Source organism: Lissotriton helveticus, chromosome 3_1 (genome assembly GCF_964261635.1).
Source record: "Lissotriton helveticus chromosome 3_1, aLisHel1.1, whole genome shotgun sequence".
Taxonomy (NCBI): domain Eukaryota; kingdom Metazoa; phylum Chordata; class Amphibia; order Caudata; family Salamandridae; genus Lissotriton; species Lissotriton helveticus.
In genome coordinates, this window is record NC_136061.1 from 188,747,439 (window position 1) to 188,819,527 (window position 72,089).

A 72,089-nucleotide genomic window follows, 5' to 3' on the forward strand; every position below is an offset into this window, starting at 1 on the left:
AAAGGCAGCACATATTATCATTCATTGGACAAAACAACCTACTATTATATAGAGAAAATGCATTCAGACCAAGTAGAAGCAAGGAATCAGCACTAATCTCCCTCTAGGGTGGCTTTAAGAACTCTGCCAACACCCGTGGGGTTGCTGCTCTACCACTATCTGACCTGTTATCAACTTTTGACAGAGTTGACCTTGAACTACTAATCAAAAGCTATATGACACTGGAATACAGAGTACAGTCCTCAACTAAATAAAATTCTACATCAGCTCTCGCACCTTTAAGCTTCACAATTTACCTGGGTCCCTCTCCTGACCTGATGAATTTTTCAACTTTACTAGATACAGCTATGCTGATTCTCACATCCGACTCAGCAAATGGATATTGGCTGTGGCACAATGGATATGAGCTAATCATCTTAAACTCAACTCCTTCAACGTCTTGTCAGGAGTAGAACGTGCTACATGAAAACAAATACTCACCTGTAGACTGTAACACCAAATCATCCAAGCCGCAGCAAATTTGGTAACTGCTTAAGAGTTGAAAACAAATAAAAAAACTTTGGCTTGATTATGGACTGCAACCTCTCTCTCCATTCCCACACCAACAGAGTGATGAGAGACTCATTCAGCATGATGAGAATCATCGACTAGATTTGCATCTATTTAGAGATCTAAGGGGCACATGCAGCAAGCCTGCATTTTGGGATTCCCAAATAGCGAATTTTACCAATTCACTATTTGGGAATCGCAAAATGCTATGCATATAGGAATCGCAGAAAATTGTGAGATTCCTTAACATTACCTAATAGGTATTGTGACTCCATTAATTTATATGGGCTTACAGGCCCATCAGAATTAATGATATTGCATTCGCTAATTCTGATTACCAAATTGGTAATTGCAAATAGCGAATGCAAATCCAAGGCTGTCCAGGGTCTAAGGCCCCCCTGAAGCACCCTGAGAAAAATGCAACTGTGCACATGTAAAGCACACGCATGACCTGGGGCATGTGTGTGCTACTTGACACTTTGAAAATGCATTTTTGTGCATTTTTCAAAGTATGCACATATTACCATCAACTTGAAGTTGATGTTAATTAGTGTTTCCTTTAATGCACAGTTCGCATTTAGGAAAGGCTTCTTGCATCTGCATTAGGGAATTCTTAATTGCGATTCCCTATTTGCATTTGCAATTTAGGAAATCACAAAAAAGTGCGATTACCTAAATTGTGAATTGCCCAAAAGTTACATGCATCAGAAAAGGCCACTTTGCAATCTCAAACGGACGATTTTTGCAAATCGCACTGTTTGAGATCGCAAAATGGCTTGATGCATGTGCTCCTTAGATACTATATAGAGTTGCTAGAGATATCAATAAATACTGGATTATGCAAATGGAGCTTACATTAGACTCTTTAGAAAATCAGTTGTCAAATTGCAGAACATTCAAGCTAAACAAGTTTGATAGCTAACCAGGCATGATCATATTAGCTTTTTTCCCCCAGGAGTTTTATATAGCACAAACTTGATCCGAAGGTATCAGGTATCAGAGCGCTTTACATGAGCACCAGTTGCGTTACACAAGGACACATTCATTTTTGTTAATCACGGGGAGATTAACTGATTTACCCAGAATCACAGGATGTGATTGCTTAGACTCGAATCCGGTTCCCCAGATTTGAGATCAACAGCCCTAGCCTGATCAGCCACATCCTCTCCCCTTGCCCTCAAAGCGCTACCCTACATACCAGAGGCAAGAACAATATTCTCTAAAGCCCTCTGCATTACTCACCGGGCTATCTACGGTTTGAGACCTAGCTTCTTGTCATCGAAACTCGACTATACAGCCAATGAAGAACCCTCCATTCAGGAATGACCCCTACAGATTACAACTCCCACTTATCACACATCCTGAAAGGGCAGTACATCCATCTCAATATAAACATGGAAATTATAGAATAAACTTCCAAATCCATTCGCAATCATCTGGATTTCAGAACCTCCATAATGTCCTGACTTTTCTCAGACATAAGGTTCGAGTAGCTCTAAGACCACACGTATGGCTGGTTAGTATTTGCTGCCTACAAATCTATGTAATATGTATTTTTATAGAGAGCAACATCATCCATAGTTTTAGTGCACTAATCCATAAGCATACTGAATGGGAAATACAATAAATCAAAAAGTAGATGCCCCAATTAGCAATTAAAATATAGCATCTTTAGTTTCCTACAAAAAAGTTGGAGGTGAAGAAGAGTAGATAGATTCTATGAAGTGTTATTTCTGACCTTGGCTCAGCCAAAGAAAAATTCCCATTGGCAAATGTTTCAGTCTTAGTTTTAGGGATTGGCTGAAGCCATTGTTTGAGGATCGCAAACTACACTGTGCCCTATGAAGAGCAAATTCTACCGTCCTAACATCAGGGCAGACTTCATGAATTGCATGGTGGAAGATAGCAAGAGACTTAAGCGAGAAGCTTATAGACAGCCAATACTAAGAATTTAAGATTGGGTGAGATGATGCTCATTCTGGCTACCAGTGATGGGTTTCGCAGTTGCGTTCTGAATCATCCGCAGCCTTCTAATCAGTTTGTTTGGGAGAGCAAGATAGAATGATCATACTAGTATAGCCTGATTGTATCAGGGCATTGACTATGGGAATATGAGGTACTCAATAATCAAATAGTAGAACTTGTTATACTGGTTTAATCTTTCAGAAGCTGGTCCTAGACACAGCTCCTATTTATCCCCCAAAGGACAGCCTGCATAATTGAGAAAGTTGTTCGGGTGGGAGCCCATAATTTCACACTTTTATTCATCATCATCATTGTAACTTTATTTAGTTATTACACACCATTACAATGCACAAAAACATAATAAGACAATACGATAAAGCAAATACAAAGCAAATACAATTCATCAGATTGAGGTGTAATAAAAAGCCATGCAGATTTAAAACATCATAACACCAAAGGCGAGAGAAGAGCACAATATTAGGTTTTCACATGGGACAGGTGGCTATACAGCAGCATATAAGAACTAAAGGGCAAATGCATGTGCAAACATACAAGAAAGTGCCACAGTAATACAGTTTAAAAAGGATTACATTAAAGACTTGTCCGTGTATACCATCCACTCTGAAGATACTTCACTATAGCATACACAGCAAGTCGATCTTGTCCTTTCCTAAAAGCTTACAATGAAGATGACCGATCTAGAAGGCCCAGCTTATGACATGCCGGGGTAATCCATTTAGAGAGGCTTGCTGAGTATGCTGGACAGAAAAAGAGAATATGTTCCTCGGTCTGGTTACAATAAGAGCAGACACAGCATGTCGCATAGCTCCTTGAGGTGGCTAACGAAGTGCTTGAAATTGCTGCGAAGGGAAGAATGCTGTAGCAAAGTTTTAAGTAGAGGGATCTTTTCATAAAAAGAGACACTTTAAAAGTTTAAAAACATTGAGTTAACACACCTGCAGGTCTAGGGGCTGTATGTTTAGCATAGTGCCTTTCCCAAAATCTCACTTTTAGCAATACCAGGGTGCCCTGGCCAATGAGTTGAGGGGAATTCCAGCGTTCGTCTGGGCCAAGCTCCATCAAGTTCGCCTTGATAGAGCTTAACCAGGAAAATCTTCCTCAACACTCCAGGTCTCCAAGGATGTCAGCGAGACACTCTCAGTATGGTTTCACCGCATACAGCTTCCAGATACTCAGCCCAGAGGTCTTAATTCAAGATCAAGCTATACGGGTTGCAAGGGACAACTCTGGGGGAGTAATAGTATTAAATGCACAAACATACTTTCCTTGCAACCCAGTTTAGTGAAATTGGAATAGCTCATAATTCACTTCCATATAGTGCTGCACTAAGAACCTGTGCCCTATATATTTGGAGGGGAGGGCTAATGGGGAAAGACTTGGCAGGTTTCACAAACTTAAGTCAGTTCCCAGTCCTGTGTTTTAAAATAGCAACGCTCCTTTGTATCTGGGCCTCCCACACATTGGAGTCTGATATTCGAATGCCAAGATAATCGAAACCAGCTCACTATATCAAGAGAGCCTCTATGCAGCGATATGCTCCCCCCAACGTTTTTGTGTGGGTTAAAGCTTCTGCACTGGCACTTTAATTACACTTTGACACTTCTCTGGTTACCACCATAGGCATACACGTGCCAGACATCTCGGAATCAAAACCCCACCCCTGGTCTGCAAAGCGCTTCGGGACTTTGACAAAAGGTAGGAAAGCATTATAGTAATACTCCAATGCAAAACAAATAGTAGACACATGTCAAGAATCGGGTGTCTATGCCATCTTTGGGTCATCTATAAACACCTTTAGTACTTTTTAGTAACGTGCACATGGCCTGTCCTCTTCTTTAACAATATCCTAGAGTGAATATGCCCTTGTAACTAGTATTAATGAAACAAACCCCTTGCTGTTCCCACCCAGCCTTGCGCATGCTTAAGGGCCTCAGGTATGGCATGTGCTGAAAAAGGACACAGTGTCAGAATGATGGCATAATCATAGTGTCTCAAGAGGCCAGTACACCCTTTAGTCATCCCCTCAGACCACGCCTGGTCCTCGCAGTGAGATGTGTCTACAATGTATTGTAGAGTACAAATGGCACTCTACCTCCCGTGGAACCTTTTGTGGAAAATGACAATGTATATGTACATAAGCGGCGTTCATTTGTGTTCACCCTCGCCACTGTTGAAGGTAAAGCGAAAGTCACGAAACAGTGGCCCCGCCATCTTGTCCCCTTTTAGGCCCCATCACGAACATAGATAGTAGCCATTTTTGTGTCATGACCTCTCTGCCCACTACCAATAGCCTGCGTCTCTCTCTCTCTCTCTCCCCCACTCCCCAGCCTCGCGAGTATCCCCCCGCGCCCTGACAGCCCCCGGTTTCTCCTGCGCGGGCCATAAACGCACCTCTAAACACGACCCTGCCTCCGTGCTGAACCCCTGCCCCCTCGCTCTTTCATCCCACCCATAGAACAGACCCTTTCGGTAACCTCTTCCTCCCTGCCCGATTGCCCGGCCTGATCCCAGGCCATCACCTAGCCCAACAGATGCAGTTTATTGCTTCCTACAGTAGGACCTCGCCTCACATCAGAGGAGCGGTGATTAATGAAGGCCTTCACACCCCTAGATCTGACCGACACCCCTGCATTCCTCCCAGGAACACCCTTCCTCTCTTCTGATGACCCCCCCCCCCCGGCTACACCTGGCCTCTCGACCCAGTCCCAAATCATAAAACTAGGTCTCGTGGATACACCCCCCCGGCCCCGCATAGCAAAACGTGATCTTATCGCCTGCCCAACCTTAGATCAGACTACCCCCTCCTGCCCTCGTGTCCTGTTGGAATGTCCGGCTGCAGATTGCGATCACATGTTACATTTGGGAGGGGAAAACAACATCAGAGCGGCCGGTATGGGAATAGGCCTGGAGCTGGGATCCCAAACATGCCCTTTTTGTACTTCAAAGTGTCTTTATTGCAATAAGGAATGTTTGTGCATCATAAACCTGTGTATAAAAGACGGAGCCGTAGAGAAACTTGTTAGAGCACCTCGAGAAGATACCCTGTTGTCTGATTTGACGTGTTCTGTTCCGTCGGAAATAAACTCCTGTTTCCTGCCTTCCAGTCTCCAGCGCCTGCCTCTTTATTTGGTAATCATGATTTGGGTGAGAAGCGGCTAACGCCGGGCAAATATGGAAAAGGGAGTAACCGACCTGACCTGCCTGAACCCTTTTGTTTAACAATTGGCGTCCCAAACGTGGGGCCCATCAGCGACACGTGGATCCAGTGGGAGAGGTCCCAACGACAGAGTGAACGACTGCAACGATCGGGAAGAGCTCCTGCCCGATAGACCCTTGTCTGGCAGCCGATCATCCGAACTTCACTGGTTCCGAGCAGACCTCTCTCGAGTGATCTACGGTCCTGACTGGGAACCATCAGGAGTGCCACAGCAATTACGGAGAATAGAGGACGATCGGGCGCTGGAAACGGAAGACGAGAAACTGTCCATGCGGTCCGGGTAAGGTCGTGTAACACGACAAATTGCGAATTGATTGTTTGATTGTCATTGGAAAATACTAGTATTACGCATTTGATTGTTGTGTTCTGAGAGATTCCCTGTCTGCAAACGGGGAAGGATAGGAGTATTCTCCCTTTGCAGATAGTGAAGGGTGGGTAGCGCAGGCTTTTGCCCCCGTTGTAACCCGTCGCGCCTACTTCCCTCTCCATTCGATTGATTGTTACCCAAGCATTTATTGTTTTGGGATTGGTTCTCTTTGGATCATTCTCTATTTGCAAACAAGCACGGAGTCGCCATACTCTGTTTAGTCTTTGCAGATAGTGAAGGGTAGGTAACGCAGGCTTTTGCCCCCGTTGTAATCCGTCGTGCCTATTTTTATCCCCCACTGATTGATTGTTTGACCGGACATTAATCGTTCGGAATTGGTTCTCTGAAAGGATCTTCTCTGCCTACAAACAGGGAGGAACAGGAAGACCTCTCTCTTTGCAGATAGTGAAGGGTAGGTAGCGCAGGCTTTTGCCCCCGTTGTAACCCGTCGCGCCTATTTTTATTCCTCATTTGATTGATTGATTGTTTGTCCGAACACTGATTGTTTGGAATTGGTTCTCTCTTTGGGTATTCCCTATTTGCGAATACTGTAGAATAGAAATATTCTATCTAGTCTCCACAAAGTAGTGAAGGATAGGTAGTGCAGACTTTTGTCCCCGTTGTAACCCGTCATGCCTATCTTCTCCCCATTGTTCAGTAGTTGGTTCAGCCCGGACCATTTATTAGAGGTAGACCATCTGGCTCCACCGGAGGACACCCCTAATAAAAAGGACATATATAAAGAAAAATGCGGATTAGCCGCTGTATCATGCTAGCAAATTAAAAGAACATAAAAATCGTTAGGAAAAGCAAAAGGAATCGAGCAACATCAGTAGGCCACTGATGAGATCTCTTTTCGACCTCGCTGAAATGGAAACATTAGGAACAACCCCTCAGGAAATATGAAACTAGTGAGAAGAGCCGAACTCGACGCTATGACTGCAAGACAGCTCGGCTCCACCGCCCACCCCGCCCAAATAACGACAAACCCTAGGCAAATATTAGAAATATACAACACTCCAGCAAGGGAACATGTTAAAACGTTTTATTTTACAACTATATATTAAACAACTATTTACATGGCAAACGGCTGCAACACCAAACCCACAATGCAATTCGCCGCCTGCTTGACGCCGTTCCTGTCCCTCCTTCCTCAAAGTAGCAATGTTGGGCTACTTTGGGCTACTTTTTAGTAGGTTTTTGGGCGTTAGAAAGTCTACAAAGCCATCAGCTGGCGAGGTAGCGTCGGTGGCGGCCTGGGGTGGAAGACCATTGCGCAAATAGCCCGGAGGCGACACCACGCGCCGAGGCCTGCCCCCAGATGTATCAGCGTTCCGCTCGACGAGCCCGCGGTTGGCTGACCGGGGGACCCGCTCCTGTGGCCGTGGTAAAGAGCGGCTGGCCGCCATCGGCCGGAGAAGTCGTGGGGTGAATGGCCCGGCCCGGAATGAACTGGTCCTCCCATTCCCTTCTTCTCTCGGCGCCTTGCAGGCCACGGGGGGGGGATGTCTTGCATATGCCTCCGACCCCCCCCCCTCTTTCATCGCCTGGTCCAGCCATAACGAATGTCAGCGAGACGGCGTGGGGTGCACTGGGAGGGAGAGGCGGCGCAGACAAGCCTCTCCCACCTCCCCAGGTGGAGGCTCCTCAGCTGCACCCCCAACGCTCCACGCACCCGGCAAAGGGTTCGTCCACTCTTGCGGTGCAGCGACGCTCCACTCACCCAGCAGGGTTCGTCCACTCTTGCGGTGCAGCGACGCTCCACTCACCCAGCAGGGTCTCGTCCACTGCGGCGGTGCAACGACGCCTCGCCCGGCAGGCTGGAATCCGTCTGCTCTTTCGACCCAGTGACTGCCGGTAGATGCAGAACTCCTAAAAATGGCGGTCGACTCTGCGGGAATGAGCCTGGCGTGCAAGGATGGCCTGGTCGCTGGCCAGCTAGAAAAACGAGTCCTCCGTCCAGAAGCGTTCTCCTCAGCTTTGAAGATTCTACGAGAACTGCAGGGGCCCCAGGCCCCCGATGGGGAACAACTGCCATGATTGCCCGCAGAATGACCAAGACGTAGCCACGAGACGTTGGTGCCCTCATGCTGGCGCCAGCCTCAGTTTTGAATGACCAAAAATACTGCAGACTACCGATTTGATCAGTTCCGGTGGAACATCAGTATGACCCGGTAGGAAAGATTGTTGCCCCCTCCCTTTTCTTTGATTGATGGTTCATGTCACCGGTCCCTTCTGTTGCCCCTTAACGAAACTTCTGGACTGCCGAAAGAGGTTCTGGTCCGACCACGAGTTGGTGGAGACATTTTGACTATACTTGGACCCACCTGACCCCACCGAAAATGGCGCCGGTACAAACGAAACCCGCAATTCCCTGTTGTGTTCCGGATGCTCAGATTTGATATCATGAGATATGTATGCAGTTTTTTTTAAGCACATGGCGGGAGGGGATGAGTATTGATTGAACGTTCAGACAATGATTTGATATTAAGTTCTGACGCGTCATTGATTACAGTATTATTGAAAGTTCGAATTTTCAACACTTATGGTACTTGCCCACAATGAATTTTTGATATAATTTTATTGCACTTATCGTACCTTGATGAAATAAAACGACCACCGACTCAGTTACGTTTTCCTCAAATAAATATGCCCTCAGGTACAGTTCCAGTCTGCTCCGTGGCCGGCCCACGTGGTTGTAGGCCTGCATTTGTACGTCAGCATTTTTTTAAATAAAAGTTTTGTGAAAAGCAAAAATAGTCGTAGCTCTTGGATTGGTAAGTTCGAATACATGACCATTGTTTCTGATATACGTAAAATACTGGCAAAATAAGGCAATTCGATCACTTAAAGGTTCAAAAAAAAAAAGCAAAGTACCGAGAAATATTGCAAATATGAATGGTCCAAGTTCGTTGCGTGTGTTGTTTTTTAAAAATTTTATTTTACTTTTGTGCAACATAAAGCAATCGGCAAAGGTCCCGATGTTCTGTTTTTCTTTATATGCCACATATCTCAGGGAAATTGTTTCAGATGCCCATAAGCCAGACCCGGTACCACTGTAGACCACCCCTCCTCCTCGAAGGAAGAACACGAGTTCACCCCCACTTTACACTGACTGCCCTTTTGTTTCGACGACCCCCCTCCCCACACAAGATCCGCAATACCATACGTGGGCGATCTATGCAATATACAGTCCATCAATGATTATGCCTCCCGCACCACCAGTCCCTCTGGGCTTAAAACGCCGAGATAGGAGGGACTGCACCCCGCGGAGATAGGTCGAATACGTGGTAAGTAAAAGCCTTTTGGGTTTATGCGCGCGGATGTGTTTTAAACGCTGCCCCCACCCCTTCTTCTTCCCCTTCTTTCTGCAGGTCGCATCGGAACATCGACTAAAGTGTGGAGAAGACCTAAGCAACGCGGATTTGGGTGATATGAATGCACGCGTGTATGACCGGATGTGTGTAACTCGACTGGATATACGTTGCACTCGTTGACCTGATAAGAGAGATGTTTTTGTACGACTTGAGTGATGATTGAACGGCCGATGGAATGGGGGAAAAGGGGGTCTGAACATAGTACCTATACACGACGAACAGACATAGATATAACACTCCCTTACTTAGAAACGACCATCTCTCTCTCTCTGAACCCAGCGACTGGAGGGGTGGCCTGAAGCAGAAACTTGGCGAGTTATTGCAGTATGACAAAAATATGACTCCAACTGGCCCCCGAATAATGCAACCAAGAATGCCGTGCACCTACGAGTAGATTCTTACGACATGAAACTCGAAGCTGCCCATTGTTCCCCCAACTGACACCCTCTGTTGCCTCAGCCTGGGTACCCATTCGCTAAAAACGATTCAAAGATCCCACCGTAAGTACTAGCCCGACCAGGTTAGTTCCCGAACAATTGACGAAAGTGTAAGTATTCGCAACAGAGACCAACAGCAAAAGACAGCCAGGCGAATTAAATAGGAAACCAAGGATGCGCAGCATGCAGGAGGAAATATCTTTGGCCAAGTACTGTTCTATGTTTTGTCTTGAGTTCTGTATGTAAATACATGTACCCCCCCGCCTGAATTCATGTGTAGGTGGTATATGGATTTACGTTGTCCCTCAGTCTGTGTTTCTATATAACATGACCCCTACTGTTTTGTGTTGTGTGCGCACTAAAATGGCCTATTATTGTACACGTTTCTCTCTCTCTTTCTTTCTCTCCATGTCGTACGTGTACCGAATAGTTCATTTAAAATGCGGACGACTCTCTCTCCGAGGGTCCCCCTGTTCCCTCTTTCCTTTGTGTGGTAACGTTGTGCCCCCGCCGGCACGAGCCTAATTGGTTTTTCGAACACAAAGGTGTTCGACAAATTGCCAGAAACTAAAACAATTGTAATTTGCCATGTTACTACCTCTCCTTTCTGTAAAAATGATAGAACTCGAATTGGCTATGAAGGAAAGGACAGGTAAGACGACTGATGTCCCCCTAATCTGGCCCTTTTTATAGGAGGATTATACGTCAGTGGCCTTCTGTTCTCAGCTCGTTAGAGACACAATCTCCTATGCCCAGATTACCCCACCCCTCCGCACCCAAGTGCGGATGTCCAAAACATCCCCGTTCCTCCCGCTTGACCCCAGCTCCGTAAACTCAAAGTATAACTGATGACCCTGATTAACTGTTGCTCCCCGAGAAAAGAGTGTTTAGCCTCTACCCCTCTCTCATGATGATAGAAGACTGCCAGGGCTTGGGGTAGAAAAACGAGTCTCTACCGAAGGATCCGATTTCGAGTTTGATGAAGTACACAGTCAATAAGAGTCGGATCTCTCCCTGTACGTCATGAATGAACGCCAAATAGGCTTAGCACATACTCAGTAGACATGCCTGTATACATGCTCCACAGTGATAACTTCTGACCGTGACCGATGAATGAACCCCCAACTACTTAGATTTGGGACGGAATTAAAATGTATAAATATCTTCTCTTGTCAGTTCTCTAAAACCTGTTTTGTACCCATTCAAGGACACACAGTCACCGGAAGAGAGGGGCCGGACGTGACGCACAGCCTGGCCACAGAACATGAGGCACGTGTGACCTCGACCTAAGATGGAGCCGCAGAGCAACGGGACGCGGGACGATGCACCACTCTCAAACGCAGAAAATGAAGGAATGGAGGGCTGCCTTGAAGCCCTCTACTTGTTGACCAACGCGTGCCAGAAGTCCCCCGCCCTTTGAGCCCGATTGATGGACCTGCCTGCGCATCACCCTTTGCTCCCTTGGTTTGTCTCAAAGATCTGGTCCCACTCCGCCCTCTCTTCCCTCGATTATCCGACAAAACCCCCCTCTTTCCCTTTCACATGGATTTTTGACTCAGAGAAAAAGAACAGCATTTAGGTAGAATAGGGTTTGCCACGGAAGGAGAACAGAAATGCGGGTGCCCAGCATGAGGCGCCCTTAAAAAAAGATTAGTTAGGAAACAGGACTGTGGTCTAACAGCAGAAGACAGATCGCACCCTGCGACGTGTAAAGAAGGATCCGAGCTGGACTTATAGCTCCACCGCCGGTGCTCAACAGCGCTAACGGAAGAAAACGAACTACCAGAGCCTACCAGTGATGGCTCGCTACTAAGAAGACACTGTGGCGAATACCCCCTCCCCTTTTTTTTCGGAACTTTCTACACCCCTTGACTAATTGCTTGTATTGGACTAAATTCCTCCCTCAACCACTTTTTGCCTGTAAAATGTTTCATCAGTCACTTTTTAAATACGACAAATGTAAATTTATATGTATTCCACCTCGTATGTCGCATCAACTGCACACGGTTATATGCAAGGCCACCAGTATTGACAAACGCTATTTCATTGACAACACACGACTATATGTACACCCCGTCAGTTATGATAAACACGGAAATGACCTAACTTATGTTAAAGTGGCGACTGTGGAAAATGACAATGTATATGTACATAAGCGGCGTTCATTTGTGTTCACCCTCGCCACTGTTGAAGGTAAAGCGAAAGTCACGAAACAGTGGCCCCGCCATCTTGTCCCCTTTTAGGCCCCATCACGAACATAGATAGTAGCCATTTTTGTGTCATGACCTCTCTGCCCACTGCCAATAGCCTGCGTCTCTCTCTCTCTCTCTCCCCCACTCCCCAGCCTCGCGAGTATCCCCCCGCGCCCTGACAGCCCCCGGTTTCTCCTGCGCGGGCCATAAACGCACCTCTAAACACGACCCTGCCTCCGTGCTGAACCCCTGCCCCCTCGCTCTTTCATCCCACCCATAGAACAGACCCTTTCGGTAACCTCTTCCTCCCTGCCTGATTGCCCGGCCTGATCCCAGGCCATCACCTACCCCAACAGATGCAGTTTATTGCTTCCTACAGTAGGACCTCGCCTCACATCAGAGGAGCGGTGATTAATGAAGGCCTTCACACCCCTAGATCTGACTGACACCCCTGCATTCCTCCCAGGAACACCCTTCCTCTCTTCTGATGACCCCCCCCCCCGGCTACACCTGGCCTCTCGACCCAGTCCCAAATCATAAAACTAGGTCTCGTGGATACACCCCCCCGGCCCCGCATAGCAAAACGTGATCTTATCGCCTGCCCAACCTTAGATCAGACTACCCCCTCCTGCCCTCGTGTCCTGTTGGAATGTCCGGCTGCAGATTGCGATCACATGTTACATTTGGGAGGGGAAAACAACATCAGAGCGGCCGGTATGGGAATAGGCCTGGAGCTGGGATCCCAAACATGCCCTTTTTGTACTTCAAAGTGTCTTTATTGCAATAAGGAATGTTTGTGCATCGTAAACCTGTGTATAAAAGACGGAGCCGTAGAGAAACTTGTTAGAGCACCTCGAGAAGATACCGTTGTCTGATTTGACGTGTTCTGTTCCGCCGGAAATAAACTCCTGTTTCCTGCCTTCCAGTCTCCAGCGCCTGCCTCTTTATTTGGTAATCATGAGTTGGGTGAGAAGCGGCTAACGCCGGGCAAATATGGAAAAAGGGGTAACCGACCTGACCTGCCTGAACCCTTTTGTTTAACACTTTGTTAACTGAAAAACAACTTTTCATTGTTTATTCCATGCACACATACTCTCGGAGCATCTGGTTCGGTGCTGGATTAGGGCATAGACCATACCTCTGTCCCGGCTTCCATCATCTCAATCACCAGTCAGAGGGGTGACCAAGTTGGTAGGCCCTGCGTAGATATCGGGGTGTGGAGGAGCCCTGTCGGGAGTGGGCCGTCCAATCAGTGATGTGCCCTCCGGGTAGCAGGGGCAGCTGCAGGCACTTCTCTCATGAGGGCTGAATGTTACAACATCTCATCCAATTGCTCCTGATCATCACCCTGCTCCCCAGCTGGGGACCCTACTCGTTTGAACCAGGAAACATTTCTGGCTACTGTAGTGTGGATCCGCTGAACAGTAACCATGATTCCTTGAATGTTCACAATGTTCCAAATTTCTTTTTCAAAAGGCCTGCGGTACTTCTACGCAGGGTAGTGATTCCCCATAATGACCTGGTCTCATATAGACAACTCGATTGCCATAGCTCACTGGACCATGCTGGCCCTCTTGTTCATGTTCCTCCTTTTCTCCTGAGCAGCTTGCACATCAAGGGTTGCTGGCTGCCAGTTAGGCCCTGCTGAGATGCTGTCTCAGGTAGGCCTCTGAAGCAGCAGATTCATAGACACAATTTGTGGTGCTATGCGGAGTTTGCCTGTACGTCCACAGGAATCGATGGAGGCAACACTCCTGCATCTTCACCCTGCTCCACCCCTATGCAAAGGGCTCAGTTTAACGTGTGCGTGAAGCGCTCCACCTCCCCATTTGCCAGGGGCCGGTGTGGAGTCACTTTTCGGTGCTTGATGTTAAGTGACAACAGTTACTCTTAAAAATCTTGCCCTTGGAACAAAGACCCATTGCCAGTTCATACTTTTTCAGGGTGCCGTGGCAGGGCAAACACTTTCTTCAGAGCTGGCTTCAACTTAGAGAAAGCGGCAGAGTGCACCAGATCAACTACTGGATACTTTCTGTGCGTGTCCATAATCACCGCTGTAAGCCTGCCATCTGGGAAATCTCCAAACGTCCATGCTAACTCGGGTCCATGGACTCGAACAAGGCTCTGCAGTGATCATTGGTGCACATTGTGGTTCCCTGCTGGTGATTGTGCATGAATGGCAGCCCTGCACACTCTCCATCCACCATATGGGTCAATTCCTGGGAACCATACTTTATCTCGTAGTCTTGCATTGGTTTTTCCCAACCTTGGTGCCCTTATTGAGCCAGATTGACAACCCAGGTTTAGAGGCATTGGGGCATCACGATGCAGCTTCTTCTTAGCAGCAGCCCCTCACTGCTGGTGCTCAGTTCATCTCTGGCCATCCAGAGATGAGGCATCATAGTTTGTTCAAGGGGTGTTAGTAACCTGGCCCCATCTAGGAAGTTCAGCCACTGCATCGTGAGGAGTGCCTCCTTAGCCTTGGACAGGCTAGAGTCTGTCACACCCGTCGCCTTGACCTCTTCGACCGACATGGCCCGGGGACTTTGTGCACGACCATATGTACAAACACTTCAGCCCCTTCATATTCCTCACCCTAACCGTTGCTGGGCTGCGCTTTCCATGTGTCATGACAAATAGTCCGCTGGATTGTTCACTCCAGGGCGATACACCACATAAAAGGAAAATGGCTGTAGCTGCACTGCCCACTGCTTAATGGAGGCAGGTGCATGTTGAGACGTTCCTGCAAAGAGTGGGACAAACGACATGTGATCCGTGGTGACCCTGAATTACTGTCCGCACAAATAAAGCTGGAAATGGTGGCATGCCCATCTGTTTGCCAGCGTCTCACATTCAATCTGAACGTATCGAGCCTCAGTGTTGGACAACGCTCTGCTGGGATAAGCAATCAGGACTCACAACCCCACGCTTTTCTCCTGCAAGTGAACGCCCCCAACCCTTTGGGCCTGGTGTCCACAGCAAGTTCCGTCTTGCACCTCGGGTTGAAGTAGGTCGTGGTGGCATCTGCCCGCAGTGTGTCCTTCACCTGGGGAAACACCGTGTGAGTGTGTGCATTCCACTGTCAGGAGGCATCGGTCTTTGTCAAGGCTCTCAGTGATTCGGACTAATGGCCAGGTTCAGAATGAAGCGGCCACAGTAGGTCGCCATCCGAAGAAGCTCTTCACCTGTGTGGCATTCCGAGGGATGGACGCCTTCCGTATTGCTTCCACCTTTCTTGGGTATGATAGAGATCGCAGGTCACCCGGCCAATAATTTTCACCATACACGTACCAGGCCCATATTTTTCCAATTTATCATATACATTAATCGGGTGACCTAACAACTCTACTACCAGTAACCCTGGTTCCTTCCTATTTATTTCTATTGTACCCGACTTACCAATCCACCGTTACGGGTACCTATGACCACAATGGATCAGGGAGCTAGCTGTAAAAGAAAGGCAGGCAAAATACAAATACCGACTTTTATTTCTCTTTATATTCATCAAATAACCACAGACTACTGACAAGTTTTAAAAGTTTATCTTAGAAATCAGATTCTGAGTGTATGCAATTTACAACGAGAAGGCAATCTATAATCAGAATAATGAAGAGCACATAACCATATAAAAAGAAAACTAAGGCAATCATTTATGAGTCTATAGGAAAGTTATAACAATGCGATCTACTAAATAGATTTCAGAAAATGGATCATGAACTAGACTTTTACTGTTTTTGGAAATACTGCAGGGAAAATATTGGAAATCCTATACATCTATAGGAGGGGGAAAAATGGAACATGCTATAGTTCTAGCATCATTACGTCAAATCAGATTTCAGGAGAAAAGTATATACCACATTTATGTTTCATAAAACATTATGGAGAGAATGTATTCTAAAAGGTAGGGAAACATAGGAACATGCTAAGGAAAAATGTACTGTGTGACTTTTATAGTAGGTTGCGAAAAGCATGGAAAATTTACGTATGCAAAGAAATGTCTTTATTAAAGCAAAGACAGGAAAATAGAAGGTGCAGTATAGAATTTTCGCACTACATTTACCTAGAAAGGTGTGCAGACCAACCCTGGCCACGGATCAGTCAAGGACAGGAAATACCCCAAGGAAGCACCGTCATCAATGGGACAGCAGGTGCAGAATGGACACCCCAGGACAGGACAGGAAAACCAGATTTGGATCAGGACAGGACCACCAAGGCACGACCAGCACCCGCAGTTCGGAAGCAACGCCTGCGCTCCACCCTCTCTGCAGCTATCAGTCAGAACCCCGATTGGGTTAGCGAACTCCCCAGCAAAGTGCTCCGCCAGCACTTAAGGTTTAGTAAAACCTTTAGAGTCTATGGTCAAATTTCGGACAGAGTGCTCCGCAGCGCTCTGTATTCAGTCACCTATTGAGTGCGTTGGGTCAGTGACAGGTCAGCTATTCAGACAAGTCGGACAATTTCTCTAGCTAGACCTAGGCTAGTTATACTATTTTCGGGTCAGTGTACCACCCCCCAAATGTTGCAAGTGTCAGAATCCCCAATTTCGATTGGTCCCCAGGTAGGATAGGCTAACACACCAATCACAATTTACGTCTACAAGCTGAATTTTACATATTTTGGAACCGCCTATTGAATTTGGGGTTCCCATGACCGATTCTGCAGAATACAATAGGAAAAATAACATTTGTTTCGAATGTAACAATTTTTTAGCTTCTTCGGCTGGGTGAAGGTGCATCTTCCCAGGCACGTCTTGGCAGGGACCTTCAGTTGGCACCCTGTCAATGCCACTGCCAGAGTTCGGTCATGCGCAGACTATCCTCTTAATATGGAGTCTTGAGCCTTCCATCAGACCCTCAATACCGCGGTACATGAAAAGTAAGCGAAAACAAATTAAGACATAGAAATAAATGAATTCACTGCATATTATGAATAGCTACTTCATACTCCTTAAATTGAAAAATTATACTATGGCATTATAATTAGTGCAACAGACAATAACACGAGAGCATCTGCACAAGCTTCACCACGTTAGAACACCGACAGCCATTTTAGATGCAAGCACGCATGCGCACATTTTCCCACCAGAACTGCAACTACGTCACGTCACGTGAGTGTGACTAACGCATGCGCAGAAGCAACCCCATCAAGCGGCAGCCATTTTAGGGACACAAGTTATTCGTATTAGTAAACACATAGGCAAGCGTCACTATGATATACGCATATCAAAAATAAAAGGAAATTAGTAAAACATACGGGTTGTATTAAAGGATTATAAGTTATTCGAGGTTCTTGATTTAAGCAAGTCTCGTAATATGCGAAATCTTGCTTCATCAATCCCCTCTTTGATGATATTTACTATCATCACAAACTAATGGAACCAGATGCCAACTTCTTTCACACTTTGTGCATCTCAGTTTCTTCCAACAGACGATTCAATTTCTCCTTCACATCTTTGTTAGGGTGAGAATTTTTCACCCTTTTGTAAATCTGATTGTTCAAGTCCTCCAATTCAAGTTCATCCACACTCCGTTTCACACCTCTTTTATTCACAGCGTATTTCTTTGTGTGTTTGCGGCATTTGCAACAGACAAATATGAGAAATATGATGAAACCTATCACTCCAATTGGCATCAGTACCTTAAACAATAAACCTTTACCTAAATTAGCAAACCAATGACCTACAGCGGAGAGACCCTCAGTAAGTCTCTTCCAGGCACTATCAACCTCCAGTGGTTTGAATTCCTTTTCCAAATTAGTAATGTTCTTTACGTACTTTTTGATTTGTACACTTTTGTCCGGTATGTAAGTGCAACAATGTTGCGCTTTCAACATCCGGCAGACTCCGCCCTCTTTTGCTAATAAGGTGTCAAGCGCAAGTCTGTTCTGCAAAACCATTGATCTGATCGCAACCATTTCGGTATTGACCCGCAGGAATCCATGAGCTGTGTCAGTAGACAACACATCCAATATTGTGGATAATTTGCAAATTCTGTGTGTGTTCAGAACCACTCCCACTCCAGGTATCAGTGCATTAAAAATACTACCCATTATTTCACCTACGCTTTCTCTTTTACTACGCACTAAGCCATTAGTGTTTTCATTGCTTCCAGCAATTTCTTTCACATGATATATTTTCGGGAAGACAATGCCAAAATAACAGCTTCCATACCAGTGATCCGGCAATTTGAAATAAGCCTTGTTTCCACATTTATAATAAATTCCGGGAAACACAGGTTCTGACCCATTTTTGAAACCCCAACCTCCAATTACCTTGTAATTATGCTCACATTGACTGGAACCAATGAAAATGTTATTATAATAACTAGTCTTCTCGCGATGAAGACAGAGTTTCCCTTTTCTTTCGAAATCCAGCAACAAAGCAGGACCACTCCCACTATTTGAGGTGCTTTCCATGTTTTCAGCCCATTTAGGAGTTTTCTGTCTTTTGTCATTTGCCTTTCTTTGGAAACTGTCCCTTCTTTTCTCTGCCATGTTTAAAAAAAAAATTCTTGTTCATGTAATGAACAGGTCAAGTTATCTCTGTGTGCTTCATTTAAGTCTATGGTACCTATTGCCAGGAAGTATTCTCCCATATAACGTGTAACGTCACGTTTAGTATGTACAGGATTCAGATTTCCACGTATAGGAAGTTCAGGAAATATCACGTCTGAGTTAGAGTAGTAGTACTGTAATGGTCCTCTTTTGTAAAATAAACTAGCTAAAATACTACAGGAAATTCCATAGGTCAAAGGTAGGTGATGATAAGTCACGCCTTCAGCTACAGAAGTAGGTAGCTTCATGCAGACATAGCAGTCTTCTATTTCCATAGTTTCTACATAATGCACTAAAAGGTTAGCGAATACATTTAACTGTGTCTGGTTTTTAACTCCATGATAGTGTAGTCCTTCCTCATCTGATGCTTCTAGGTCTCGTTTTGTTTGTCTGAGTGCCTTTTCACGTCTTTCTACACTTCGTGTGGTCAGTTCTTCAGTATCAGTAGTCACAGTCTGTGTAGGGTCAATATTAGTATTTTTGCTCACCATATAAGGAATGAAAACTGTTAGTCCTATCCAAATTATTATTACTATAGCTATACTACATATACATACTTTACAGCATGTTTTGCAACAACTGCCTCTAGGCCTTCCATTCACATTTGAATCAGACATTTTCGTTCAGAAGAAGTTTCTCAACCCCTCTTTTGTAACTTTGCACAGGTAACTTACACTGAGCAATTTCAGGGTGGTTCGTCTTCTTCTGCAGAATAATCAGCTGTCTGTTCTTCGTCACTCTCGTCAGTTATATCAAGATCTTCAAATTCCTCCAACACTAAATATGTCCATTCAGGATCTTGGTATTTTTCGTTCAGTCTTTTTATTCGATCACTTCTTCTCTTGGAGCTCTCTCCAGCTTGTTCTGCAATACCAGGACTTTTCCTTCTTTCTGCAAGTTTCTCTTCTACTGTTTTTATTCTCAGTCTCAGTCTCTTAATATATCTTGGTTCGATATGTTTCTTTTTCTTGAGTCTTTTAGTTGGCACTGTGATTTGGCTGTCTTCTAATGCTCTTTTATTTTCGTTTGTTTGTGGCGCTTCTGCTTCTGTTTCTTCCCTTCCTGTCTGACTAGTTCCAGGTCTCGCTTCTATTTCTTCTGCCTGGTTACTAATCTGGCCTTGTTCAGGTGTATTTTGATTTTGGCTTTCGAGTGTCCCTGTTTCTGTGTCCTGAACACGTTCTTCTAGTTCTATCTGATCCTGTTCAAGCACTTCTAACCTTTGATTTTCCTCTGCTTGAACTTTTTCACTAGTTCTTGTCTGTCCCTTTTCAATTTCAGGAGTTTGTGGAGGTGTGTCGATTACTTGCTCTGTCCCTGTCTGACCTTCTTCTTCCTCAGACTTGACGTGAATCTCAATAATCTGAGGATCTTCGCCTGTGCCTATCTCTTCCTCTCTATCCCACTCTCTATCTGCATAGGTTTGACTTCTTGTTCTGATTGGGTCATTAGTCAGGTCGATTATGGGTATCCAATCATCTTGACTGGTGCTCGGTTGTTCGTCATCAGCTACTTCAGGACCAACTTCTGCAGACCCCTCAGCTGGACAACCTTCAGCGTCAGTTTTCTCGTCTGGAATCACCTTTTGTGTATGGCTGGCATGGATCCACTTTGGAACGCCGGCACACTTCACCGCTGTCGTGGTCACCAGTATCACCTGGCGTTGTCTTCCCCACCTCGGTGCAAGGCAACTCGAACGAGTATGTTTCTTGAGTACAACCCAGTCGCCAGGAACCAATTTGTGGACTGGAGTTGTTGGATTGGCGACGGCGTCTTCCCCAATCTGGCGAGAGATAGAACGCACTTGGTCACCCAGTTGCTTGCAGTACTCAAGTACCAAATCATCAGAAATGTTTATCAGTTTATGTCCTGGTACCCATGCTTGTCTCATCACTCTTCCCATCAGGATTTCATGAGGGTTCAGGCCTGTTTTTCGGTCTGGAATACTTCTGAGTCGCATCAGAACAAGAGGTAAAGCATTTATCCAGTTCATGCCTGTAGAATCACACATCTTTCCTAGTCTCGATTTTATAGTGCCATTTATTTGCTCCACCACTCCAGAAGCCTCTGGTCGATATGCACAGTGCAGTTTTTGTGTGATCTTAAATGCTTTACAGAGCTGATCGATTACCTCATTCTGAAAATGTTTGCCTCTATCTGATTCAATTGTGACTGGAACCCCGAACCTAGGTATTAATTCTCGCAGTAAAAATGTGGCTACTGTTAGGGCGTCATTCTTTTTGGCAGGGTAGGCTTCCACCCATTTTGAAAACAGGCAGACAATGACAAGGACATATCTTTCCCTCACAGCGAGGCATGGTGATGAAATCAATTTGTACTCTTACAAAGGGACCCCCTGATTTCCCAATTTTTCCTAATTCAACTACGGTTCTTTTCCCAGCATTGAACTGCTGACATGTCAAGCACATCTGGCAGAGTGACTCTGCTACTTTCCTGAACTTCGGATTGTACCAGGTTTGTTGGAAAACTAGTACCATGGCATCCCTACCAGTGTGTGAATCTCCATGTATCAGCCTGGCCATAGAAGCAAGCAGATGTCTAGGCAACACAGGCATACCATTTGGGCCCACAATGACACCATCCTCACTTCTCGGTCGACAACCAAGTTTCTTCCATTTTTCTTTTTCTTTTTCTGGCACCGCATGCTGCCAATCTCTCAACTCTTCCCAGGTAGGCACCTCTTCAAACACCATAAGTTGGCAGCTGTTTCCAGGTCCCCCCAGTTTAATATTTACAGATATGCGATTTCTGGCACAATGTTGAGCCACTTCATCAGCAAATCGGTTTCCCAATGTTATAGGGTCAAGGCCAGATTTATGAGCAGCACATTTGACCACTGCCAATTCTTTTGGTAATTGGATTGCTTCCAGTAAATCTTGTACAACTTTTCCATTTCTGATGGGAGTACCTGAAGAAGTCAGAAACTCCCTCTGTAGCCACAATTGGCCGAAGTCATGCACAACCCCATAACAGTACTGACTGTCAGTATATACTGTTATTCTTTTGTTTTTCCCAATTTTACAGGCTCTTATCAATGCAATCAATTCAGCTACTTGTGCAGACTTTACTCCAAATAGACAGGAAGCTTCTTTAATTTCGTTTATAGAGACTACAACATAAGCAGCACTTAGGCCTACAAGTTTGTGTCTCATACATGAGCCATCCACGAACAGTTCCTCATCTTCCACAGGCAAAGGCATTTCCTTAATGTCTGGGTGGGGTTTAGTACTGAATTCTGTCAGATCTATGCAGTCATGCTCGTCCTCTCCCTTGGCTTCCATAATCATTGAGTCAGGGAGCAGGGTAGCTGGGTTCAGGATTACACCGAGTAATGACTACATTCGCAGCACCCACGAGAATCCTCTCGTATTTAGTCAGCCGACTAGGGGTGAGATACTGGGTCTTAGTTCGGATCAGTAAAATTACAACTGCATGGGGAACATACACAGTTACAGGATGTCCCATGACAATAGATTCACTCTGCTCTAAACTCGTGCAAGTTGCAGCTACTGCTTTCAGACATCCAGGTAATCCAGCAGCCACTGGATCCAAAGTGGCAGAAAATTATGCCACTGGACGTCTAGTCAACCCATGCTCCTGAGTTAGGACTGACAGTGCACAATTATCTCGTGTGTCACAAAATAGTGCAAATTCTTTAGAATAGTCAGGCATCCCTAAAGCAGGTGCTGTACACAGACACTCTCGTAATTTAGTGAATGCTGTTATGCCCTCATCATCCCATTCCACCAGGTCTTTTGCTCCTTTCTTTGTCATTTTTATCAAAGGTTTTGCCAGGACTGCAAATCCCACAATCCATTGCCTGCAGTAACCTACCACTCCAAGGAACATTCTGATTTCTTTCTGAGTCCGGGGTAACTGTATGTTCCGAATTATTCTGACTCTCTCAGAAGTGACTTTTCTGATGCCTTTTTCTATCTGATGCCCCAGATATTTCACTGACTTTGTACAGAACTGCAATTTGTCAGGGGACACTTTATGTCCTTTTTCACCTAGGTGATTCAGTAAAGCAATGGTGTCAACAACACAATCTCTATGACTTTTAGATGCCACCAAAAGGTCGTCTATATATTGCACCAAGACAGATTTTCCAGGTAACACTAAAGATTCAAGGCACTTTTTCAAAATCTGATTAAAGATAGAGGGACTTTCGGTGTACCCTTGAGGGACCCGATTCCAAACGTACACGTGACTGTCGAAAGCAAATGAGAAAAGAAATTTGCTATCTGGATGCAATGGGATTGAAAAGAATGCATGACATAGGTCTATCACGGTAAACCACTCAGCATCCCAGGGAATCTGATATAGGATCACTGCGGGGTTTGGAACAATAGGACAGCAAGGAACTACAATTTTGTTTACCTTTCTCAGGTCCTGCACTACCCTGTACTTGCCACTAGGTTTCTTGATTCCAATTATGGGTGAGTTACACGGACTACTCATCACTTCTTGTATGATGTTTGCTTCTAGCAGTCTTTTTATTTCAATAGCAACTCCTGCTCTCACTTCTGCACTCATTTTGTATGGCTTGGTATTGGGATAAACTGCATTTTCTTTCATGGCTATTTGTATTGGGTCTACATTTGCCATTAATCCTACATCCTTTCCTGTAAAGTCCCATACTTCTGGTTTCACTGTCTTTTGGAGTTCTTCAGGTAAGTCCTGTATAGTCATTTGTTTAATTTCTGAGTCTGGTCTAATTAACATTAATTTGTATATGCCATCCTCGTCTGGGGTTTGAATTTCGACGCCTTTTGGTGTGCAAAAGATGGTGCAGTTCATTTTGCACAACAAATCACGTCCCAGTAAGTTTACTGGACTGGTATCACAAACTACAAATCTATGCATTTCTTTGAAATTCCCTATTGTGATCTCCATGGGCTCAGTAACTGGGGTACTAATCAATTGATTAGACATACCCACTACTTGGAATGCTTCTCCCGAGAGGGGTAGGTTTGGAACGTCCGCTGTTCTCACAGTAGAACGGGTAGCACCAGTGTCCAATAGAAAGGTGACATCATTTCCATCAACCTTTCCTTCAATGTATGGCCCCGACTGGTCTACCGGCAAGGAGGCGCCAAGAACACACTCCTCGTCCTCCCCTCTCAGGCCCCGTCAGTATTGGTCGTCACAGAGGAAAGTATCATTCAACAAAAACTGCGAAGTTGCTGCATTTCTATTCTCGTTGCCTCCCCAGATCTCTATGTCATCACCCTGTGGTGATTTTCCCGTATAATTTGGTTTTGGCGCTCGGGGCAATTGACTTGCCTTTACCTGATGCTGAGTCTTTCTTGGTTTTTTATTCTGCGTCTGTGGAGTTAAATCAGGGGTTTGGGTATTATCATGCTGTAAATATGGACACTCGTCTCTCCAGCGCCCGATAAATCCGCACTGGTGGCAGGGAAATTTCTTTTTAGCTTCCTCTCTGCTCATTTTTACCTTGGGCTTCCCCCCACCCCCAGAGCCTTGATTTGGGGTATTCTTATTCATTTTATTCATTTGATTTTCCTGTTGTTCTGCTAGCTTCACTTGTGCCCACATGACCTTTTCCTTTAGTGCCTTTCGCTTATCTGCCATCTCGTCCTCACAGTACTTTGCGTACCGTAAGACCTCATCCATTTTCTTAGACTGCCAACAAATCTTATTTTCTTTGATCCACTGGCAAATTTCGGGTCTTAAACCGTTTACAAACCTGTAAATGAAGTGGGTCATATCCTTCATCTCGATGTTATCTATACCACTGTAAGTTTTGAACACCTGTAACAGTCTTTCATAAAAGGAGTGCACAGACTCATCCCTTTCCTGCGTGGTTCTATCTATTTTGGTCCAATCAGTTTCCTTTGCAGGCACCTTCTTTTTCAGATGCAACATGACCTGATCATATTTTCTCATCACCTCATCAGAGGGAGCACCCGTTACAGGGTCCCTATCATACTCTTTGTTGGGCCAATCAATGGCACCCTGCATTCGGTCCATAAATCCACAGGAACCACAATGTCGAAAAACCCATCCAGGTCTTTCCACAAGCACTTTTGTACCTTTACAAACCTTTCCACCTGCCTGTACCAGTCCACAGGCTTTTCTCGTAATTTTGGAAAGTCATTGGTAAAGGACACAATATCCTGTCTGGACCTTGGAACGTGCACATATTTTCCACCTGGCACTTCACGCATAGGGTATAACTGCTCAGGTTTGTCAGCTTCCTTTAGAACGAACTCAGAAGACGTCTGTTTCGATCTGGCCTCATCTTTCTTCTTTGCCCACCTGGCTTTCCACTTTTCTACATCTCCCCATTTTTGCAACACAGTCAATAATTCTTTAACCTGCGCCTTTTTCCCTGACACATTCATATTTTCCAAATCTTTGTCTGAAAAATCAGCTCTATAGGGTTTCTGCAGTGGCTTTGATTTTGAAATATCGATTCCCATACTAGCTGCAGTGTCTGTTAATTTTTCATGGAGCACTCTGGTGTTTCAGGTAAAACTCTTGCCGATAAACAGCAACTCTTCTTCAGAATAGGTATTTAATCTGTCTAAACCTACATTTCCTGCCATTAGCTCTTCCATTTCTATTCTCATCTTGAAGATATCTAAAGGTTTCGACTGAGGAGTTTGTTTTTCTAACTCTCGACTCCATCTTTCAATCTCTTAAGGAGTCACCAATGTGACACTCTTGGTACCCGAAGTCGATTCCATTTGAATCTCCCTCGTATTGAAAGGATTATGTCTTTTCTGTAACCTTTTTCCTGCACCCCTAATGGGCAGATCCATTAGCGAGACCTCGGACTCACATTCACTGGTCTGGTCATCCACAATTAAGGGCTCCGGTCTTGGCTGTGCTACAACTGGAGTAATAACTGGAGTCTTCGGACTTCCCTGTCTATCCCCATACAGTGGAACCACTGGTCCAATAGTTACCGGGATTGTCAAGGCTTCAGGACTTGTATTTAACTGGGAGATTTTCTGAATTATCTCGGCTCTTTGCTTAGCTAGAGCCTCTCGTTCCCTGTCCACAGGATCCTGTCTAAAGAATTGTCATGTAATACCTGCGGGGTCAAAGTTGGGGCATAACTCGGGGCAGTGGGATGTGTCTCACTTGGCCCTTCACCGTAATTAGGTTTTGGGAACAGACTTCCTGTGCCTAGGGATCTTGGTTCCTCCTCAGACGGGGGTCTTGAGAACGGAATTCCTGACGTTGAGGGCCTTGCCTCACCCTCGTAGGGAGGTCTAGAGCAGAAGTCTCTTTCTCTCAAATATCTTGACTCCCCACTAAATGGTGCTCTTTGACAGATATCTCTAGCACCTAGAGGTCCTAAATTCTCATTATACGGAGGTATTTGACAACCCTCTCCTACACTTACTGATCTGGCCTCGTCCCTGGGAGGAGGTCTCCGAGAATTATCCCCTTCACTAGAGGGTCTGTGTCCTTCATTATAAGGAGGCGGACTTCTCATAAACATATCATCTAATAATTCATCATCCGACTCCCCAATGGGCACCCAATGTTTGCATTTTTCTGTTTCTTCTCCCCTGCAGGAGGACCACCCATTGGCATCATTGGAAACAGTCCTTCTACAATCATATTCTGTCTCCACTGCTACATCTTTTTATCACGGGTCTCTTGTTTTAACTTCGGATAACATTTTGTTAACCCTTTATCCATTCGGGGCTTGTCTCTCTCAAAAGCTTCGATCTCCCATTCCTCTAAAGCTTCGTACTGCGTTAATCTAGGTCTGGGATGTAAGTCATTCATTCTGGTTCGCAAATTAAATAGAATCCTGCCATTAAATGTACACTCCAATGGAAAAGCCAATATTCCATCATCCTTTGTGTATTCCGCCCAGTTTTCCAACCATACACACGAGTGGTACCCTTTATCAAACATCATGATAGATGCGGGAGTATTAGGTGGCGGAATGACAACACCTTCTCTGGTTTTAATCGGTTTGTCCTTTTTAAAATAATTCTTCACCTTATTTACAAGTGATAGTTTTCTCTTATTTCCGTACATAATGTCGTATCTATTAGTCTTCCACTTATCTTTTCCAAACCCTAGGTATCTTGGATCAGGTCTAGTCTCCGGAGTATACGTGTGCCACATACGACTTCTGCGAGCGGCTTTGTTTACAAGTCACTCCCAATCCAAATGCCTCTTTTATTTTCGTGCAACCAATAAAGTGCACGGTTTCAAATAATCTCGACCAATGGGTGCGCGGCCTTTCGCGAGACAGGTTCTCACGCTTCGGCGCTCACCCCTCCTTTACAATTCCAGCTCCGCTACACACCCGCTGCGTCTACCAATCCCAGCGCGGCACAGAGTGACGTCAGAGCAGCTCCGCAACTGACTCCCTCCCTCACAAGGTAACGGAAACTTGATTTCTCTCTAAAAGTGCAAGTGCTTTGTTATTTTACAAACGAATACACATTCGCCACTGTACCCAAGTGTCTAGACAGCAAAGCTTTGTTTCACTGCAAGTAAGCTACTTCCATTTACTTTTCATACACTACGGATAGATCTCTTCCGCCTACCCTTCACTCAAGCATTAGGGAACATGCTACTTCTTTGACTCATCCACTTCTTTTCGGGATATATACAGAGCCTAAAGTTTCACTAGCGAACCCCTTTGCTATCACCCAAGCTCCGACGGACCTGCTACTCTTTCCGGTGTGACCCTTACTAGGTTATATCACAATAGATGTTTTTGCCAGTGATCTCGTCGCTATCATTTATTCAAACATACATTCAGAAAAACCCTAGTTAGTGCTTCCAGTTCTGCCTAACCTGCACTAACTTTCCTTAGGCCAGTGACCTCAAAGCAAGTGGATTCTCTTCACCACTCGCTTATTCAATTCCCCGGGGATTCCCAACATACATAGAAACACTTCACTAACGAATGGATTAGTACATTTATCAATATAACAGTAGGAAAAACAATTTAAAACATTTCATAATTTTTCAAAGTAAAGCATTTCACGTGAGTGATCAGTTCACAAGAATGTTTACCCTTAATAGCAGCATAAAAAACTTTTAGCAGCATCCAACCTATCTAGCTTAACTAGTCCTACCTAACTTTAACGAGTCCCTAACCATAGCTCTGCTACCAGAAAATTACTGATAGAGATCGCAGGTCACCGGGCCAATAATTTTCACCATACACGTACCAGGCCCATATTTTTCCAATTTATCATATACATTAATCGGGTGACCTAACAACTCTACTACCAGTAACCCTGGTTCCTTCCTATTTATTTCTATTGTACCCGACTTACCAATCCACCGTTACGGGTACCTATGACCACAATGGATCAGGGAGCTAGCTGTAAAAGAAAGGCAGGCAAAATACAAATACCGACTTTTATTTCTCTTTATATTCATCAAATAACCACAGACTACTGGGAAGTTTTAAAAGTTTATCTTAGAAATCAGATTCTGAGTGTATGCAATTTACAACGAGAAGGCAATCTATAATCAGAATAATGAAGAGCACATAACCATATAAAAAGAAAACTAAGGCAATCATTTATGAGTCTATAGGAAAGTTATAACAATGCGATCTACTAAATAGATTTCAGAAAATGGATCATGAACTAGACTTTTACTGTTTTTGGAAATACTGCAGGGAAAATATTGGAAATCCTATACATCTATAGGAGGGGGAAAAGTGGAACACGCTATAGTTCTAGCATCATTAGGTCAAATCAGATTTCAGGAGAAAAGTATATACCACATTTATGTTTCATAAAACAGTATGGAGAGAATGTATTCTAAAAGGTAGGGAAACATAGGAACATGCTAAGGAATAATGTACTGTGTGACTTTTATAGTAGGTTGCGAAAAGCATGAAAAATTTACGTATGCAAAGAAATGTCTTTATTAAAGCAAAGACAGGAAAATAGAAGGTGCAGTATAGAATTTTCGCACTATATTTACCTAGAAAGGTGTGCAGACTAACCCTGGCCACGGATCAGTCAAGGACAGGAAATACCCCAAGGAAGCACCGTCATCAATGGGACAGCAGGTGCAGAATGGACACCCCAGGACAGGACAGGAAAACCAGATTTGGATCAGGACAGGACCACCAAGGCACGACCAGCACCCGCAGTTCGGAAGCAACGCCTGCGCTCCACCCTCTCTGCAGCTATCAGTCAGAACCCCGATTGGGTTAGCGAACTCCCCAGCAAAGTGCTCCGCCAGCACTTAAGGTTTAGTAAAACCTTTAGAGTCTATGGTCAAATTTCGGACAGAGTGCTCCGCAGCGCTCTGTATTCAGTCACCTATTGAGTGCGTTGGGTCAGTGACAGGTCAGCTATTCAGACAAGTCGGACAATTTCTCTAGCTAGACCTAGGCTAGTTATACTATTTTCGGGTCAGTGTACCACCCCCCAAATGTTGCAAGTGTCAGAATCCCCAATTTCGATTGGTCCCCAGGTAGGATAGGCTAACACACCAATCACAATTTACGTCTACAAACTGAATTTTACATATTTTGGAACCGCCTATTGAATTTGGGGTTCCCATGACCGATTCTGCAGAATACAATAGGAAAAATAACATTTGTTTCGAATGTAACAATTTTTTAGCTTCTTCGGCTGGGTGAAGGTGCATCTTCCCAGGCACGTCTTGGCAGGGACCTTCAGTTGGCACCCTGTCAATGCCACTGCCAGAGTTCGGTCATGCGCAGACAATCCTCTTAATGTGGAGTCTTGAGCCTTGCATCAGACCCTCAATACCGCGGTACATGAAAAGTAAGCGAAAACAAATTAAGACATAGAAATAAATGAATTCACTGCATATTATGAATAGCTACTTCATACTCCTTAAATTGAAAAATTATACTATGGCAGTATAATTAGTGCAACAGACAATAACACGAGAGCATCTGCACAAGCTTCACCACGTTAGAACACCGACAGCCATTTTAGATGCAAGCACGCATGCGCACATTTTCCCACCAGAACTACAACTACGTCACGTCACGTGAGTGTGACTAACGCATGCGCAGAAGCAACCCCATCAAGGGGCAGCCATTTTAGGGACACGAGTTATTCGTATTAGTAAACACATAGGCAAGCGTCACTATGATATACGCATATCAAAAATAAAAGGAAATTAGTAAAACATACGGGTTGTATTACAGGATTATAAGTTATTCGAGGTTCTTGATTTAAGCAAGTCGCGTAATATGCGAAATCTTGCTTCATCAGGTACACAAGCATTCTTTATCTCTAGAACTTGTACCCAAAGAATTCTATTAAGTCCTCATAAACATTTCTGTTTGTGCAGCATCAGCCCACAATCAAACAGCCACAGCAGGAGCACACAAGACAGGCTTGTATCCGAACACACACCTGGAACAGATGCTGGCCTGAAATCCAGGAGAGGGAGCGCAATGTGCACATGCACCAGCAGGGGCCGCTGTCACAGACCTCTTTGCAGTGCAGAGCCTTAAGGAATGCGAACTGCCATGACGCAGGATCCGCGGGAAGGCATAGGATGCACCAGCGGGGCACAAACAGCAGGCAACAGACAAACCCGCCATTTTCAGTCGACACTCTCTAAAAACCAGGACAGGAGCTACATTCCCTGAAATCTGACGGGACCATTGGCGAAAAATAGAGACTGTCCAGGCAAATCCGGGACGCCTGGTGACCCTACCAGTAGGACCTATGCAGTGGTCCAATCTCAGGGCCGATGTGACACCACTCTGAGTGCCGTGCAGCAGATGCCCCATGCAGCCCTCACTTCACAACCAGCAGGAGAGCGACGGCAACTGTCTTCTTCGCCAATGTGCAGGCCCGGACTGGCCATAGCGGGCACCGGGCAATCCCCCGGTGCGCCGCACAGGTAGGGGCTGCAAAATCGGCCCCTACCAAAATCGGCCGAAAACCGGCCCCGCAAAGAGCTCAGCGGCACCTCCAACCCCCCTGAGTGGGGTGGGGGGCCGGCCGAGCACTTTGCCTGGGCTAGTTGTGGTTCCCAGTCCGGCCGGCCCTGCCAATGTGGTACCAGCTCCGGTGCAGACATACTAGAAGCCGCAGTATGGTATGCGCTGACACAGGGCACAGAGGCAGACTGATGGTACAATCAGAGTGCCTCGAGCGACCACTCTGACCTTTATTTATCCCCTCGGACCGCACCTGCCCTCGAGCGGAGGTGTCTACAAGCTACTGTAGAGGTCGGGCGGCCATCCACACCTCTCATTAATGCCCTGGTGAACAGCTGTATGCAGCTAGTTAAATCCTTGAATTTGTGCTCCGTCCCGAGGAGAGAGCCGCTGCAGGTTCGCGGGGGTCGGAGTTGGGACTGGTTACCCCTCCTAGCACAATGACTCCATTGAAAACGCAGGAGTGCGAAGCACACACAGTATAATGAACTGTGTGGCTCATTCATGTTCCCATCACCCCCATTTCCTGTGGTATGAGTTTGTTTAAATCTTGGAACAGCACAGCTCTTGAGAATCCAACCCTGGGCTAGCTTCACCGCCTCCTGGCCCCTCTGTGCCCTGCAGAGCGGCCGCCTGGCTTCTGTCAGCAGTAAAAGTAGTCAGCGGCCTGTCTGTTTACTGGGAGACTTTTACACCTACGGAGGGCGGTGTGAGCCTTAATTCTCTGTTTGTCTTTATAGCCTGTGCTTGCATCCAGCTTTGCAGCTACCGCCCCTCCTCTAGAAGGGGGAGGGGAGTTGTCTGGCGCTCAGGGCTTCAGCTCTGTACTTGTGGGTGTCATCCCACCCCCTCGGGTCCTCCTGTCAGAGCGTGGGGGTTTCCAGCGCGTGGCCACAGGCGCTGGGCGCCATGTCAAGGTTACAGTTGGCCTCCTGTCCCCGTGTACGGCGCGACTCCTGCCTCCCCGGACTGCAGGCACCCCGGGTGCACGGTCTGCTCAGACCTGTTCATTATCACTCCTGGGAGCAGACCGGATGTCTTTAAAAACACAACGACATTGTTGTCTTTTGTGGCTGACTGTGCTGGATCCGGGCTCTGGGTGACATGATGCTTTCTGTCCAGGCAGACAATGGACCCTTCGGGATGGGGATGTCCCCTGTAGGGGTCGCTGTCTGGCACCTGACGGGGCGCGAGCACGTGCGTTCGGATAAGGCGCTGGCGGCAGGTGCCATGCAGAGTGCACATCAAACATGCATACATGTATATGAGGACCAGTCGGACAGGCATGGTGTCTGACACCGGGATGTGGAGAGAGCACATGCAGGAACCTGTGTTCTGGCTGTCCGATGCCGAAGATAAAAGCCTTTCTTTCTTTTTTTAAAAAAATGTTTTAATGTTTTTCCTTATTAGCTGCCCAAGTTATACACGGGTAAGTCTACAGAGGGGGAAATTGCCAAAATGGGGCACTGCAGATTAGATCGAATATGTTACTGAACCCCACAAACTATTCACTTGTAGCACAATGTAAACATGCATTCTTGTACCATCCACCATGGTGTGGTGAGATCATCAAATTGGATGAGGGAATGAAGGGGCCTGGTGTCTGCATGCCTAGCCTGTGGAGAGCAGTTGTATGTGAATTTGAGCCCAGAGGGAGCTTGGTGCCTGACACCAATGCTTGGAAATAGCACCCAGGGGAGGATGATGTCCCTAAGGGGGCTTAGTGTCTGACCCCAATGCTCGGGGAGAGAACACATGGGTGGATAATTACATGCTCAGTGTCTGACACCAATGCTTGGAGAGAGCACATGGGTGGATGAGGGCTTGGTGTCTGACACCAATGCTCTGGGGACCACACGGGCGAAAGAGGGCCTGGAGAGGTCTTGGTGTCCGACACCAATGCTGGGAGAGAGCACATGGGTGGATGAGGGCTTGGTGCCTGACACCAATGCTCTGGGAGAGCACACGGGTGAATGAGGGCCTGGAGAGGGCTTGGTGTCTGACACCAATGCTGGGAGAGAGCACATGGGTGGATGAGGGCTTGGTGCCTGACACCAATGCTCTGGGAGAGCACACGGGTGAATGAGGGCCTGGAGAGGGCTTGGTGTCTGACACCAATGCTGGGAGAGAGCACATGGGTGGATGAGGGCTTGGTGCCTGACACCAATGCTCTGGGGAGCACACGGGCGAATGAGGGCCTGGAGAGGTCTTGGTGTCTGACACCAATGCTTGGAGAGAGCACATGGGTGGATGAGGGATTGGTGTCTGACACCAATGCTCTGGGAGAGCACATGATTGGATGAGGGCCTGGAGAGGTCTTGGTGTCTGACACCAATGCTGGGAGAGAGCACATGGGTGGATGAGGGCTTCGTGTCTGACACCAATGCTTGGGGAGAGCTCACATGGTGGATAATTACATGGAGGGGCTTGGTGTCTGAGAACAATGCTCGGAGAGAGCACATGGGTGGATGAGGGCTTGGTGTCTGAAACCAATGCTCGGAGAGAGCACATGGGTGGATAAGGTCCTGCAGATGTGACTGAGGAAAGTAAACTCCACTCCATGAAATTATAAAGACACAGTCTTCTGCAAGTGGTCAAATATCTCAATAAATGTCGGTGTGGTCGTTTTTATTTTCAATACTGTGCATGGACAGGAGCTTTTTCACCAGCTGGTCCTTGTGATACGTCAGTGAACCATTCATTGGTACCGTTGGTGCCATTGTCTTGGTCAACTGAGTGGGCAGTTTTGGGTCCGGCAGGCTCTAGGTGACTCACTTGATGCAGGTGGGATCACGGTACTTTTGGGAACAGGGGAATTCTCTAACTTCATGGGCTCACGGGCCTCACAGGATGCATTCATCACTCTCCGAGCTCCTGGAGGCGAGGAGGCGACCATGTAGATGTTCAGGTAAGCCCCTTTAGCTTCTGCAGTGATGGACAAGGGCACGTTATGACCTCTCTCTCTATCTTTACTGCATCAGCCAACACTGCCTAGTCGTTGCTCTACCTCTCTGTGCCGGATCAAGGTTTTCTTTTAGTCCCATCTATTGGAACTCGCTTGCTGTTGATCGGGGAGCAATCAGTTCACTTCATATGTTCCCCCAAAGCACATCTTCCAGAATGCCTTGATGGCACGACAGAACTTCCCTAGTTTGGCCAGGCTCTAATGCTTCAGTTGTGTTTGCTATGTAGCATGCGTCATAATGGGGTGCTGTGTCAAACCTCGTCCGAAATCTTTAGATTGTAGGGATCACTGAACAGTATCAAGGGGGAAGGCTCCATGTGTGCAAGGCTACATGTTTACTATCTCCCTGGATACTACATTAAGTACACTCTTAGCAGTTACCTTACAGCGTCCCTGCAGCAGGGCACAAGTATGCACCAGATTGCAAAAAATGGCCTCAAACGTTGCCTTGTTGCTAGAGGAGGGTAAGCACTCAATTAGCAAACTGTCAGTTTGTCCGGTCCTCCAAATATTCTGCCTCAGGAGTGCGTATGAGAACTGGGGAAGTTGACTTCTCCCCAGAAACAGTGTCACTGTGGTGCAGTCTTCGATACAGGGAAGACAGGGCATCTCACTTCCACTTTTCCTATATTGCTGTTCTCAGTGGCTTCTCACTGGGCTGTCACTGGGGGGGATACAGGTGAAATGAGGTCTTCCTTAGCTGTTTGGAGTACTTGCATCTGTTTTGCAAAAAGGCATGCTCTGTAGAAGATCTATGGGCAGCCCTTTTTAGGGGTTGGTCCTCAACATGGAGTGAGTAACACAAATCTCTGTGGTTCATCAATTAACAGCAGAAGTCCAAGATGTCCTGCCTCAATGCAGTGAAATACTAGCTCTTTTTCAGTTTTCAAGGGATGTTTGCAGTGGCCAGTCCCAATCAGTATAGGAACTTTCCTTACATTTCTGGCATCCAGCTAACCAGGACGAGCTGGTTTGGACTAGAGCATGATGTGAATTCCAGCTCCCAAGCCAGAAATTTGGTAAACAATTATTTATTAGCTATTTCTTGATGTTTCAAGGATATGTCAGGAAGGCCACATACCTGAGTGGGCCCAGGCCTGAGAAAAGCACACTTCCCAAACTTCAACAACTCAACAAGGGAGGACAGCCATACCTTATTCATGTTCACAACACACATTTATGTGAAAGGAATGGTTCAGTAATGGCAGTGCATAAATGTATTAAGCTCATCGGTGGGCCTCTTCTCAAAAGTTACAGTTTTTACCGGTACTTCTCAGCCCCCAACCCAGATCGTCTCAAATCGAAATTGGAATTGTCTTGGGAAACGGATTTACATTCTTCATGGCCGACTTCGATTTGGGATAAAATATGGGCTAGATCCTTGAAGACTTCCCGTACTGCTTCTCTCACTCAAACCCTCTTTTTCTTTTACCACAGATTATACCTCTCTCCTCTTTCTATCTCTCGTTTTCACCCAGATTCTGTTTCTACCTGTTGGACCTGTAATGCTCCCTATGCAGATCTTTTGCACCTCTTCTTTTTCTGTCCCCCAACTCGTATTTTCTGGTCTCGGATCTTTTCTCGCCTTTCTCGTATTTTTAACATCTCTGTTCAATTCTCAACTTCTCTTGTATTTCTTGGTAGCCTCTCAGAAGATTTAGTTCTCCCCCCACATTCCCATGGTCTTTTTGACCTTATGCTGGCTATTGCATTACAACATATCGTCTCCAACTGGAAATCTTTGAACAATTTGTCTCTAAACTGTTGGTGGAATCTTGTATGTCAGTCACACAGACTTGATGTTGCCTTTGCTTCCTCCTGCAAACCTTCCCGAAATGTTGATCTTTACTGGCTACCTCTTACTCTGTACTTAGATCAATCTGTCAAAAAGTTTTACTCTCCACTTTCTTCGGATAATTTCAAACCCCCCTGAACACATGTACTCTTGCCTGTAGTTTTATGGTAGTTTTATGGTAGTTTTATGATATTTTTCACCTATGATATTTTTCAGTTTTCATATTGTAATAATTACAGTTTTCATATTGTAATGATTTAGCTTTATATTGGTCTCCTCTACTTCAAGTTCTTCACTCAAGTACTTACTGAATATGATGACTTTTTACTGTACTCTTTGATTCACATATACTGTATTTTCTATATTTATTTATTTATCTATCTTATATGATATATACCATATTTTCTTTCCCTCTCTCCTCCCTTCCCCCTTTCTCCCCTCCCAAATAATTTAAAAATGCTTTGTTTTTTCCTTGTGATATTGGCTGCCTCTATTTACTTTATTCCATTGTATGCCCTTTACTCATATTTTGCCGATGTCACCTTATTGTAATATCTATTTTTCCTTTAATAAAGCTTTCAAACATAAAAAAAAAAAAAGGCGGTATGAGTGCTATGTAAACTGTTACCAAGACAACACTGACTCTATAGCCAGGTTAAGGGGGACACTGCCTGAGAGTCTAGTTCTCCGCCTGGCCGAAGATTGGAGCTGATACTATGGTGATGTTAGGCAAGACCCCCCCCCGATAAAACAATCATTGGCAAATTAAATAGGCCTGGTCTTCTGTCAGAATTGTTTGGTAATAGTTTGACGACTTTGTATGTGTTTACCCAGCTGTCCGAGAAAGAAACCCCCTGCTAATATTTTAAATGTTTTAATATTTTTCCTTATTAGCTGCCCAAGTTATACACGGGTAAGTCTACAGAGGGGGAAATTGGCCAAAATGGGGCACTGCAGATTAGATCGAATATGTTACTGAACCCCACAAACTATTCACTTGTAGCACAATGTAAACATGCATTCTTGTACCATCCACCATGGTGTGGTGAGATCATCAAATTGGATGAGGGAATGAAGGGGCCTGGTGTCTGCATGCCTAGCCTGTGGAGAGCAGTTGTATGTGAATTTGAGCCCGGAGGGAGCTTGGTGCCTGACACCAATGCTTGGAAATAGCACCCAGGGGAGGATGATGTCCCTAAGGGGGCTTAGTGTCTGACCCCAATGCTCGGGGAGAGAACACATGGGTGGATAATTACATGCTCAGTGTCTGACACCAATGCTTGGAGAGAGCACATGGGTGGATGAGGGCCTGGTGTCTGACACCAATGCTCAGGGAGAGCACACGGGTGAATGAGGGCCTGGAGAGGTCTTGGTGTCTGAGAACAATGCTCGGAGAGAGCACATGGGTGGATGAGGGCTTGGTGTCTGACACCAATGCTGGGAGAGAGCACATGGGTGGATGAGGGATTGGTGTCTGACACCAATGCTCTGGGAGAGCACATGATTGGATGAGGGCCTGGAGAGGGCTTGGTGTCTGACACCAATGCTGGGAGAGAGCACATGGGTGGTTGAGGGCTTGGTGCCTGACACCAATGCTCTGGGGAGCACACGGGCGAATGAGGGCCTGGAGAGGTCTTGGTGTCTGACACCAATGCTGGGAGAGAGCACATGGGTGGATGAGGGATTGGTGTCTGACACCAATGCTCTGGGAGAGCACATGATTGGATGAGGGCCTGGAGAGGTCTTGGTGTCTGACACCAATGCTGGGAGAGAGCACATGGGTGGATGAGGGCTTCGTGTTTGACACCAATGCTCGGGGAGAGCTCACATGGTGGATAATTACATGGAGGGGCTTGGTGTCTGAGAACAATGCTCGGAGAGAGCACATGGGTGGATGAAGGCTTGGTGTCTGAAACCAATGCTCGGAGAGAGCACATGGGTGGATAAGGTCCTGCAGATGTGACTGAGGAAAGTAAACTCCACTCCATGAAATTATAAGGCCACAGTCTTCTGCAAGTGGTCAAATATCCCAATAAATGTCGGTGTGGTCGTTTTTACTTTCAATACTGTGCATGGACAGGAGCTTTTTCACCAGCTGGTCCTTGTGATACGTCAGTGAACCATTCATTGGTACCGTTGGTGCCATTGTCTTGTTCAACTGAGCGGGCAGTTTTGGGTCCAGCAGGCTCTAGGTGACTCACTTGATGCAGGTGGGATCACGGTACTTTTGGGAACAGGGGAATTCGCTAACTTCATGGGCTCACGGGCCTTACTCCCTCACAGGATGCATTCATCACTCCCCGAGCTCCTGGAGGCGAGGAGGCGACCATGTAGATGTTCAGGTAAGCCCCTTTAGCTTCTGCAGTGATGGACAAGGGCACGTTATGACCTCTCTCTCTATCTTTACTGCATCAGCCAACACTGCCTAGTCGTTGCTCTACCTCTCTGTGCCGGATCAAGGTTTTCTTTTAGTCCCATCTATTGGAACTCGCTTGCTGTTGATCGGGGAGCAATCAGTTCACTTCATATGTTCCCCCAAAGCACATCTTCCAGAATGCCTTGATGGCACGACAGAACTTCCCTAGTTTGGCCAGGCTCTAATGCCTCAGTTGTGTTTGCTATGTAGCATGCGTCATAATGGGGTGCTGTGTCAAACCTCGTCCGAAATCTTTAGATTGTAGGGATCACTGAACAGTATCAAGGGGGAAGGCTCCATGTGTGCAAGGCTACATGTTTACTATCTCCCTGGATACTACATTAAGTACACTGTTAGCAGTTACCTTACAGCGTCCCTGCAGCAGGGCACAAGTATGCACCAGATTGCAAAAAATGGCCTCAAACGTTGCCTTGTTGCTAGAGGAGGGTAAGCACTCAATTAGCAAACTGTCAGTTTGTCCGGTCCTCCAAATATTCTGCCTCAGGAGTGCGTATGAGAACTGGGGAAGTTGACTTCTCCCCAGAAACAGTGTCACTGTGGTGCAGTCTTCGATACAGGGAAGACAGGGCACCTCACTTCCACTTTTCCTATATTGCTGTTCTCAGTGGCTTCTCACTGGGCTGTCACTGGGGGGGATACAGGTGAAATGAGGTCTTCCTTAGCTGTTTGGAGTACTTGCATCTGTTTTGCAAAAAGGCATGCTCTGTAGAAGATCTATGGGCAGCCCTTTTTAGGGGTTGGTCCTCAACATGGAGTGAGTAACACAAATCTCTGTGGTTCATCAATTAACAGCAGAAGTCCAAGATGTCCTGCCTCAATGCAGTGAAATACTAGCTCTTTTTCAGTTTTCAAGGGATGTTTGCAGTGGCCAGTCCCAATCAGTATAGGAACTTTCCTTACATTTCTGGCATCCAGCTAACCAGGACGAGCTGGTTTGGACTAGAGTATGATGTGGATTCCAGCTCCCAAGCCAGAAATTTGGTAAACAATTATTTATTAGCTATTTCTTGATGTTTCAAGGATATGTCAGGAAGGCCACATACCTGAGTGGGCCCAGGCCTGAGAAAAGCACACTTCCCAAACTTCAACAACTCAACAAGGGAGTGACAGCCATACCTTATTCATGTTCACAACACACATTTATGTGAAACGAATGGTTCAGTAATGGCAGTGCATAAATGCATTAAGCTCATCGGTGGGCCTCTTCTCAAAAGTTACAGTTTAAAAAGGCGGTATGAGTGCTATGTAAACGGTTACCAAGCCAACACTGACTCTATAGCCAGGTTAAGGTGGACACTGCCTGAGAGTCTAGTTCTCCGCCTGGCCGAAGATTGGAGCTGATACTATGGTGATGTTTGGCAAGACCCCCTTTCCCCCCACGATAAAACAATCATTGGCAAATTCAATAGGCCTGGTCTTCTGTCAGAATTGTTTGGTAATAGTTTGACGACTTTGTATGTGTTTACCCAGCTGTCCGAGAAAGAAACCCCCTGCCAATATTTTGGGATACAACAAATTGGAAACAGGCAGTAGGGCACTTATCTAAACATACAGCATTAGCTGAGTTAAAACTTAGCCTCAACGTAGAGTTTTTTAAAATGGAGCATAAGACGAAAAGCGTGTTACAAGTGATATTAAACATTATTTACTGAAAAATATTGCACAGTAGATGCTTTTGATAAACTGCCAATATTTTTGTTGCAAATTTAGAAAGCCTATTTCGTGCATTTGTGGGAACAAAAATGTGTGTAAATCCAACAATCTGATCACACCAGCAAAGTAATTAAAACATGACTGCACAAGAGCGATTTGTGAATAGCACTGTGAATTTATGACAAGGAAAGGGATCCAAACAGTAAGTTCTTCCTAAAGAAAACAAAATAATAATCAGCAATTAAATTGTCAACAAACTACATCATTGAATTGCCAAACAACTCCTACACCGCCCCCAGACCATGCAGAACACAGCTGCAAGACTCATACTCGACTTCTGGCAGCACACCCCCATCACACCGCACCTCAGGAAGCATCACTGGCTCCCCATTCACAAGCGCAGCCAATTCAAACTTCTCACACAAACATATAAAACCCTACACAACACAGGACCAGAATTCCCGATCAGCCGCAAACACTTTCACCCACCCACGACCCACCTACGCTCTGCCTCACTCTCACACACATTCCGCATCTTTAAAAGCAAAACTGGAGATCGCTCATTCTCCTACAGCACACCCAAGACATGGCACGAGCTCCGCAAGAAGCTAAAGACCGGGTTATTCTTGTAAGTACCTTGGGACCACACACCTTGCCCAAGCAGCTGGATACCCTCTCAGGTGATTAGTGTGCTGTAGAAATCAACATAACACAACATCAAAGAACACACACTAGCTGTCAATTAGAAGTGACACATTATGTTGCACTTGCAGTCAAACAAGAGAATTAATTACTGCCTATCACTAATCGCTAATGGGAAAACAAATGGGACAATGCCAAGGGCGTAATGGACAGCTCATCCAAGCAATGGCAACACATAAAGACCAATAGCTGAATGGGCCTGTCTGAAAGCCCACTATTTCACTGTACTTCTTAGTGTACTTTTTTAAAAAGAATTGATAACATGCAGTACTCCAGTTAGCTACTCTGTCTGTGACAAGGCCTCAAAATCGAGGAAGAGTGTGAACAGTACAGAGTGAAGCTGGTGGATAGAGGAGCTGGAGTTTCCTATGCCTTATCTTCAATAAAAGACTATATTCTTAAACCTACAATTCCTGCTTTCATCTTTACATTGGCGACGAGGATGGTGACGAGGATTGCATTCGATCTAGGGCACACTCCAGGCCCCTCGTATTGATGGGACCTTTTGACTAGATATCTTCTAACAATTCATCATCAGATTCACCACACCCTATTCCTGTGTTTGTTTCCTTACATTTTCTCCCTTCTTGATCTTCCGCCATTAACACAGGATATAAACCCTCCGATACTACAGCCCTTCTCCATCTTTTCATTTGATCTACTCGAGTATCAAATGGGTATCTGGGTAAAAATTCTCTATTCATTCTTCTGCCTCCTCTGTATTTTTCTCTTTCAAATGCTTCAACTTCCCATTCTTCCAATGCCTCATTCTGTGTTAACCTAAGATTTGGTTCCAATGAATTCATCCTGTTTACTCAAATTCTGAAGAATCCTCACATTAAATGTACCATGTTCTGGAAAAGCTAGAACACCATCAACTTTCGTATATTCCACCCAATTCTCTAGCCATACACACGTATGATATCCATTGCCATATCAATAGCTTTATTCGACAGATGAGTCATAAAAGCACAATATACATACAAACATACAGTATAAAAACATAAAAAAATATTAAACATTCATAGCTGTCGAATAAGGAGAATCAATGAAAATATCTTAATAATTCCTTAAAAACTAATTCAATAGAAACACAACATAAGCTGTTCACATTACGTAATTCCAGTTAATTATTAATCGTTCGGGGTGGCACTAATCAACAACAATACGAGGAATATATATATATTTTTTGAAGGATATCATTTTTTTACATTGAAAGTACATTGAAAGTGTTTACTTTTTCAAGATCCATGCTTTCAAATGAGTAGTTTCGTAATGGAATGAACGTCATGAGGAGTTTCTTTAATGTGCAACGCTACACAAGATGTTAGTTTTGAATGCGGCTGTGATGTACAACGCTACGCTTGCAAAGGTGTTCGTTTTGAATGCGGCTGTAATGTACAACGCTACGCTTGCAAATGGTATTCGTTTTGAATGCAGTTTTTTCACTTAATTTTTTCTGTGGAAAATTGTTGTATGGTCTGTAATATCTGCCATTACAATATTTCTGCACCAACGTTATAAACGTTAAATAGCTAGCGTGCTTACTTTCCAAGACGCGTTGTGCAATTCAGCGAGCGCCCGCATCACAAACGTTCTCACGTTTGAAGGACACACCTCTGTATGCTTACGTGGAGCTTGGTAGCGAATTCCTCTAGAAATCGACGTGAAGCCCGCAACGTGGCTCAATTTCCTTTAGAAATTCCCGTGAAACACGCGACGTGGCGGGCATTTTGCCTGATTGGGGAAACTTACATATGATAACATTGAAGACAAGACAATTTACAACACGCATGGAACTATCGATATTCGTTTTCCTTCCAACTTGTAAGGATTTGAAACTTTATTATATTCCAACAAGAAGAATCTCATCGTGGGACATTTGAAGAGATTCTGCCGAATTCAAGTTAATTTTAATTTGTTGTTTTAATTTCTTTCTTTATTAACGATAATTTCTTTACAGGAACAGTGTTGTTGAGATTGTATTTGTTTGATATTTAACCTCACCAATATTGCTAGTTTGAACTTATGATGGGTGATCAAAGTTTGTCTTCTCCTCCCTCTTTTCTTCCAACTCCTGGAGCGCCTACTATTCCATGGAAAGAATGGAAGAAGTAGTTTTTAACATACATCCTAGCTACAGGTGCTGACAAGTATGGGCCAGTGCGTAGACAAGCTATTTTACTTCACAATTCAGGTGTAGAGGGTAGGAGGTTATATGAAAACTTGCCTGAAGTTTCCTTAGGAAATGGTGATGGCCAGCCTTCCAATATATATGAAATGAGTATGCAGATGTTAGATATCAGATTCATTGCAAAAGTTAATGTGGTATTAGAGAGGCATAAATTCTGTTGCAGAGTACAAAAGATAGACGAAGACATATTATCTTATGTAGCAGCCTTGAGGGGGTTATCTTTAACCTGTCAGTTTGAACAACTTGCAGATTCCTTGATACGTGACCAAATAGTCAGATGTACAAATAATAAGAGAGTCCGTGAAAAGTTATTAATTAAGGATTCTACTTTAGAGGAAGCAATTCAAATTGCGAAAGGTTTGGAGCACACTGATATTTGGATCAAGGAAATGGATAAGTGTACTAATTCTATGGTAAGCAAAGACTCTGGGTCAAAAATTGTGTCATCTAAGGACTCAGAGGTTCAGGCAGACATTAATGAGACTAAGAAAACTAAACCTTATACTAAGCCAATCTTTAATAAGGCCGCAGATAAAACTAATGAGTCTTCTCAATCCAAACCATCTGTGTCTTTTGGATTGCGACCTGTTAAGTGTTATCGTTGTGGTGCACCGGGCCATATTGCCTCTAGCAGTAAGTGCATGGGAAGGAATACTATTTGTAGGACATGTGGTAGAAAAGGACATTTTGCTAAAGTCTGTAGGACCAAGATGCCTTTCATACATGAAATTGATGATTCTTGTGAAATTGTTCACGAGTTTATTCCTTCTATAGATGTTGTTACTTCTCTGACTGATGTTGACACTGTTAAACCTGGTTCCAACACCTGCAATTCTAGTATCAAGATGGAAAGTACAAGCAAGTTAGAAAAGCCGCATTATGTCATCAATCTAGATTCTAAGGAAGTAAAAATGTTGATTGATTCTGGCAGTCTATACACTCTCCTATCTAAAGAAATGTACCTCAAAACTTGGGGGAGTTAATTAGCGGAAAAGATTGGGATGCTCCTGACATCAAAGCAGTGGGTTATGGTGGCAAAACCATAGATATTTTGGGTTTGAAATGGATGGTGATTGAATTTGAATGCAAGAAAGTTTATGGGTGTGTCTATTTGACCAAGCAAGGGTCAAATCTATTAGGGTGGCGACATCAAAAAGATTTAGGAATTGTCTTAAATCCTAATGCCAGTGAACCAATTCAATCTGTAATTGTAAATAACATTGATGACTATGATTACTTGATAATGAGTAAATACGCTGATGTTTTTTCTGAAGATTTGGGAAAACTCAAAGATTTTTCTCATAAGATCATTCTTAAAACTAATGCCACTCCCATCGTTCACAAGGTTAGATCAGTGCCTCACTTAATGAGGGGTCCCTTACAAGAAGAGCTTAACAAGTTGTTAAAATTGGGTATTATTGAGCCAATTGAGGCATCTGAGTGGTTGACACCCATTGTAGTCGCGCCAAAGGATGGTGGAAAGAAGATTCGTTTATGTATTTATCTCCGCGATTTAAACAAGAACATATGGGTAGATCGCCAACCCCTACCCAATATATCTGAAATGCTCACTGCAATGGGTGGGGGGAGTGTGTTTAGTGTAATAGATATGTCGGCAGCGTATCATCAGATTGACCTTGATGAGAAATCTAGGCACCTGACATCGTTTGTAACACCGTTAGGTGCATTCCGTTACTGTCGAATGCCATTTGGCTTAGCATCAGCCTCAGCAGTTTTTCAAAGAGTCATGCAAAAAGTGTTACAAGGTTTGAATGATGTGCTTTGTTTTCAAGACGATGTACTCATTGTAGGAAGGGATTATGAACATCATGACATTGTGATGGAAAATGTTCTATGTCACATGCGACAAAATGGTTTGACAATCAAGAAGGGAAAATGTCAAGTAAGGACAGATGTAGTATGTTATTTGGGTCATGAAATTTCTAAGCATGGAATTAGACCAAAAAAAATATTGTTGTGGCTATTAAAGATGCACCTACACCTAAAAACAAAGAACAACTTAAAAGTTTCTTAGGATTGGCAGAGTACTGTTCGAAATTTGTGAAGGAGTTTATGAACATTGTTGAACCTTTGCGCTTATTAATGAGAGCGGGGGTAGAATTTGATTGGAGTGATATTTGTGAAAGAGCATTCAATGAAGTGAAGGAAGGAATTTTATCTGCTCCTTGTCTAGGACATTTTGATGTTAAGGCGAAAACGTATGTCACAACAGATGCTAGTGCTGTGGGTATTGAGGCCGTGTTGTCTCAGGTGAAGGATAGTGAAGAGAAAGTAATTGGATTTGCATCCAGGAGATTACAGAATGCAGAAACAACATATTCTGTGATAGAAAAAGAAGCTCTAGCGTGCTGTTGGGGGATAAAACACTTCAAATATTTTGTTTGGGGCATTCCTTTTAAGCTTCGAATGGATCACAAACCCCTTGTGCACTTATTTAAAGAGGGGAAAGGATTGGAAGGGAGTGTAACTCCGAGGATATCAAGGTGGATTTTTTCTGTATTGGAATATAATTTTGAGATTGAATACTTGAAAGGATTAAAAAACGTTGTAGCTGATTGTTTATCAAGGATGCCTATTAAAGGGAGTGAAGAGGAGGAAATTGAAGAGGACTTGATATGTTATACTGAGGAACAATCATTTGATAAGGAAGAATGGGATGCAGCAATGTTGGGTGATGTTGTATTAAAGGAGGTCATTCGAGGAGTGTCTGATGGTTGGAATAGTGATTCTAGTCATAATTTGTCTTTCAAGGGTTACAAGAATGTGGAAGAAGAATTGAGTGTAGGAGAAGGAAAGTTATGGAGAAGGGATAAACTGGTACCGCCTCAGGGTCTTAAAGCTAAAATAATCAATATTGCGCATGAGGGTCATATGGGAAGAAATATGACTGAAAGACGTATACGTCAGTCATTTTGGTGGCCAAAAATGGATAGTGATATTGAGAATACTGTCAAGGATTGTTATGCTTGTGCTGCTAGCGACAAAACCAAGGTTGTTCGCCAACCACCTCTTTCTTGTGTTGAATTTCCTTATCATCCTTGGGAAAGAGTTGCAATAGACTTCTTAGGCCCCATTTCAAGGTTAGGATCAAAATGTAAATTTTTAATGATTTTAGTGGATTACCATTCTAAGTGGTTTGTTGTGGAAACAACTGACAATATTGTATCAGAGAAAGTAGTGAAATGTTTGGAAAACGTCTATATGAATGAAGGAATTCCCAAGATTCTAGTGTCTGATAATGGTCCTCAACTAGTTTCTAGGACTATGCAAGATTTTCTTCGTAGCAAAGGTGTGAGACATGAAAAAGTTGCCATGTTCAGACCTCAAGCGAATGGTTTAGTAGAGAGGATTAATCGGTTAATAATGGATAATATTCAACTTTCCTTGTGTAATGGGTTGTCATGGCCAGATGAGTTAAAAAAGCTGATATGGTCTAATAGAGTGACCCCACATTCTGTGACTGGTGTGTCACCCTTTGTATCACTTAAAGGAAGGGAGCCTGGGCTTAAAGAGATACCTGGATGGTTAAAAGACAAAGAATGTGTGTGGGTGGACCGGGACAGTATTAGTAGAAATGTTAAGTGTCAACAATTAGCTGCTGCCTCTCGGTATAATCTAATGAGAGGTGTCAAGGTTCCTACTATCAAGGTGGGTGATTGGGTTGTGGTGAAACGGGATGGTGTTGTTGTCAAGGGCGATAGTAAATTCTCTAAACCTTTTCAAGTCAAAGATGTGAAGAAAAGTGTGTTAGTCTTGAGTGATGGTTCTGTTTGGAGTTCTGGAAACATTTCTAAGTGTACTTCACCTTCATAGTTACCATGCATTTGTTATCTTGATTTATGGATACATATAAAGTATGTATATGTGCTGTTTATATCATATAATAAGTATAAGTGTTATCTAAATAAGTATATGAGTTATTTAAATAAGTATAGTGTTATTTAAATAAGTATATGAGTTATTTAATGTTTTATTTACCATTTTGTTAGGGGGAAGATGTGTAGAGATGTCTTTATTGGAATGTTTACATGTTGCTAGGTAACATGGAATGTGATCATTAGAAAAGCTGTGAACAGTACAGAGTGAAGCTGGTGGGTAGAGGAGCTGGAGTTTCCTATACCTTATCTTCAATAAAAGACTATATTCTTAAACCTACAATTCCTGCTTTCATCTTTACAGAGAACCTTCAGGAGCCATCAATACAGGCCGGGAGAGGCGAGACCGGCAGCTGTGCACCTTTGACCCTACTTGCATAGCCTTAGGTGTCTACAACATTGCACGTTTCAGATTTACATGCCACACACATGTTTTAGCCAAAATATGACCGTAGTAATTCAGGGGAAGTTGAATAGCCTGGTGATACTAATGCAGTAGTTTGGGTGTCTCCGCCAGGTCGAGCGCGAGCTATCAGTAGCAGGAAGGCTGCCTCTGAGTAGCTGGCACATCATAATTGCATGTCACTGGTTTGAGAATGCACAGCTGCACCCAGCCTGTTTTGGCAAGGATGTGGAAGCCGACAGTACAGGTCGATGCAGCCTACCCTCGTCTGAAAAATATTTTCCTTTCTTTCTGTTCCTCTTTTTTCTGTCTTCTCAGCCCTTTCTTTTTCATCTTTCCCTTCTTTCTCTCCATTCTCGATTTCTTTTTCTGATCTTTCTTGCTTTCTTTTCTTTCTTGTTCTTTTTTCTTCCTATCCTTAATTTTAGACTTCTTTCTTCTACATCTTTCTTTTTCTTCTATCTTGCATTCTTGCTGATGCTTATTCTTTTTTTCCCTCTATATTTTTCTCTTGCTGCTTCTTTTTCTGCTTTTTATTTTTTTCTCAATTCTGCCTCTGCTTCTCTAATTTTCCTCCTCGTTCTCTTCTTTCTTTCTTTCTTTTTGTCTTTCTTCTCCTTTTTTCCTTGTCCTTTTGTCCTCTCATTATTTCCTTTACTTTTTCTCAAATTATGTCTTTCTTCTCCTGTTCTTTTTCTTCACCTTTCAATCTTTCTCTACTACTTTCTCCATTTCATTTTTCTTTCCCCCATCTTTCTTGCTTTCTCTTCTCCTCACTTTTAATATAGCTTTACTTTTTTCTCAGCTTCTTTCTTTCTCTATTTTTCTTCCTTTCCTTTCTTTCAGCCGTCTTCTTTCTCTGTCTTCTTTTTTCCCCACCTGCATTCTTTTTTTGCTTTCTTTCTTTACTTTTCTTTCTTTTCCTTCCTTATTACTCTACATCGCTCACTTTTCTCTCCTCTTCTATTACTTTCTTATCATTATTCTTCCCTTTCTTTCCCTTTATTTCTTTTTTTCTCCTTTCATTCTTTCATTTTCTCTTTTTCTTTCACTTGATTTCCCTTTTCTCTTTCCCTTGCTCTTCCTTTCCCTTTTTTCTTCCTTGATTCTTTGCACTCTGTTTCTTTTTTCCCTTATTTCCTTTCCTCTTTCTTCATCGCCTATCTTTCACTTTTTTTGCTTATTTTTTCTCTTTCTATCTTTCTTCCTATCCTGTCCTTCATTCTGTCCCCTTATTGAATCCTGTACGGAGTAGCTCAGGATGGTTTCCAATGATCAGAAGGTTCTCTCACAATGGCAAGGGTTGGAGATTCCTTTACTAGTATTTACCTCTCAGAACTACATAGCAGGAGCAGTAGAACTGTCCCAGAAACAACGCTGCTGCAACTGCAGGAGCAGAAGACCTGTGACAGACATAGCGCTGCTGCAACCGCAGGAGGAGCCGACATGTGGCAGACACAGCGCTGCTGCAACCGCAGGAGCAGCAGACCTGTGGCAGATGCAGCACCTCTGAAACTGCAGGGGCAGCAGACCTGTGTCATACACAGAGCTGCTGCAACTGCAGGAGCAGAAGACCCGTGTCAGACATAGTGCTGCTGCAACTGCAGGAGCAGACCTGTGGCAGACACGGCACTGCTGCAACCACAGGAGCGGCAGACATGTGGCAGACATAGCGCAGCTGCAACCGCAGGAGCAGCAGACCTGTGGCAGATGCAGCACCTCTGAAACTGCAGGAGCAGCAGACCTGTGTCCGACACAGCGCTGCTGCAACTGCAGGAGCAGAAGACCTGTGTCAGACATAGCGCTGCTGCAACTGCAGGAGCAGCAGACCTGTGTCAGACACAGCGCCGCTGCAACTGCAGGAGTAGAAGACCTGTGACAGACATAGCGCTGCTGCAACCGCAGGAGGAGCCGACATGTGGCAGACACAGCGCTGCTGCAACCGCAGGAGCAGCAGACCTGTGGCAGATGCAGCGCCTCTGAAACTGCAGGGGCAGCAGACCTGTGTCATACACAGAGCTGCTGCAACTGCAGGAGCAGAAGACCTGTGTCATACACAGAGCTGCTGCAACTGCAGGAGCAGAAGACCTGTGGCAGACACGGCACTGCTGCAACCACAGGAGCAGCAGACATGTGGCAGACACAGCGCTGCTGCAACCGCAGGAGCAGCAGACCTGTGGCAGATGCAGCACCTCTGAAACTGCAGGAGCAGCAGACCTATGTCAGACACAGCGCTGCTGCAACTGCAGGAGCAGAAGACCTGTGGCAGACACAGCGCTGCTGCAACCGCAGGAGAGGCAGACATGTGGCAGACACAGCGCTGCTGCAACCGCAAGAGCAGCAGACTTGTGGCAGATGTGGCACCTCTGCAACTGCAGAAACAGCTACATGAGGAGAACGGAGCACCGCTGCAACTACAGGAGCAGCAGACCTGTGGCAGATACAGCACCGCTGGAACTGCAGGAGCAGCAAACATGAAATATATGCAGCACCTCTAAAGCTGCAGGAGCAGCAGACCTGTGTCAAAGGCAGCACCTCTGCAACTGCAAGAGCAGCAGACCTGTGGGAGAAGCAGCACCTCTGAAACTGCAGGAACAGCAGACTTGTAGCAGATTCATTACCTTTGGAGAGCAGAGGACTTCTGGAAAGGACCAGAAACCACAGGCATGTGGTAGGAGCAGCGCCTTTGGAGATGCAGGAGTGCCAGGGGTTCAGCAAATGCAGCACCTTTGGAGCAGGACTGCAGCAAACGGAGCACCTGTCGAGCTGTGGGAGCTAGGCCCTTGGTAGAAGCAGCTGAGCAGCACTCCTGCTACAGACGCAGCACCCTTGGAGTTGTTTGAGCAGCTGACCAGAGATAGATGCAACATATTTTAGCTGCTGCAACAGGCCTGTGGCAGGTGTTATATCTCAGAAGCTATGGAAACAAGAGGCCAGCTGTAAGCGCAGAGATGTGTGAGAAACCAGCCTGTGTTAGATTCAGGAGCTGTGGGGGCAGCAATTCATACGGGGAGTAGCACTTTTAGAGCTGTGTGAGCAGCAGAAGTTTTTGGATGCCGTAGTACCATTTAGAGCTTTGGGGGACAGGGGACATTGACATACGCCAAACCTGGGGAGCTGGGGCAGCAGGACAGCAGACGTGAAGCCCTTTCAGAGCATGAAGCTCGTGCGGGACACCTACAGCACCTTTCGAGCTGTGGCAGACATGAAACCCCAGGCTCAGCTGTGGGCGTAGATGAGTGGCAGAGCTCTAACACAGGGATGGGACGCAAGCCCAAGCGGCGCAGGGGCCCCCAACCGTCCAAAAGGCCCCCAACCCTCCAAGGGGCCCCATCCATTTAAGGGAGCCCTGTTAAGACCAAGGTCAAAGAATACCTGTGCGATAGGGGAGAGTCAGGGGCCCTTCAGTTGCTTCAGTTTGCTCCTACAGCCTCCTTTTCCGGTATCCTTTGTTATAGGCCACCCGGCCCTAGGACCACATTCTCCCATGAGATACTTACACTATTAGAGCCCTTCATTAATAGGCCCAACTTTACCCTCCTTGGCGACTTCAATTTCCATCTGGAGGTGAGTGATGACAGAGATACAAGATCTCTGCTGGAAGGTTTAACTGCTTGTGGGCTTAGCCAACTGGTTCTAGACCCTACTCATCTTGCTGGGCATACGCTAGATGGTATTTTTTCTAACGACACAAGACCGGTGACGGGAGCTTCGATCCCTCTGTCCTGTACGGACTATCAGGCAGTACCTTTCCATCTAAATACTACCTCTTCCGCCCGATCAATTGATTAGGAAGGTATGGGAAACCAGAAGAAACTACAGTGAGGTCTCTAATTCTTCCATTGCCCCATTTTTGGCAGCCATCGCCCCCCCCCCCCCTCCCCCTTAGACCTCAATGACGCAGCAGTGGGTCTATCCAACGCTTTATCTAACGCGATGGACACTCTAGCGCCGCCTAAAAAACACTACTCGGCCAGGAAGAGTCCCTCGTCGCCTTGGTTTTCAGAACATCTAAGACTCCTGCGGCAGAAGTGCAGGCAAAAAGAAAGATCCTGGCATGCTCGCCCTGACTCCCCTGGGAAAAATCAACACAAGCTAGCTCTGAGGAAATATAAATGAGCCATAATAGAGGAAAAAAAGAACTATTTTAGTAATATCACCATCTCCCTAAAGTCGTCGAGAGAGCTCTTTAAAATCATCGACACTCTCTCGACACCTAAAGTCGCAGATTCTGTTGTTGAGACTCAGGAGCTCTGCGATAACATTGCAAGCTTTTTCCACACCTAAATCGCTGACATTTATAATTCCCTTAAAATCCTTAACCTGGAGCTAGACACTAATAGTGCATCCTCGCCCCCCCCTCCTTCTTCCCCCCTCTGAAATGAGGCTACGGAATCCGGCTGTATTCTCGGTTTTCCTAGCTTTCCTCTCTTGACCCAGGAAGAACTAAATCGCCTTCTGGATGCCACCAAGTCATGCTCGCCCCTGGACCCCTGCCCTTTAAAAACCTTAAAGGCCTATAGAGAGGCTGTTCTACCCCTTCTCTTAGAGGTCATGAACAGTGCCGTTATCGAGGGGATTTTCCCTTTGCCATGGAAAATTGCAGTTGTTAAACCTCTTTAAAAAAAGGCCTCTCTGAACCCTGAAGTCCTAAAAAATTTCCGGCCCATATTATTACTCCCAGCCCCGGCCAAGATACTTGAGGCCCACCTTAATCGCCATCTGAGCACCTACTTGGAGAGAGGGAACCTACTGGACATCTCCCAACATGGTTTTCGTGCCGCCCACAGCACCGAGTCTGCCCTTACGGTCATGGTCAATAACATCCGATCTGAGGTTGACCGAGGACAGACTACTTTATTGGTGTTGTTGGATCTTACAGCAGCGTTCGATACCCTGTCCCCCTCAATCCTGGTTGACAGGTTGAGGGGGATAGGGGTGGGAGGAAGTGCCCTTAACCTTCTATCCTCCTTCCTTCACCAGAGACAGCTGAGAGTAAAGCTGGGTAACTTTCTGTCCCCCTCCCAGGCCGTGCAATGTGGGGTTCCGCAGGGCTCTTCTTTGAGCCCGCTTTTATTTAACATCTATGTAACCCCACTTGCCAAAGTAGTACGATCCTTTGGGTACCAAGTATTGTCATAAGCTGATGATACCCAGATCATAATTTCCACTACTCAGCCGGCAAAGGATGCTGCTCTCAAATTTCGAACATGCATGGACGCAGTCTCCCAATGGATGGTAAGAAACTATCTAAAACTAAATGGGGAAAAGACGGAGGTCCTAGTTTTTGGAGGAAACCAGGATATATGGTCCGCGGCCTGGTGGCCTACCTCCCTGTGAGATTGCCCCCACCCGACCAACTCGGCCAGGAATCTGGGCGTTCTTATAGATCCGGCCCTCTCCTTTGACCCCCAGGTCAACAGAACAGTATCCACCTGCTGCACCATCATCCGGACGTTAAAAAAGATTGCCCCTTATCTATCACTGGAGGCCCGCAAACAGTCAGTAGTCGCCTTGGTTTCCTCCAGGCTTGACTATTGCAACGCTCTCTACGGTGGCATTAATAAGAAATCTCTCCATCGCCTCCAGATGGTTCAAAATGTTGCAGCCAGGATGGTCCTTAACCTTCCGAGGCTCTCATCTGCAACTCAAGCCAGGGAAGATCTTCACTGGTTACGAATACAGGCCAGGATCTCTTTCAAGCTTATTTGCCTGGCTCACAGGGCAGTGTTTAGATCTGGCCCGAAGGTATCAGGACCCTTGTCAGCCCCTACACTCCTAATAGAACTCTCCGCTCGGCTTCTAGAAATCTGCTTTCCGTGCCCAGATTCAAAAAGGCGAAGTGGGGAGGAAGAGCTTTTTCCTCCCTGGCTCCTAAATTATGGAACTCTCTCCCCCCGAACTTTCCAGCCAACCCTCAAAGGAGATCTTTCGCAAACTCTTAAAGACCTGGCTTTTTTCTCAGGCCTACAAATCCTGAACTATATTTCCCTTCTGACTTTCTATGTCTCTTTGTTCACTGCACCTTGACGCCTCTGGGCTAAGTTTGCGCAATATAAGACACCCATTCATTCATTCATTCAATCATCACTTTCTGCAGTGGGGGTTCATGTCATTTTGTGTTATGCTCTAACAGACGGATGACAGCCTGTCTCCTTAATCAACAGCGTTCTGACAGCTCTCATAACATTGTATATTTAGGACAATGACAACCTGTCCAGACTAGAAAAAAAAACATGCTACTTACCTGTAACACCAGCTCTCCTGCTCACTGTTCCATCTGAACGTCAGACTTACAAGCCCCCAGAATCCAATTTATCTACCGATAAAACCAAGGTGAGTCATGAAGCCAAACCTGTTAATGCATCCATATGCCCTCACTGCTGGCCCATCAGTCTATCTTACACCGAAATGAGCCCTCCAAAGCCAACTAGAGGAACACATCCAGTCACAAGAAGGACTGACAAAGCCGATTGTTTTGAGTTTTGTATAGTAAAACGACTTTACCAAGCTTCACTAGCACACACAGCACGAGTACAGCATGCTCAGTGGCTGTGGAAGGTTTTCTAACATAAGGAATAAGTATGTTGCAAGTGACCACTGAAGCAGTGCAAGCTTCTCTCACCCTCTGTCTATTTCACAAGTGCCTGCCTGCACGTGCACACACACTCACAGTGCAGCCAACAGTAGTGCAATCATCCCTTAGTAGTACAGTCCCATTGCACAGGCAGAACAGTTGCAACAAAAACAGTTCAAGCTTCTCTCCCGCAGACACACAACAGGTGAAGGAGTGCTTCTAGTACCCAAAGTGAAGGCTGTGTTACAAATGTACCATCACTAACAAAGCTTCATCTAGAACTATGTTTGCAGGAATACTGTGTCTAAATCCTGAGTTCTCACATGGAGAATTTCTAACAGCTTTAGAGTCCATCTTTGACAATTAAAGTCAATATCTGGGGACAATATTTTTGTATTTTGTCCAGTTCTGTCAGCCTTATTTTGAGCTTAGAAAGCAGGGTCCTGAAAAGTAGTTGGATAGTCATTTTTAGTATTCTGTCAAGTGGCTAGAGCCATGTCTGGAGTGGAAAGTGGATGAATGGTGCATTGGAGGAAGGTGACTGCACATATGGTGAATGGATGGGAGGTGAAGGGACCGTGGCAGACATGAAGCAGCGCTGAAGCTAAGGACTGAAGTTATCCAGTGAAAGTACACATACACACATGTGCTCTTTTCCCGCACAACATCAACTCTTGTCTCATATGGTTACTTGACTGCTACGGCACCTCTGCACATTGCTTTTTGCCTGAATTTAATCCCTTTCGTACTCCTCCACTTGGAACAAACTGTGCTTCACCGCGCAGTGGGACCCCACAACATGAGAAGTAAACTCAACTCTGTTCCCCTAGTTTGGGCAGTTCCATGATGAGTGCTCTCATAAATTCCCGCCCAAGTTCCACAAACTCATGATGTCCTTGTTCCACCAGCCAAGGACATACTCCTTTATCCGCCTCCTTCTTTAACAGCAACTTCTTCATCCCTCACATAGAGAATCAAATTGTTCACTTGGCTGTAAATCATGGTAAAAACGATTGTAAAGCAATTTTTGCCTTTTATATTCTCTTTTCCGAGTTATATGGACTTATTCACGTTAATTTGACAACCCTTCTTTTGGTCTTCATTTTTCCTTTCCAATTCAAGCAGCTTTCAAAAGTTCTCTGCAGTATCTACCACAACAAAACAAACATCAGCTTATGAACTTTATAAATGTTATGAAAGAGTTTGAGTACTTTTTTTAAAAACTGTTTATTTTAATTTTATTTATTGAGAGAATAAACCATCTGGCATCAGAAAATCAGTACAGATACATCAATATCCCAGCAGAGTACAATCTCGGATAGCAAAAATACAATGTGATCATAGCATTCCCCACATTGAACAAAAATTGAAGCGGAAAGGATTAGTCATGAAGTAAACATTATTTCTAGAACTATAAAGAATGTACCAACAGCAGATATCTGCACCGAAACTCCTTACAGCACGTGAAGCGGAATACGTTTCCCAATAAACAGATCATGAGAACCTAACTCTAGAAACAATCCCTCCCACCCTCCCCCAGGTCTCATACATAGAAATGTTATCGACTGTGTCATATGTCGCTGATGTACCAAAAATTATACCATAGAGCTATACTTACCAATAGCCCATATACCTGATTTACCAAGAATAAGTCAGTCTGCAATGGAGAAGGCTCAATCGTTTATTTTGCAAATGCGCCCTATATAGGGGAGCCTCACTCTCAACACAGCCCTCAAAGGTGCGCAGAGGAGACTGCTGGATTACATATAAAACAGTGCATATATACTTTCAGCATACCTCATGGAAACACCGTACATGGAAAAGTACCACTTCTAGTGAAGCCAGCAGGAAAACCCATATAAGGCACAACTGATTGATTCGAAACTCAGCTCAAACTATTCCAGGGTTAGGTCAGTGAAGGTGCCTCCCTGTCATTCTAGGAGCACGGGAGTACAGGCACAGCGCCTGCAAGAATGTGCTCATCCCACAAGAAAGGCAGATGCGACCTTGAGTTTCCCAAGTTAGAATCAATCGTCCATTCATAGCCTAGGCCGATCTCTCAGGCTCTCCTCACAGTAGCAGGTCATGTGCTTTCCTAACTAACGAAAGAGACACGGGGAAATGAAACTAAAATGCCGTTTGTTCCGTCTAGGCCCGATTCTTAATGTTTGCATGGTTCGAGTGTATTTACAAGGGGTTTTCCTAAGGTAGCATTGATATATTGGATACATTAAGCCAACATTGTATAATATCGATTTTATATTCCTTCAGACCGCCCTTTTGGCGTGATGTAGCCAATATATAATATAACAGATCTTTTAATCCAAGAACACACCTTCATCTATTTGCATGAGGTCAGTAACCTCCTTCTGCACTAACTGCTTCTTAATTTTCTCCTGTCGTGAAACTGTCAATGAAGAAGTGAGCTTGGTAGCGCAATAAGAGCAGCATGCCGGCCCACAATGAAGGCACAGGCAACAAACAAATACCACCCCAAATGCTCCAGCAAGAATCATGAAGATTTTCCAACCCCAGGTGGACAGGAGGTTCCAGAACCACCCGTTTAAGGACTAAGTACCATGTCAGCATGAACTTACGCAGCTAAGCGATGTAAATTCTTAATGGCTAAGTGTATAGTTGGAGCAGAATCAGGAATATATACACAGCAGGAGCTGCCGATCACGCGGCATGCTCCTCCTCGATCAGCTAGGATGACGTCAAGCACCATCCGAATTTGAAGTGATTCAAGCCTCTTAGCCTGAAGCTCTACCGTTAGGTTAGTCAAAATCCCAGCAGTGGTTTGAACTACATTTTCCACCACTCTGGAGAGACGTCTAACATCTCTGCTAGTAAAAATAGGACACCATATAGGAAAGAGACCCTTTGCTATGTCTACAAACTGCTGTGATGCGGTGTCAGTCTGATCAGTGCTATCAGTATCAATACTTCTACTGGCTCGCGAGAGATCTGAATTTCGCCTAGTCAGCTGTGATTCTTATGGTAATTAGAAGGGGCTATATATACTGGAGGATAAAGGAAGGACAGGTAACACTGCCCTGCCCATCCTCGGGGAAGCCAAGTGTAAGCGTTTTCACCGCATACAAAATACACATTAGGTGGAGTTATCAAGGGCGGAGTGCTGTCGGTATGCAAAGTGTAGGTGTAGTTACACCTACTGTCTCCTACCTTAACATGACCTTTTCCTTGTATACAAAAGGAAGCAGTACTATTTAAAATAGGAACTGGCATTGCCTTGTCATCAGTAACATTACGGTCTTGGAAATACTGGAAATATTGCGTGAAGTTAAAGTGTTTAAAATCTAACATTTCTTCCTTTAACCAGGTAGTATTTTCATAAGTGGTATACATATTCATACAGGCATCTGGGTCTAAAGATCCCTCTCCTTGGTTTCCCAGAGCATCAAATCCCTGATGTTGTTCTATATACCTTAAAACAGCTTCATAATCTTTTTCGGTGTATCTTTTGGGGTCGGCTACATAATGCAGATACATAAGAGATAGCAACTGAAACCAGGCCTCACAGCTCGCTAAGTGCGATAATGGCAGAGAAATGTATAAATCATGACGATGCATTACAGATGGCAAAAGGCCATATACCCAACAATTTGTCTTATTTGTAGTGCTATGAGCTTCATGCAACATTTCAGTGAACACATTTTTAGCATATGTTTCTCGATGTCTTTCTTTGTGAGGAGGCAAAGTATAAAAGAAATGCTCAGGTGGGGCTGCTGTAGTACCTAATACCTTATGCATTGGATATTGAAATTCTAAATACATAAACACGCTCATTAATATTATCATAATCACTGCAATAATGATTACAAAGGCTACCTTCACTCTAGTAGCCCAACCGGAAAACATGGGGACATTTTCAAGAAAAGGTCTGGGAGCAAGAGGTCGCTCGTATTTAAGGGCAAATCGGGCAAAGGGATACATCCTAACTAAAAGTCCAAACTAAACTCGGGAAAAGATGCAAGCCAACTGCCAGAGGGTTTCTTCTCCCTGTGTCCGTCTAGAGCCTCACAGGCAGGCTCCTATTTTTCATCCAAAAGAAACAACTTCACTTTGATTCCACCGTTGCAATTTAGGCCCTTAATGCAGCACAGTCTTTCTTTCTGAACAGAGCAATGTGACAGTTCCAAGCTCTCAACGGGTTCAGTCCAGTGTCTTGCTCAGTACCCCAGTGAAGAGCTTTCTCCATCCCTACAACTCAAGTCTTTTCCTATCTCCTACAATCCGAAACTGGGGTACCGCGTTGTTTTCGGGGCCGTAAATTGTATCGAAGATGGCCAGGTTGCTCCTGGTCATGAAACAATACAGCAGGGACATTCGGTGCAACAAGATTTTCAGAAGCCTCTGAGGAATCAGCCTTGTCAAGAGATTCAGAAACTGGGGCTGATTCGTCTCCTTGTGGTGTCAACAATCCTTCCTCTTGCCCGATTTCAAGGGCATCCGAGAAAGGCACAAAACTCAACCTCCGCTCTCCCTCTTGCGTTAGAACTCCGTCTTGGCTCTGCTGATCAAAAGGGAGCGGAAGGGGCAATTTCTTTACGTGTGAAACATGTATCCAGTGCTTCTTCCCGTCCACTTTTACTGCTGTTTGTGTTGCCAAAAGAATCTGGTAGGGACGGCTCCACCTGGGTTCCAAACTCGATTTTGGTTGATAATTTCGAACGAGGACCCACTGTCCTGGCTCCAAGTGTTTCCGGGACCCTCCGGCAGCGGCTGCAGTACAGCTGACACCGGTTGATGAATGGAACGCAAATCTTTAGTTAAAGCGTACAGATAATCTGTCATCATAGGATAATCAAGATCTCGGAAGGACCTAGGTCTCGGGACACCCTACACATTAGCTGGTCGACCAAAAACGACCTCATACGGTGACAGCCCGGCCCTTGAATGGGGCGTTACTCTTATTGTGTTATAAACTACGGGGACTCGGACTAGCTTTTTAGTCCTCTCTCTCTCTCTTGATACGCGCATACCGGATTACTCTTATTGACATTAATGCTAAGGGTAGGGCATCAGGCCAGCTCAAGCCCGTGCTCTCTTGAATCTTTGCCATCTTTAATTTCAGTATGCCATTATATTTTTCAACCAGTCCTGCAGACTGCGGATGTCGTGCTGCATGAAATTTCTGTTTTATCTGTAACCCATTACAAATATGTCTGACAAGTTCTGCATTAAAGTGTACCCTGTTATCTGTCCAAATGACTCGAGGCAAACCAAATCGAGGCAGAAACTCTTTGATCAGGGCTTTTGCAGTGGCCATAGCGGTGTTATCTTTGGTAGGGTATGCCTCAAACCATTTACTAAAAGCACATACCACCACCAGCACGTACTTAAGGTTATTCACCCTTTCAAGTTGAATATAATCCATTTGTATTACTTCAAACGGTAGAGAAGGAGGCGCTAGGTTTCCGCTAAGAACTGTCTCCCTCCCTCCAGGATTATGCTGTAAACAGACCATGCAGTATTTAACCACATGGGCAGCTGTCTTTGGGATGTTATTCCACACAGGGTCCAATAATGCATAAATGCCTTTCGCTCCAATGTGAACGGTATCATCATCACAACTGCGTATACCAGTGCATTGGGCAGAAGCCATCTCTGTTTTTCAGTCTGATCAATCCAGCAATTGTTTCTGTCCAACTTCCCTATTTCCTGTTCCCAATTTATCATTTCATCAGGAGTGGCTTCTCTCTGTAATTCTCTAACACTTTCAATGGTATTGTCAAACACTGTGGTCTCCGCCACCCATCTAGCTGATACACTGGGGAACATAGCAGACATTTTAGTTTGCGCTGTATCTTTTGCTACCTGGTCAGCAAAGGCATTTCCCTCCCCTGTAGTATCAATGATTTTTTTGTGGGCACTACACTTAACGATGGCCCCCTTCTCTGGTAAGGTTAATGCATTCAACAATCTTTCGATCAAGGGACCATGTTGTATTCTTTGACCATGGGAGGTAAGAAATCCTCGTTCCCTCCACAGCCGCCCGAAACTATGGGCCACGCCAAAGGCGTATCGGCTGTCTGTAAAAATATTTACTCTTAAACCTTCGCTCAGTTCACATGCTCTTAATAATGCTATTAGTTCAGATGCTTGTGCTGAATGATGGGAAACCCGAGCGGTCTCCACTACGGTTCTAAGGGTAGTTATAGCATAAGCAGCTGTTGTCATGCCATCTGGTAACTTGAAACAGGAGCTATCCACATACAACTCCCCTTGGGGTTCAGATAAAGGGGTGTCAGTGAGGTCTACTCGTCCCTTCGTTTCTTCTTCAGTCCGAAATATACAATCATGCACATCGTCCTTTTGATCACTCGAAGGGAAGGGTAGTAACTTGGCTGGATTCAGAGTGGCACATCGTTTAATAGTAATGTGGGGTGCAAATAAGGTTAATTCGTAACCAGTCAATCGTGCACTCGTAAGGTGCTGAGTTTTTGTTCGGTTCAATAATATATCCACAGCCTGCGGTACCATCACTGTGAGGTCAATATTCAAAACAATCCCCTCCGACTGTCGAATGGCCACCGCCACCGCAGCAGTGGCCCTTAAACAGCTAGGAAGGGCTCTGGCAACATTATCCAATACTGCCGAAAAATATGCACAAGGTCGTTGCTTTCCTCCAAAACCTTGTGTTAGCACTGAAGGTGAACAACCGTCCACCTCATGTACATAGAGTACAAAAGGTTTTCGGTAGTTCGGAGTACCCAAGACGGGTGCCGAGCAAAGAGCAGATTTCAAAGTATCCTAACATTCATCCGTCCAGGGCAAGGGTTCATGCACATCTTTGGTAGTCAAATGCAACAAGGGTTTAGCCAGAAGAGAAAAATTAGGAATCCATTGGCGACAGTAGGAGGTTATGCCAAGAAAAGCATGAACATCATGTTAAGTACAGGGCACAGAAATGTTAGTGATAACAGTTATTCGTTCAGGAGTTAATCTTCTACTTGGGTCTTCAACTCCTTAACCTTTTTATCTGACTTGTCCTTGCTCTCATTTTCTCGATGTTCATAATACTGGGCCATGCTGAGAATAACTGAAGGGGTCGAGGTGGTCCATGTACTTTCAGCAGCCTGTAATCGGGACATTACTTCAGGCATTAGCTTAGTGACAAATCTATTTACGAATAATCGTATGCCACCTTCCGTGGACAAGTCCTGTCCACTAAAGTCAATAAATGCTTTTTCAAATCGGGTGAAGCAATCGGATACACTTTCATCCTTTTTCTGCCTACAAGCCTTTAATTTATCCCAATCCACTTTTCGTTGGGGCATAAGAGTTTGCATGTAGGTTATGATTCGAGCGGGTATAGCTAAAATCTCATCCTTAAGCTTATCACCCGGTTTCCGATCTTTATCCCATACTTTAATCTGATCCCATGTCCCTCCAAGTTCTGCAGCATGATCTGAATCGTGTATCTGTCTCCATAGATCTACCGGGATCAAGAGGCCGAAAAATAGCTCAATATCAGCTAAAGTCATAACGGCCGAGTTTGCGGCTTCGGGTAATTCTTTATAATAGGCTGTAGGACTTTTACGTGGGTCAGGAAGTTGGGCCTTTCATGTGAGAACTTCGCTCCGCTTCCAAGGTGTATAAACCCACTGCTCTTGGAAACGTGCCTCTACACGATTTCTGGTCACTGTTCCACCTCCATCTAATACTTCGGGAATTTCTGGATGAAAAAGAGGATGCACTTCTCTCATGGGATCTTGTGCCCCCCATTCTGGACATTTTCTATGCATTCTTTCTCGGTATTGTATCAGAGTCTCAACATTCTGGAATACTTCTTCGACTTGCAATTCGAACTTAATAGCTCGATCCCTGATATCACACAGTATCTGAGGAGCCAGCCCTTCCTCAAAACATTGTTCCCACAAGGAACTCAATCGGATTGCCATGTGTTCCAATGCTAATTGTTGCGTAACTGGTTCAAAATCTTTCATAGTACTCCATAGGTCTTCTAAGGTATAAACTGGATTCCGCATCCATTGGGATGCCTGAATCACTATGGCCCGTCTTTCTTCAGTTCCTAAGGACGATCGAGTAAAAACTCGTCGACCTTCCAACCCCCCTACGGGGCGTCGTGGCGTACCATATGAAGAGGCAGTGGTCATTCCCATAGGGGTGACCGTTGGTCCTCCGGCTGAGGGCGTTAAAAATACCTGGGACAAGGGAGAAGCCGTAACCGGCCCAGGTAATAAAGTAATCAAATCTGAGGTAGTTGGCCGAAGGGTAGGAGGAGAAGACAATGAAGCCGGAGGGTGCACGGCTACCGGTGCTGTAGCAACTGAGGGCACTGCTGCAGGAGATGGGGCCCCAGCCCTCCCCGTCCTAGCTACTGGGACCGCCGGATACAAACCTTGGGGGGCATATGGTGGTGGCGGACGGGTTTCTAATAATTCCTCTATTTCATCTTCTGCCTCTATTTCATCTTCTGCCTCAGTCTGTGTCACATAACTCTTATCTGTCTGTAATCTAAACTGTCTATCCATTTGTTCAATATTTTTTTCTACCTTTTCCTTTTAATATGCTACTGCCTTTTGGGTAACAGTCTGACCTGCTTTGATTTTTCCCAACTTTTCTTCTCTTATTCCCTGTCGTTTCACCTCCTTTAACCATAGGTTCAGGGAGTCGAACATAGTTTGACGGCTCCTCTTCAAAAATAATTTGTTCTGTAAGTAATTAATTTTTCTTTCATCAAAAGACCCCGTTAAAGGCCATTGTAATTCTGAGTTATCTTTAGTATACTTGTTCTTTAGTGTATTAAACAAAATGGGAGAAATACCATGTTTGACGTACATATCAAAACTGGGACTGCCTTCCGGAGGAGCAGGCTGTCTTTCTTCCACCTGTCCACTCCGCCGACGGCAGCATCCAAAACACAATTTACTAAAACACGACATATTAAATGAATTCAATAACTCATACCATGTCAACCAGGCTTACTCACATGGACGCGTCCGTTCTCCGCATACCCTTTCACTCCTAACTCATATAATCTCACTTACTTATCAAACATCATAAATAAAGAGCGTAAAACTCGATTGATAGGAACAATTCGGTCATGAATACAAAATACCAAATGACATGTCTTATACTCGAACAGAGCCCGTCGACTCCTGTTCAGGGAATCGATCACACCAGATTCCAGACTACCAAAGATTCACAAAAGAGACAGTCCAAAGACTGCCCTGAGATCACCAGACAGGCGAACCACGAACCCTCTTACAGACCATCCCATAGTCCTGTACTGGTTGGGCCGGGCGTCTGGGCACGTAGCTCCAGAACCCAAGCTTACCCAGATGCTCCTAGGGCTTTTCCGAAGAGGATTCGGACGAGTGAGCACCCTCTGTGCAACACTAAGGCATCCGATGTTGGCTCAAATAGTCACCAAACAAGTCTGTTTGGCATCCACCCGTGCAGTCACTCCGCTGCCACGTCAGACCCCCAGATTCCCTGTGGTTCACTAACCACCAAATTCCATACACAGTTAAATGTTTCTCTGAACCACTTCTCCAAAGTGCTTGTTCCAAAGTCAACAAAGGACTAACAATACAATTCACTCACCTGATGCACTCAGGTCTGATTGAGTGTTCTCCACTGCCGACTCCTTTATAGACCAACACAGTCAGCTGTTCCGAGTGAAGCCCGAAGGACTCCGGCGAAGGGTTATTTAGCAGCTGGGAAGGTCACTGGGCTCAAGAGTGGAATTTCCTTTTCTACCACAAACTGGTTTCTCAATTGGGATCCTTTTTCAATCCACCCACTCGGCCAGAACCCCTCCCCGTCCCTCTTCTCCTGTTTACAGGAGGGGACAACCCTATCGCGGAGTCCCGGCGGAGTCGCCAACTGATGTACCAAAAATTATACCATAGAGCTATACTTACCAATAGCCCATATACCTTATTTACCAAGAATAAGTCCGTCGGCAATGGAGAAGGTTCAATCGTTTATTTTGCAGAACCGCCCTATGTAGGGGAGCCTCACTCTCGACACAGCCATCAAAGGTGCGCAGAGGAGACTGCTGGATTACATACAAAACAGTGCATATATACTTTCAGCATACCTCATGGAAACCCCGTACATAGAAAAGTACCACTTCTAGTGAAGCCAGCAGGAAAACCCATATAAGGCACAACTGATTGATTCGAAACTCAACTCAAACTATTCCAGGGGTAGGTCATTACAGGTGCCTCCCTGTCGTTCTAGGAGCACGGGAGTACAGGCACAGCGCCTGCAAGAATGTGCTCATCCCAAGTTAGAATCAATGGTCTATTCATAGCCTAGGCCGACCTCTCAGGCTCTCCTCACAGTAGCAGGTCATGTGCTTCCCTAACTAACGAAAGAGACACGGGGAAATGAAACTAAAATGGCGTTTGTTCTGTCTCGGCCCGATTCTTAATGTTTGCATGGTTCGAGTGTATTTACAAGGGGTTTTCCTAAGGTAGCATTGATATATTGGATACATTAAGCCAACATTATATAATATCGATTTTATATTCCTTCAGTCACTTCATCAGACTACTCTGAGTATCAGGGCATTACTCTACGTGCAGCATGAGAGTGTCCAACTACTGTTTTACGACTGCAGCCTCATCTTGGTCTAATGGAGCTCCCTCAGACTCCAGCGTCTCGGGAGCCTCTCCCAGGGGGACCTTGGATATCAAGAGGTACCAGGCTCTAGCATCTTCTTCCAACTTGTCATGTCTCCTGACCCTCAAGATTTTGAGCACCTATGATAAAAATCACCAACTTGTCAAAAAATCCCAATGAGAACTTTAGAATTCCGTCCATCACATAAAGAGGAAGAGTGCTATGGACTCACACAGCGCTTGCAGTAGCCGCACATAGTGGGCAATAGGGCCAAACCCACGAGAGCTCCAGGCATCTTCAGCCCACCCAACTATTTGAGCTGCTCAAATAACAAAGGCAGTTCCTGCCATGATTCCAAACATATGCCCTTACACTCTGGAACATCAAGAACTGGATGGATATCATTTAGTTTACCTTCAATGCTAATGATTCCAAACATATTTTATCCTTATATACCACCCTGAGTTCTTCATGTGACCATTGGTGACCAAAGTATTAATCTGTTTAAGATGGTAAGGACTGCAGCAGGCTTTACGCACTGTGCAAGATGACATGGGACCCATAAGCTTGGTTGTGTCGCTAAGCTTCTTTTTCCTCAAAGAAGCATCTGTAGCTTAACGTTTGGTGATGCCAAGCAACCACCTGGCACTTGAAGGATCCTACACTAAATGGTGGTGCTTATATATGATTTGTAAAGAGTTTTCTGCTCACTTTGAAGCATTTTTGTGTTCACTGTGTGAGTAGCCACCATTTTGAATGGTGCACCGCTTATTATGAAAATTTCTGATTAACTCCATTGCGCATCGTGGGGCATTTACTTCAGTTTGCTTCAGAGCAGTGATGATATTTTCTGTTTTGAAATCTCAGTGGACATTGCTTCATGTTCTTGGCCTCTTGCTTTGTTTTTTTAATCTTCTCCACAACCTGAATACTATTTATTCTGCTTTCTCTTCACGGAAACTACAAATGTCTGTATGGATGTTCACAATGAACTTACTTCTGATGACTATCCTATCTTAACGGTGTCTCTTCATGCCTTTCGGTCTTCATTTTGTGAGCTACTTAGATTTACCACAATAACACTCCTTTTGTGCTCCCTTCTGTTTTACAGAGAGAACAAAGTCTCTATAATGTCTGTCTCATAGTAAAGAATTCAATATTACAATGCCTACTGAATTACTCATTGGGTTTAAAACTACTTCTTCTGGTGCAAAATCTTAGAGGGCTAAAAAGGATCCTACGTCACCTGTTGCTTTCTCCAGCAATCCGATCTTTGATACCATTCTTGATGAGGTGAGAGCCTTCCAACCCTTCATGAGTGCCACCAATAAGAAGTTGCAACAAACTAAAGACAGATGGATTAACATAGAGGACAGGATGGTCGATATGGAACAGCGCATCAGTTCTGTTCATGATATGTCTGCAAGGATTCCACTTCTTAAACAAGAGATTTCGAAACTAAAACTTCATACAGGAGATTTGGAAAACAGGAGTCTCGGTAATAAACTGGCCTTATATGATTTGCCAGAACCTGTTGAAGCTTCTTATCCTCTTGATTTTTAATAAAATGTCATCCAGACCTACTTTACCTTCCTAGTCATTTGCCTCTAAACTTATAATATGCATATCGTCTAGGATCACTCATTTCTCATTCTTCAAAACCTCAAATCATTATTATGATCTGCTTGAAATTTACAGTACATCTTCGTGTTTTGATAGCAACTATAGATAAAATGAGACTTATTCATATCACAGGATATCTCAAGTGCAACCAATACCAGGAACAAGGAATGCCTAGCTTTGAGACGCCAGAAGAGACATGTGAATATACTGTATGGAATTCTTCATCCTTGCCTCTGCAAAATAACTCATGAAGACAATACTAAATCCTTTAATGACCCTATTAAACTAAAAGCGTTTCTTCAGAGTATTGCTGCATATGAGATGGAAACTATTTAACTGAAGCCTTAACATCTTCCTTGCTATGCCTTCTTCATGAGTGGCTTTTTTTGATCTAGCTATCACTTTTCCTTGCTCAGCTGTTTGTCTTGTCACGGCATCTATGCATCTCATTAATTTTCTTACTTTTCATTCATTCAGGTCTGGACTCTTCTTGATCTGTTTTATAGGTCAAAACCCAATCTGTTTGTAAAAAGTCTTCTTGTGGACATTCTGAAAGCTTCCCTGAGAATGCATTCCACCCATTGCTTACCATTGGCTTTCTGGTTTGTAACTCACATTTTCTGTCTTTCTATGTGCTTGTATTATTTGTTTTAAGCTCCCCAGCATGTCTCCATCCATCTTCTGGAGCATAGCCTGTTCACCATTGCTCCACGTATTCTTCTACGAGTTCTTACTTTCTGTAAACAGGCCTTTAAATTATGTTCCCATTTTGTCACATTTGTTGTGCGTTCAAAGGTAGAGGTCAAATGTGTTTTTTCTTTTTCTTTCTCTGACTTCAAAGTGAGAAGAGTTATGTGACAATCTTGCTGGGTACTGGGAAAGAAAAGGTTTTAAATCAACTAAGAAATATTTCAGAATATATCAGCATTAGGAGAGCACAAACAAAGCCTATTTTTTAAAATTCTGAAGTGTGGTGGAAGCAAACATTTTAATACGATCAAAACAAATCAGTGCACTAGGTGGTGCCATTTTCACGAATGTCTGATGTTACAACACATAACATTTTCAACGCATGCCTTTCCTAGGAGAGGTGTGGTGCAGCGGCCAGGGCAGCTGACTCTGGAGCATAGGGTTCATGGTTCGATCCCCGGCTCCGGCGGCAGCCTAGCTCAGCACCATGTAACTCTGGGCAATAGCTCACTTAATTTCCACGACGGCCCCCAGCACCTTGAGACCTGTAAGGGTGAGTAGTTTGCGCTTTACAAATACGGAGTTCCATTTACTCCGTTTTTACATAGCAACAGCGTTTACAACGCATCATTTTACATCGCATGCCATTACTACGCATTTTTTAAAACTACACTTACAACGCATTCCATTACATCGCATCATACCATTACAACGCATGCCATTCGTTTGCATTTAAGGTAAGTGTTGGATAGTGTAAGGGTAAAAATTACTATTCTAACTCTAGTGGGTGCAACAGTAGGGTAAGTGTTGGATAGTGTAGGGGGAAAAATTACTATTCTAACTCCAGTGGGTGCAACAGTAAAGTGTTGGATAGTGTAGCGATAGTATGCTTTGTAATGGTATGTGTTGTAGTGACATGCAATGTAATGCCTGCATTGTAGTGACATGCGTTGTAATGACATGCGTTGCAGTGACATGCAATGTAATGGCTGCGTTGTAGTGACATGCGTTGTAAAGGATGTTGCGATGTAATGGCTGCGTTGTAAATGTAGTGCGATGTAATGACTGCGTTGTAAAGGTTGTTTCCCCATTACCACACATTATCGTTTGTGCGCTGTCTAGTTTTATCAGTAAAACTGTATGTGCAAATGTAATGTTCCTTTCAATTGATCTAATGATCTAGAGGTGGGGTAGATTGCTTACCCTCTCTTGGTCCTGAAGAAGCGCCGTGGATCATTTATACACCACGGAGGTGCGAAACATGTTGACCGGTATCTTATCTTACTTAAGACACAAAGTTACTTGGGCACATTATTACTCCCAGAAGTAGCACCAACCACTCTGTTTTTTTCTTAGCTGGCAGGGTAATCTATGTATTAAAGGTAAGTTTAACATCCCAAAGTGTTTTAACCCACTACCCTACACACATCACAAATCACCCTACTTGGACACCCTCGCACTCATCAGACAGCAATAAAACCAAAAGATCTCTGGTAAAGTTACCCTTTGGGTACCCATAGGGCATTGCAGCGCTGGCCCAATGAGGAGCACCCACCCAATGATAAAGCATGACATCCCTAGGGATGTATGAGGGCAACAATAAACAGCCTGGTTGAGTGTCCCCCTTTGATCTGACCAGAACCTATAATCTCTCTCTTTCTATCTCAGGAACTATTGATTTGCGGTTGACTGGATATCGTTAAAATGATGATTTAGGTGATAAGGTCAGCTGTTATCAGAAGCTAACCTCTCTGTTTTTACCCGTTTTAAATCACGCTTATTTTTTGCACTGCGCCATAGTTTATAACTATTCGGTGGCTAGTTAACTGTTGTGGGCTTCAACTGTACATCCCTGTGCTCTTTGAAGGGTGACTTAAGGAAGATCTAGAACGCATACTGTATTTTTTGTTCGGAAGATTTAGCATTCCCTGCGTCTGCTCCCCGGTCCACCACAGCATTTACTGATTGTGTGGAGGGAGCGCTGACGCGACACTTTCCCCACTTCCGGTGGGACAATCACAGCCGCCATTTCCGCCCAAGAGACGGTCTAGTCTCTGGACATAGCGCTGAATAACACTCCATAAAAGGAGGGACGGGCGCCGGCGTGCACTTAGTGATAAGGTCAGCTGTAATCAGAAGCTAACCTCTCTGTTTTTATCTGTTTTAAATCACGCTTATTTTGTGCACTGCGCCATAGTTTATAACTATTCGGGGGGCTAGTTAACTGCAAAGGTAACTGTTGTGGGCTTCAACTGTACATCCCTGTGCTCTTTGAAGGGTGACTTAAGGAAGATCTAGAACGCTTATGTATTTTTTTGTTCTGAAGATTTAGCATTCCCTGCGTCTGCTCCCCGGTCCACCACAGCATTTGCTGATTGTGTGGAGGGATCGCTGACGCGACACTTTCCCCACTTCCGGTGGGACAATCACAGCTGCCATTTCCGCCCAAGAGACAATCTAGTCTCTGGACATAGCGCTGAATAACACGCCATAAAAGGAGGGATGGACACCGGCGTGAACTTAGTGATAAGGTCAGCTGTAATCAGAAGCTAACCTCTCTGTTTTTATTTGTTTTAAATCACGCTTATTTTGTGCACTGTGCCATAGTTTATAACTATTCGGGGGATTAGTTAACTGCAAAGGTAACTGTTGTGGGCTTCAACTGTACATCCCTGTGCTCTTTGAATGGTGACTTAAGGAAGATCTAGAACGCTTACTGTATTTTTTGTTCGGAAGATTTAGCATTCCCTGCGTCTGCTCCCCGGTCCGCCACAGCATTTGCAGATTGTGTGGGGGGAGCGCTGACGCAACACTTTCCCCACTTCCGATGGGATAATCACAGCCACCATTTCCGCCCAAGAGACGGTCTAGTCTCTGGACATGGCGCTGAATAACACGCCATAAAAGGAGGGATGGGCACCGCCGTGTACTTTGTGATAAGGTCAGCTGTAATCAGAAGCTAACCTCTCTGTTTTTGTCTGTTTTAAATCATGCTTATTTTGTGCACTGCGCCATAGTTTATAACTATTTGGGGGCTAGTTAACTGCAAAGGTAACTGTTGTGGGCTTCAACTGTGCATCCCTGTGCTCTTTGAAGCGTGTCTTAAGGAAGATCTAGAACGCTTACTGTATTTTTTGTTCCGAAGATTTAGCATTCCCTGCGTCTGCTCCCCGGTCCACCACAGCATTTGCTGATTGTGTGGAGGGAGCGCTGCTGAAACACTTTCCCCACTTCCGGTGGGACAATCACGGCCGCCATTTCCACCCAAGAGACGGTCTAGTCTGTGGACATAGCAGTGAATACCACGCCATAAAAGGAGGGACGGGCGCCGGCGCGCACTTAGTGATAAGCTCTGCTGTTATCAGAAGCTAACCTCTCTGTTTTTATCGGTTTTAAATCACGCTTATTTTGTGTACTGCGCCATAGTTCATAACTATTCGGGGGGCTAGTTAACTGCAATGGTAACTGTTGTTGGCTTCAACTGTACATCCCTGTGCTCTTTGAAGGGTGACTTAAGGAAGATCTAGAACGCTTATTGTATTTTTTGGTCAGAAGATTTAGCATTCCCTGCGTCTGCTCCCCGGTCTACCACAGCATTTGCTGATTGTGTGGAGGGAGCGCTGATGCAACACTTTCCCCACTTCCCGTGGGACAATCAAGGCCGCCTTTCCGCCCAAGAGACGGTCTAGTCTCTGGAGATAGCGCCGAAAAACACGCCATAAATGGAGGGGCGAGCGCTGACGCGTAGCGGACACGCGCAGCAGGTGTGCCGGCGGCGCACCAAAGGCAAGCCCGTCTGCACCCGTCCGCGCCCAAAACGTGACCAGCGCCAGCCATGCTGCCAGTTTCCAACCAGGTAGAATGCTTTCAGCGAAGCATTTGTATGAACTTAGGGCCCGATGTAGGTAATCTCAATTTACCGATTCTTAAATACCGAATTTTACCGATTCGGTATTTATGAATCGGTAAATATGATGTAGGTAAAAATAAAAATCGGTAAAATTTACTGATTCTGTAATATTCCTTATTTATTTATTACCGATTTGGTATTACCGAATCGGTAATAGCGGGAGCATATTCAAGGGTGGCAGGGTGTCACATTGACACCCTGTTGCACCCCTGAATCATGCATGTGTGCACATGTGGCGTACATACATGACCTAAGGGCATGTATGTCTGCCACACGGCACCTTGAAAAAAGCAAATAATTGCTTTTTTAACCCCTTCGGTGCTGATGACAAAGCCAGCTCGTCATCAACGTTACCTGCGCTGCGCGGATGACGAGCTGGCTTTGTCATAAACAAGCCATTTATTTTTCAGCGCACAGCGGGAAAACGCGGTAGGGGTTAAAGGTATTCGGTATTTACCACAAACTTGTAGTTAGTGGTAAATAACAAATCCTTTAAGCAAAAATTTACTCACTAAGTGCTACCTACATAGTTTTTAAGGATTCGGTGATTTACAGATTCCTTAAAATAAGGAATCAGTATTTTACCGATTCCTTAAAATAAGAAATCGGTAAATTACCTAATACTTATTTATAGCCTCCTACATTAGGAAGGGCTAAATACCGGTCGGTAACAGGAAATTCACAGATTTTCGGCGGTTACCGACTGGTATTTAGCTACCTACATCTGGCCCTAAGTCTCATTAAAGACTGTAAACATTATATTGATGTGGACAGAATTAAAGGTCCCATATCATGTCATAAATGCAAATTTCAGATACCATTCTGCGGGTTGACTAAAGTAAAAAAAGAAGCAAAGGGAGCTGGACATCGGATGTGTATTAGGGGGGGCTTAATTAATTCACGATCACTAGGCCAACATGCCTTAGAGGTTAAGGATTTGATTATGGATAATGATTTAGATGTTCTATGTGTATCGGAATCCTGGTTAAAAGAGGACTCCAATCCGGATATTGCGGTTGCTTTGCTACCCCAATTTACAATATGTACGGTATAAAGAGAGAGCAGCAGGGGGGAGGAGTAGCCATTTTACATAGAAAGACTCTACAATGGAAAGTCTTCACACTACCTGGGTTTAGAGGTGCAGAACACATGGGGTTTTGTTGTACTATTAATAATTCCTTTTCTTTTTCTGGGGTTTTGATTTATCGCCCTCTATGCAACAGTAAGGCATTCCTGGACTCACTAGGAGATGCACTTATCGAAGCTATGCTTAGATATACGAATTTTTCGCTACTCGGCGATGTCAATCTTCATTTAGAATGTTGCGACAGCCCAGGGGTTACATCCTTCCTGGAAACTGTCAACTTACTGGGCATGAAGCAATGGTCCAGGGATCAACACACAGAGCAGGGCATACCTTGGATGCTGTTTGTTCTAATTTTAAGGCACTTCAGACAGGAAATCCAATTCCACAGGGCTGGTCTGATCATTGCTTTATTCCATTAGATGTCCCAATTCCCGGCAAGGATAGTGGAGCAAGGAAGATCAAAATAGGGGCCCCAAGGAAGGAGTGGCATCGCCTAATTATTAATCCTTCTCTGCATAAAAACGCCCAAGATAAGGTCCCAACTCTTACAGGAAAACCAGGAGAGGACACAGTTGGATATTGTGTATAGGCACAGAACTGCTCCAGACTGAACGTACGGCCAGATTGAGCAAAAGGAAAATTCATAAGGACCCCTGGTTCTCAAAAGAACTAGATGGACTTCATCTGCAGTCTAAACAGTTGGAACGCAGATGGAGAAAGTGATACGATGCATCTAATTTATAGATTTTAAAAAATTTTAGGAAAAGATATTCAGCCATTAAATCAGCAAAAAAAGAATATTTTCACAATCAAATAATCCTGGCAAAACAATCAAAAAGAGATCTTTACAATCGTAAAATCCTTTACAGAACCCAAGGGCATACATGCAGAAACCCCTCCATCCCAGAAGCTATGTGATGAAATCGCGACATAC